This window comes from Nicotiana tomentosiformis, chromosome 7 (genome assembly GCF_000390325.3).
Source record: "Nicotiana tomentosiformis chromosome 7, ASM39032v3, whole genome shotgun sequence".
Lineage (NCBI taxonomy): Eukaryota > Viridiplantae > Streptophyta > Magnoliopsida > Solanales > Solanaceae > Nicotiana > Nicotiana tomentosiformis.
Window position 1 is genome coordinate 2,371,817 of NC_090818.1, and position 72,089 is coordinate 2,443,905.

Consider the following 72,089-nt stretch of genomic DNA (forward strand, 5'->3'; position numbering starts at 1 on the left):
TGAAAGAAACAATGTTTAGTTGGACCTTTAGAAGACAGAGGAGACATAGGGTATCTGATGTTGCTCCTCTAGTACTTATGGATTGTATGAAGAGAGATGAATTGGAGCGCTTTTGATGGAGTAGACATGGATTTTGTACACATGAGGAATGGCCTCCTATCTCTTATTACTTTTTGGTGCACCCACGAGGTTCCCTATGTATAAAAGATTGGGTGTCTTTCGTAAAAAAACATATTATTTTGTAAGCTTAGGGCATTTTTTGCCCTTCTTTTAATGAAATTTATTTCCTTATCAACAAAAAAAAACCCTAATCCATAGGATGACTACAAATGTGAAACTATTACCGGGCTGTCAGAAGTAGTGATTCCTACTAATTTCAGAGATCATTATCTTAGTTGAAGAAAAAGTGTCATAGACTTATGTTTTAGATCAACTGTCAGATTATTTGTCTTTGCATCTCCACGCAACAACATCATACCCAATGTAATCCCTAGTGAGGTTTGGGGGTAGTGTGTAAGTAGACCTCACCCCTACTTTCTGCAGGTTGAGAGGCTTCTCTTCCCATTTAATCTAATAGCGACTCATCAAAAGCTTGTAATAACTAAAAGAGAAATGGAGTCAGTCCTTACTTGAGATGTTATTCAGGGAAAAAAGCCCAACTCTTCTTTGCACTCAGGGCAGCACTTAGTTTCACTGGCTGCTTGATAGATGCATGAGTGCTTAGTTTCACTGGCCGCTTGATGGATGCACCTTTTGCAAACTGCATCAAAGAGGAAATTATCATAAACATGAGATTAAGATTGACAACCAATTAGCTAATGATGGTCAATGATGTTTATCATAAACTGCAGTTCCTCTGGTGTTTGTCAATGATGCACTATGGGCAGACATCCTAGGAACTACTTTCAACAGGAAAACTTTGGTCCGTAATATTACTAACACTAATGCAAACAATGCTAGCCACTTGGACAGCCACTCTAACTTGCTACCCGTGTAATTATTTTTGTTAATTAAGTATCTGCTTTATCAAATAAAAAAGAAAAGAAATACTCCTTCATAAGATGTTAGTCACTTTTTGATTCTCAAAATTCAACCTAATAATATTTGAATGATACGAGTAGAATTACAATTTATAGCATATTTTGTGTAGTTCTGAATATTTATATTTCAATTTATAACTAAAGAACTTAATCTAATAATTTATAATAGCTTTTGTATAGTTTGTGAAAAATAATTACATTTTAAATTTAAATAAAAAAATAGTCAGGTGTAGTCCTGAAAATTAAAAAAATGATTTTCCATAATTGAAAAAAAGCCAAACAGATTTCTTCTCAAAAAAAAAGCCAAACAGATTAATATGGAAGGAAAATAGAACTTCCCGAGTGGGAGGTACATTACAAGGAAGGGTCGAATTTTCTTATGTTGAAATACTTTTGTAGATATATACCATATGTCCGTAAATAATAGTATTTAATATGTGAACCAATTATTTTTTTCAATTTCAATTTCAAATACCTTTTTTCCCCAAAATTAAACCAAATATTTTAGCTTCTTTTATGAATACACTGGATTATAGATGTCCATCTAATACTCCTTGCGATCATAAGAAGCTTTATAAGCCGCAATATCCAAATGGTTCACAAGTCGTAATAGCTGAATGGATTAATAAGTTGCATGCCTTGAATGCGATATGTGAGTCGCAATTACAAATGCGAATTATAAGTTGAAATGTCGAAATGCGATTTATACATCGCTTTTACCGGATACGTTTTATAAGCGTGTTGTTTGTAACAAGGAGCAAGTAAAAGAAAAGTGGCGCTTTTTTCCACCGCTTTCTTGTGCTAATGCCCTTCCATTCCTCGTTTTCCTTATAAAAGATTGGGTGTCTTTCATTGAAAATCATATCATTTCGTAAGCTTTTTATACATTTTGGTATACCTCTTGTATACAGGCATTTTTTGCCCTTCTTTTAATGAAATTTTTTACTTTATCAAACAAATTTTTTTTTTTATAGGATGATTACAAAAGTGAATCTTTTGACGGGCTGTAAGAAGTAGTGATTCTTACTAATTTCAAAGATCATTATCTTAGTTGAAGAAAAAGTGTCATAGACTTGTTTTTAAGATCAACTATTGGATTATTTGTCTTTGTTTCTCCACCCAACAACAACAACATACCCAGTGTAATCCCACAAATGGGGTTTGGGGAGGGTAGTGTGTAAGCAGACCTTACGCTTACCTTGTGCATGTAGAGAGACCTCTCCACCCATTTAATCTAATAGCGACTCATCAAAAGCTTGTAATAACTAAAAGAGAAATGGAGCCAGTCCTTACTTGAGATGTTATTCAGGAAAAAAGCCCAACTCTTCTTTGCACTCAGGGCAGCACTTAGTTTCACCGGCTGCTTGATAGATGCATGAGTGCTTAGTTTCACTGGCCGTTTGATGGATGCACCTTTTGCAAACTGCATGAAAGAGGAAATTATCATAAACATGAGATTAAGATTGACAACCAATTAGCTAATGATCCATCTCAATAAACAAACTTCAAAAAAAGAAAGAAGGAACTTTAAGTTTGGCAATGTTGATGGTGATACTTCACAGTCAACATCGCTAGCTGAAGGTATACTTTTGTTGCATTTGTACTACTAGATATTTGCTCAACTACCATAAATGTTTATCCTTTTAGTCACACTTAAAGAGCTTTAAATCTTGGAAATCTATTATTCTGTCACTTCTTCAATTAGTGAAGATGCCGGAACTTTTAGTTTGCCAATGTGTAACAGTTCTTAGACTCTTGTCTAGCTTAAGTTGCTTTTCGCGAACTGATATATGATGCAAAACATGCTCGTATTTATGTGTATGATTGGTCAAAGTGCTTCTGTGGTAATTAAATGAACGAGATAGAGAGATTTTTGTACTCACCTTATTTCTATTTACCAATGCTACCTATTATGTTTATTGTATAAAGAGTGGATTGAGGAATATGTATATCTTGTGTACGCGTGCAAATGCAAAAATGGCTCAGGAAAACTCATGTAGACATGTCTGAAGGCAAAAGTTAATAGTGGTGGCTTTGTTGCAAGTTTACTACATAGAGTACGACGCAAACATTTATTAATTTCCTCTAGATTGCTATCCATTGAAAATTCTGTGTTGGCTGGTTTTCCAGAATCTTTTACTTCAGATCATTGGTCACTTTTTACTGAATCCACTGACAACGTTCTATCTCTTTATTTTGCCTGCACAATAAGAATTGTATCAAACTTCTGAATTGATCCAGAAAAGAGACCACAAATATATCTAATATCTAATCATACTGAACTCTTAAGCGCAAGAAATACAAATATCGTAATGTTTATCTGTTGAGAAAGATATTTACTTTCTATAGACTTCCAGATGCTGTAGCCTTTATCATCTAGCATTGATGCATTGACTGTATGGACTGATGCAGTAAAAAACTGAAAATTTAGAGTATCTGACTAACTAAGTCGAGGTAAAAAACATCAAGTCGATATAAAAGATATTATGTCTGGAGGTAGCGATGATTTGATAACCTAATACTGTACACTGTTTCAAAGTTGAAATTTATACATACGTTTTGCATTAAATACATTTAAGTCGCTGCTTAAAATGCCATGTAAGTTTTAGGTGAAAATCACTTAGATAGACTGTAATTTGCTGCAAAAGTTATATCATTAAACATTCTAGCATATTTCCCACAAACCATAATCTCATAATTGAAAGTAAACATTTCTTCAACAATGTAATTGGCTGCCATTGCAGATATTTGTTATTTAATAGTAAACATTTACTTTTGCCTGCTAGACTATTTTTCGTATTGTTAGTTTATAAGTGTGTCCAAGAACATAAGCAATTAAAAGAATGCTAATTTTTATAAGAATCTATAAGTTTATATTTCGATTTTTCCGTAAAGAAGCAAACATCATAATTATACATTTAGTGAAGATTTTCATGCACGCAAACATGACATTTTGAGCAAGTTCAGTAGTGCATGCTTCAGCTTTCAATTAAAAACCCCTCCGGATTGGTAGAATTCTAGGTATTTATGCACTTGTACTAATGGTCAAATTTTACTCCAAAAGCACAACCTTATCTTGCCTGCTTTATCTGGTCCCTTAGAACACTCAAAACTGCAATGGAAGCGACTGTATCATATGTCGCTTCCATGTTAGCTAAAGTTACTTTTATAGGCTATAATTGCCGCTAGTTGTCTTTGGTTTTGCTATTATGTAGTTAACCCTTAAATGGAAGGTTTGTGGGGGGTGGGGGTGGGGGTGGGGGGAGGTGTCCTGCAAGTCCTACAACGGTAGCTGTTTTCCCTTAAAAAGTATTTTTCATGAAAGCTTAAACCTAGAAATTACAGGCTCTACTTATCTAGAGAAAATGTTTAATATCAGTGCTATTTACTAAATCCTCTCATCATCTATGCTCTTATCAGTCGCATATCGGGTGGTCTCAAAATTTTGGTAGGCATCTTTGGAATTTACTCTTCCATCAATTACGGTTTGCTCTCATGCTTTATAATTCTACAAGTAGCATATAAGTAAATACTTAAACATAATTTACGAGAAAGGTGAATAAAAAATTCCCTCCCATATCATTGTTTTGTGAATTCAATTCCTAAAATGATAGAAAGAGAATGCATGTCAATCTATCCATGGGAACCAAAGAACTTTCGAATTCTAATCAACTAATTTTACTAGAAAAATATAAACAACACTGTTAGGAACGATGTAGAGGTGCTAACTAACGTCAAGCGTTTTGGAAGACGTTAGACCTTTGTGTTGACTGCCTAGTGGTGAAACAAATGTAAGCCTGCTTATTAGTGTAAAAATTTAACAGATTTTGATTCATGAAATGTAACTTGAGTGTCATGCACAATACCCCGCCACTCCACCCCTTAAGAAAACGATAGAGAAGTTCTTACCCAATTTAAGAAAAATTTTGTATAGGAAGAGCTTCTTCTTTCAAGAAAATATTGATAATCTTCCTTGTGGCACTTGAGAGAATAACGAGAGAAGAATTTGCTCCACCGAAAAAAAGAGAAAGAGAGAGTGCATAGTTTGAACCGAGACCGTCAGATTACCTAGATTACATTACTTACTCTTTTTGCACTTCCTCCTTAGGCATTTAATTAATTTTTCCTCCTTGTGAAGCCAAATCTTACTTTAATTTCAGAAGAGAGAATCCGAAGGCCCCGATTCTTCTTCTACCAAATAGTACAAAAATTGAATAACTACCCTTATATACTAATACATACCGAAAAACAAAAAGAAAAAAAAACTATATTAATAGGAAAATCAAGGAAAACAACAGAGGTAGAATTCACCAGATACAAAAAAGGTTGTCTTTTTCAGTTCATTGCAATCAACTTCCTTCACTTTATCAAATCCTTTTGGTTTTAGTCTGGACGATATGTTAGAAGATCAGTCTTGTTTGGTTTCAAAAGATCGTCAGAGAGAAAGTAACTGGGTGGCTTGCATGAATGGCAAAGAGCCATTGGTAAATTATCAGGAGTGTGAACTTGTGAAATGCAAGTTGCCAAATAAGTCTGATGCTTTCAACAGAGTGGAAGTCGCTCTATCTTTGGGCAACTCTTCAGCATCCCCGAACGAGCAAGCTGGCAATAAATGTCATGCTGGGGATAATTTTGATTCGAGCTCTCTTATTCATGCCATTGGCCGTGACAATTCCATCGGTTGTCTCATTCATTGCTCTCGGTCGGATTATGGCGCCATAGCATCTTTGAATCGTAGCTTTCGCTCATTGATTAGGAGCGGCGAACTTTACAAATTGCGGCGGGAAAATGGTGTGGTTGAGCATTGGGTTTATTTCTCCTGCCAACTGGTTGAATGGGAAGCTTTTGATCCTAGTCGCGGTCGTTGGATGCATCTGCCAGCTATGACTCCTGATGAGTGTTTCGTGTTGGCTGACAAGGAGTCGTTGGCAGTTGGCACAGAGCTGCTTGTGTTTGGAAAGGAGATCTTTTCGCTTGTCATTTATCGTTACAGTTTATTGACAAACACGTGGTCATCTGGGATGCGGATGAATGTACCGAGATGTTTGTTTGGTTCTGCCAGCATTGGGGAGATTGGCATTCTAGCTGGTGGCTGTGACTCACGAGGCAATATTCTTAGCTCAGCTGAACTTTACAATTCGGAGTCAGGAACGTGGAAGACTTTACCAAGCATGAACAAGCCAAGTAAGATGTGTTCAGGGGTATTCATGGATGGAAAATTTTATGTGATAGGAGGAATTGGAGGAGCCGAATCGAAGCGGTTGACTTGTGGGGAGGAGTATGATCTGGAAAAAGGAACGTGGCGTGAAATCCCAAACATGTCTCCGGTGCAAGCTAACGCTGCTAGGAATGATATGCCTGCTACATCTGATGCACCTCCTTTGGTGGCAGTTGTACACAATGAGCTGTACGCGGCTGATTATGCTGACATGGAGGTGAGGAAGTATGACAAGCAAAATAAAGCGTGGGTTACCATAGGACGGCTGCCCGAAAGAGCAGCTTCCATGTATGGTTGGGGTTTGGCTTTTCGAGCATGTGGTAACAGGCTAATTGTAATTGGTGGACCCAAGGGAGGTGCAGAATATATCGAAGTGAATTCATGGGTTCCAAGTGAAGGGCCGATACAATGGGACTTGCTTGGCTGAAAGCGATCTGGTAGCTTTGTGTATAACTGTGCTGTCATGGGGTGCTGATCATATAATCCCGGTCTTTTGTCCTTGATGATGTTACCTTGATCCATCTTTCTTTCTGTTTTAAATTCATGTTTGTTCTTTGCTAGCAATCTCTATCGCTGTACTGCAATATGCAATTAAGGGGAAACATAGGACGATGAAATTCAATAATTGGACGCTGACAGACAAGTGAACTCCTATCTCATGTCATCTTTTTTTTTTCCCCTCCCTTATATGATTGGATATGTTTGAAAAATACCTGCATCTTCATGAAGTTGCCACCATAATGAGATATGACATATGCATGTGTTTTTTGTGATTTTGTCATTCATTTCCTCTGAAGTTTCCACCAAGAGTGTAGTTAATTCACTAATAACTCGTTGCATTTGTTAATTTCTCTCTACATCTTAGTCTCAGAGCATCTAGTGCTGGATCAAGGGGAGGACAGATGCACCGCCATTTGCTGCAAAGAGGAGAAGAGGAAAAGAAGGTGAAGTACGTTATACGTCACAACTCTTTGAGGTTTGATTCCTGCGCTTGGTAAAATGATAATCAAAGAACCTGAACTCATTTTCTAGTCGGCTTATAGAGATTATTCCACATGCAACATCTCTTTTTGCTGTTTCACAATCATAAAACGCGATTATCACTTCAATAGATTTTTATGTTCCGTTTTGAAAGTTATTTTCCAGCTGGATTCTCTTCATAAGCAAATCCATTTGATCTCTGTTGATTACTGTGACTAAATCAAATCTCCAAATATTAAATGAGTGGTAATTACTTTTCTAGAATAGCAACTGAACTTACTCTTGTATTATACACGCTGCAGTAACTTTATAATGGTCAATAAGAAGGTTTCACTTCTAAATGCAAAGAGGATCTTAGATTTTATTCCATTCATTCTCTGTCCTGGTTAATGGTAGCCCGTGTGGTTTCTTTGGCAGCTCCAGGGGTCTCAGGCAAGGTGACCCCCTATCCCTCATGTTATTCATTCTAGTGATGGATGCTCTGAGCAAAATGATGGATCGTGCGGCGGGCGGAGGTTTCTTGAGAGGATTCTCAGCTTCGATTGGGGTGCTCAGTGCCCGAAGAGTCTCACATTTGCTTTTTGAGGATGACACACTGGTTTTCTGTGATGCCGACATGAATCAGTTGACCTACCTGCAGCAGGTCCTGCAGTGGTTTCGGTTAGTATCAGGACTCAAAATCAACATCGGCAAGTGTGAGATTTTCCCGGTAGGTGAGGTTACTAATATTGATGCCTTATCTGGTGTTCTCAAATGCAAGGTGGGCTCCCTTCCCACTACTTACCTGGGCCTCCCTTTGGGCGCTTCATATAAGGATACTACGGTTTGGAATCCAATGATCGAACGGGTTGAAAAAAGATTAGCAGGGTGGCAGAAACGGTATTTGTCAAAAGGAGGTAAGGAAGTGCTTATCAAAAGCACTTTATCGAGTATGCCCACCTATTACTTATCACTGTTGCAAGCACCGGTGAGCATCACAGAAAAACTGGAGCGACTTCAAAGGAACTTTCTGTGGGATGCGGCGGATGGAACTAGAAAGTTTCATCTAGTGAATTGGCAGACAGTCACTTCCCCAAAGAAGTGGGGTGGACTTGGAGTGAAAGATCTTAGGGTATTTAACAGAGCTTTAATAGGAAAGTGGTTGTGGAAATTCGGGGTAGAAGAGCATGCTCTATGGAGGGAGGTCATAGTAGAAAAGTACGACTCAACGGGAGGGGGTTGGAGGACCAAGGCGATCACAACACCTTTCGGGTGTGGCATGTGGAGGAGTATCATGAAGAATTGGGAAGCATTCAGCGGCAACATCACTTACAGGGTGGGAGATGGAAGGAGAATCAGCTTTTGGAATCATAGGTGGTGTGGAGAGGATTCTTTGAGGGTCTCCTTCCCCCACGTCTTCAGAGTTTCAAACCAGAAGGAACTGATGGTCCAACAGATTCGCAAGGAGCATGAAGGGAGGGTAGTATGGGACCTCTCATTCAGGAGGAACATGCAAGATTGGGAGATTGCGGAGCTCCAAGTTTTGTTGGCGCTGCTATACGGGCAAGACAGGCTTCAGCCATCCTGTGACTCTTGGAGATGGGGCTTGCGTGGCGATGGTTTGTTCGCCGTAAAGTCCTTTTACCAGAGTATGTTGGTGAGAGAGGAGACCACTTTTCCATACTCCTCGATCTGGATTCCTAGGGCGCCCACGAAGGTGTGCTTTTTTGCATGGCTAGCGGCAAGGGGAGTGATCTTGACTGTTGAAAATCTCCGAAAGAGGGGAATTACACTTGTTAGTTGGTGCTACATGTGCAAAAGCTCAGGGGAGGAAGTTGATCACCTTATGTTGCATTGCCCTGTGTCCTCTGCTTTGTGGAGGGAAATCCTGAATCTTTTTGGTGTTCAATGGGTGATGCCAAGCACTGTAAAGGAAATGTTACATAGCTGGGGCGGTTTTCGTAGAAGAAGAAAGCAGAAGGCGTGGAAGTTCGCCCCGTTAGCTCTCATGTGGCTAGTATGGGGGGAGAGAAATAGGAGAGCTTTTGAGGAGATTGAGTCTCCTTTTTCACATCTTACGAATAGTCTTTTATCTTTGATCGCTTTTTGGTGCACTCATTTAGCCCCTACTTGTATAGAAGATTGGGCGTTTTTTTGTAGAGAATCATGTTCTGATGTAAATTCTCTACGTCTTTGGTATACTTCGTGTATATGGGAGTTCTCTCCCTTTTGATTAATACAATTTACCTTATCAAAAAAAAAAAAAATTATTCCATTTATTACTTACCCTTTTGGCGCTTTTCGCTGATGAATTTAATTCTTTTTCTTTCTTTGGAGGTTCACTTGGTCATATCTGAGTAATTAAATCATAATAGAGTGCACTATCTTTTTAAAATTTGAAGCAAAATTTTAGTTGCATCTATAAAACTCGCTATCATAGTCCATATGTATTAACTGTGCTGAGTGTGCACCCTGTTGTAATTTGTAATAGTTGAATGTATTCATTAGTGAAGCCAAAAATGTAAATAATGATACAGCTAAGTACTATCTGGATTTAATTTACTTGAATAGCCTTCTTTTGGTATTTTCCTCCCCTTCATAAGGTTCTTATTGTTATTTGGGAATATAATGCCAGGTGTTATTATGGTAAATATTTAGCCGCATCCAGCTAAAACAAATCAACTTTACTAGTATTGCTATGGCTAAATACTTTGTAGTAAATATTTAGTCGCACTTGGTTAATATACCAAATCAAACAATTTAACCTTAATAGCATTGCATTTCCCTATTTATTAGTTTTACGTACTCAATGTACATAGTGAGATCCCTAATCCTTGTTGATGTCCATATATAGTATGGTTTTCTCCAAATACAGGAAGTGGCAAAACTTTTGGATGCATGGATTGACATACATTTTCTTGTATCCCTTTTGGAAAAGAAATATTTAGCTATTTTCCCTTTGATGGTTGCTTCTAAATTCTGATGGGAAGATAAAATTGAAAATGGGAACATCTTTTATAAGCCTTTAACAAACAATTAATCAGTTAATCTAAAGCACAAGTGAATTTTGGCTTCTTTCTGAAATCAAACAGGCGTTTTACCCTTGTAAATAGGTAGTATTTTAGATGGAAAGCGTAAAAAGATTTCATAGCCATTGCAAGCAGGATATGAAATTTTTTACTGTGTTCCTTTCTTAATTATCTGGCTCCAAAAATGGGTCTAGCCGGGGCATTTTATTAGGAAACAAAAGCTGAAAGCTAACAATTTGTTTTGCCTTTAGTTGCTTTCTAGTTCCAATGATGGGTGCAGTGGCCAAAATCTGGTTGGGACAAGCTCATCAACAATATTGCAACCTCTGTTTTAAAAGGCGTTTCTGGGGCGAGCCTCGAGGCGAGGCGTACCAAAAACGTCCCGGGGCGATGGTGTGGGGCGAAACCCGGGCGTTCGGGGCGCGTTTTTTTAGTAAGGAGTAAGCCCAAGAAGCTTTTTCAAATTAAAACAAAATTTGTTGAATTAATCATTCATATAATACCCAAATTCTCAAAAGTCAGTTTGGTAATTACTCAAAAGGTTTAAAAAGGAATTCAAAAGTATTAAATTTAAAAGTAAAGACCTTTTTTTATTGATTTAAGCCCTAATTCATGGTTTTCCCAATTTTTTTTCTTGTCCGCTAGTCTGCTAATATCTCCCAAAAGCAACAAATATTTAATTTTTTTTTACAAATACAAAGAGAACTACATTCTTCTTCATAGCAGCAAATTCAAAGTTCAAATTGCAGGTTAATCATCCTTTTTGTTCCTCCATATAGAAAACTTTATTCTTTGACTCAAATTACTTGTGCTTGTAAGTAACGTATAATAGATTGTTTTGATTAGTTTTTTGTAGGGATGGAGCACACATATATATAGTTTTCTTCAATATTTATGTAATTTTATCTGTTTATAAATATTTACCGTCATTATATTATTTTATAAAATATTAAAAACTAAATACCTATGGGGCTTACGCCCCACGCCTCGGGGCTTACGCCCCGCTGAGGCATATGTAAAACGCCTCGCCTTACGCCCACGCCTTTTAAAACACTGATTGCAACACAAATCACAACCAAATGAATTCAACAAGTAGGCATGGCACAATGCTCTATCATTGTGCACGACACACCATCTAATTTAGCTGATCGTGTCGTAGATCAAGTAAACCTCGATGGTTATGACGCGCGCTAGCCTCCAACATTGCATGACACACCTTTTGCGTTAGCTGATCATATCGTAGATCAAGTCAAACCTTAGTGTCTATGACGTGCTATGAGGGAAACAAACTTCTAGGATCTTGGGATGAGGTTTTGCCCATTTCTAAGATCTTGGCGTGTCCAACAACAATAGAAATTGTTATCACGGCCTAGTAGTTATGAATTATGATCTTTAGGAATGTGATTGAATTGGAGCATCAAATCAAATGTTACATAGCGATATCATTTTAATTGTGAAATTACAATCTACCAAAACTAATCCAATTGGGATGGCAAAAGTAACTTCGACAAATTAGGTCAAGAGGACAAGACAAGAACAGAATATTATGTTATTAACAAGTGAACTACTCCTTCACCAGAATTAGAATTTTGGCAGTACCTCTGGTGTTTGTCAATGATGCACTATGGGCAGATATCCTAGGAACTACTTTCAACATGTAAAACTTTGGCCTGTAATATTACTAATGCAAACAATGTTGGCCACTTGGACAGCCACTCTAACTTGCTACCCTTGTAATTATTTGATAAGACTAAAAGGAGATATGAACCAATTATTTTTTTTTCAATTTCAATTTCAAATACCTTTTTTCCCCAAAATTAAACCAAATATTTTAGCTTTTGTTATGAATACACTGGATTATAGATGTATCTAAAATAGTGCTATTTGTGTATCATGCCCTTTTACAATTTTGAATATAAGAAAATGACCTTTTTAGATCTTTTATGTGTAAAAGACAAATCTCTTACGTGTAAAAATAAATCTCCCATGTGTAAAATAAGAGGTAGGGTCATAAAACTAAAAACAAGTTTGTAAAGAGCCAAAAAACCAATTGACCCAATACTCCTTGCGATCATAAGAAGCTTTATAAGCCGCAATATCCAACGGTTCAATAGCAGAACGGAAGTCGCAATTACAATATGCGAATTATAAGTTGAAATGTGGAAATGCGATTTATACATTGCTATAAGCGCAATGTTTATAACAAGGACCAGCAGTGGCACTTTTTTTCACCGCTTTCTTGCGCTAATGCCCTTCCATTCTTCGCTTTCCTTATATTCGGCGTTCTCAGAAGACAAATTAAAACCAATAAAGAGCTAAAAGTAGAAAAAGAAATTTAAAGCAAACTGGAAGGAAGGCAAACAGTTGCAGAAGTTGAGTTTAGTGTCATAAAATAGGGTGCGTCAAACAAGGAGACCTCTGTTTTGCTTATCTATTGCAGGTATTAATTTCCTTATTTTGTATCACTATGGTATTTTCTTCGTGTGTGTGTTTTTTGTGTTTATTGTGCTTCAGAAGAAGGATTATTTGACTTTAGTGTACTGAGTTAATGTTGTGTTGTTGATGAGAAAGTTTGGAACTTTTTGGTCATATTGTATTGAAGATAGAATAAAATTTAGAATCTTCGTTTTGCAATGTATAACGTGATCCACAGCACGTTTTGGTGTTTCTTTTTGTTCTATCAAGAATGCTGCTATGTGCTCAAAGTGTACCCTGTACTTGCTATAATTAGGCCGAACCGTAGTCTTTAGGGAATTCAGCTACTATTGCTACAACCTAGTTTATATCTTGGAAATTGTAGTGATGATTTTGGTATTAGGAATTTGTAGGCTGCAGTCTATTGGAAACAACCTTTCTACCTCTACAAGGTAGGGCTAAGTTCTGTGCACACACTATTCTCCCCAGACCGCAGTATGCGAAGGGGTAGAGGTTATTTCATTGTATGGATTCACTTCCACGCTTTACTCTCCTGTTTTAGGGATTATATGCTTTTTAAGCAGTTAGTTTTATGCCAAACACTATCTGTATAATGATTTTCCCCGTAGGAAGGATCTATTGGACACAATGGTCGAATTCAACAGGGTGAAGGTGAACTGACACATTGTCAGATCACCTAGATTACTTGATTATTAGTTACATTACTTACTCTCTTGGAGCTTTCCCCTGATGCATCTAATTCTTTTTTCCTCGTGAGATGCTTCGCTTGGTCATATATAAGATCTAGACACCAAGTCTTTGCCATATCGATGCATATAATTTGCACATAAGAGGTGATCCTAATGTTTTGGTGGCATCTATTGGCATTTACTCTTCCATCAATTAGGGTTTATGTTCTCATGGTTTATAATTCGTCAAGTATCATCAAGTATTTATTTAATTTTAACCACTAAAAATTTTGAAAATTTACAATCTTATATCATGGATATGTGAATTTAATTTCCTTCAATGATAGAAACATGATGTCATCACAATCGACCTATGGGAACCAAACAAATTTTTAACTCTAGTCAGCATATTTCACTAGTAAAAGGATAAAGGATGCTGGTAACGAGGTTGGAGAAGTGTTAATTAATGTTGGACATATGAGAGCACCTTTGACATTTGTGTTGAATGTCGTTGGAGCGATAGAGGCAACACCAGTTGGTTGTATAAAAGTTTAAAAGAATATATAACATGAGTATCATGCATAATCCTCCAACATTCCACCCCTTAGAGCAGTAAAGGCAAGATCACTTGGCAGTATAAAAATCTAACAGATCTAGATTGATAATATATAACTTAAGTTTCTTTCACGATCCTCCACCACTCCACCCCTTAAAAAAAAGAAAAACCTAAAGAATATTTTTTTATATGAAGAGTTCTTTCTCAAAAAAATGATTGATAATCTTTTTTGTAGCATTTTGAGCGAATAATGAGAGAAGAAATTGCTCTAAGAAACAAAAGAGAAAGAGAGCACAGAGTGTGAACTGATAATGTCACATCACCTAGATTACTTGGATTTTCAATTGCTTTATTTACCCTTTTGACATTTTCCCCTGATGCATTTAATTGTTTTTTTCTCCTCAGATGCTTCACTTGCTCATATGTTAGTTCTAGACAACAAGTCTTCTCCACATTTATGCACATAATTTGCAGATAAGGGGTGCTTCTTCCTTTAAGACATGATTGATAATATGAAGAGCTTCTTCCTTTAAGAAATGATTGATAATATCCTTGTAGCACTTGAGAGAATGAGAAAAAATTCTTTAGGAGAAAGAAAAGAAAGAGAGTACATAGCTTGGTCTTTTGGAACTTCCTTGGTGCATTTAATCCTTTTTTTCCTCCTGATCAGTTTTAGACACCAACCTTAACATTGATGCACATAATTTTGTTGAGTGCCATTGGAGTAATAGAGGTAGGAATAATGAAAGAAGAAACTGCTCTAGGAAAAAGAAGAGAGAGAGTACATAGTGTCAACTGACACAGAGTCAGATGAGCTAGATTACTTGGCCCTAGATTACATTACTTACTCTTTTGGCACTTTCTCCGTAGGCATTTAATTATTTTTTCCTCCTTGGATGTTTCACTTGGTTATATGTCAGTTCTAGACTCAAGCTTTCTCTGCCTGTATGCACATAATTTGCACATAATTAGCACATAAGTGGTGATCCTAAACTTTTGGTAGGAATCCCTGGTATTTACTCTTCCATCAATTAGGATGTGCATTTTTCACTTGGCCCAAACATGTAGAAATACTTTTGTTAATGGGCGGCGGTTAAACTCAAACTTGAGTCCTCTGCCTAAGTTGGTGCCATCCGAAAAGATAGAACATGTTGAATTGTGTGAACTACCTTATCTGAAAGCTCAAGTTATTAGAGATAGAACATTGTTATTTATTTATGTCTGCAACCTGATCCATAGGATATGGAGTCTACAAGGGGAGAAGCACATTGGGATTTGAAGTTTTGAAACAACTGGCGCAAGACTGGAAGGTCGAAGCACATTATAGTCAAGATGTATGGAGATGGGGCCGGGGAAAACGGTGCCTTTTATGTAAGTCCTATTATGAGAAGTTTATTACTATGAAGGAGTCGAGAAATGTGTATGTTTTCACTTGGCTAGCTGTGTGTGGGGTAATCTTGACGGTGGAGAACTTAGGGAAGAAGAAGTTTATTTGTTCGTTGGCGCTTCATGTGTAAAGACTCAGGGAAAGATGTGAATCACCTCCATTTACATTGTCGAATAGCGTCTTAGTTGTGGTGGGAAATCCTGTGATGGTCTGGACCAGAGTGAGTAATGCCAAGCACAGAGTGAGTAATGCTAAGCACTGTGAAAGAAACAATGTTTAGTTGGACCTTTAGAAGACGGAGGAGACACAGGGACCCTAATCCTTCACAATCAACATTGCTAGCTGAAGGTATAATTTTGTTGCATTTGTACTACTATAAATGTTTATCCTTTTAGTCACACTTAAAGAGCTTTAAATCTTGGAAATCTATTATTCTGTCACTTCTTCAATTAGTGAAGATGCCGGAACTTTTAGTTGGCCAATGTGTAACAATTCTTTGACTCTTGTCTAGCTTAAGTTTGTTTTTGCGAATTGATATATGATGCAAAACATGCCTGTATTTATGTGTATGATTGGTCAAAGTGCTTCTGTGGTAATTAAATTAACGAGATAGAGAGCTTTTTGTACTGACCTTATTTCTATTTACCAATGCTACCTATTATGCTTATTGTATAAAGAGTGAGGATTGAGGAATTTGTATATCTTGTGTACGCATGCAAATGCAAAAATGGCTCACGAAAACTCATGTAGACATGTCTGAAGGCAAAAGTTAATAATGGTGGCTTTGTTACAAGTTTACTACATAGAGTACAACGCAAACATTTATTAATTTCGTCTAGGTTGCTATCCATTGAAAATTCTATGTGGGCTGGTTTTCCAGAATCTTTTACTTCAGATCATTGGTCACTTTTTACTGAATCCACTGACAACGTTCTATCTCTTTGTTTTGCCTGCACAATAAGAATTGTATCAAACTTCTGAATTGATCCAGAAAAGAGACCACAAATATATCTAATATCTAATCATACTGAACTTTTAAGCGCAAGAAATACAAATATCGTAATGTTTATCTGTTGAGAAAGATATTTACTTTCTATAGACTTCCAGATGCTGTAGCCTTTATCATCTAGCATTGATGCATTGACTGTATGGACTGATGCAGTAAAAAGCTGAAAATTTAGAGTATCTGACTAACTACGTTGAGGTAGAAAACATCAAGTCGATATAAAAGATATTATGTCTGGAGGTAGCGATGATTTGATAACCTAATACTGTACACTGTTTCAAAGTTAAAATTTATACATACATTTTGCATTAAATACACGTAAGTCCCTGCTTAAAATGCATGTAAGTTTTAGGTGAAAATCACTTAGATAGACTGTAATTTGCTGCAAAAGTTATATCATTAAACATTCTAGCATATTTCCCACTAACCATAATCTCATAATTGAAAGCAAACATTTCTTCAATAATGTAATTGGCTGCCATTGCAGATATTTGTTATTTAATAGTAAATATTTACTTTTGCCTGCTAGACTATTTTTCGTATTGTTAGTTTATAAGTGTGTCCAAGAACATAAGCAATTAAAAGAATGCTAATTTTTATAAGAATCTATAAGTTTATATTTCGATTTTTCCGTAAAGAAGCAAACATCATAATTATACATTTAGTGAAGATTTTCATGCACGCAAACATGACATTTTGAGTAAGTTCAGTAGTGCATGCTTCAGCTTTCAATTAAAAACCACTCCGTATTGGTAGAATTCTAGGTATTTATGCACTTGTACTAAAGGTCAAATTTTACTCCAAAAACACATCCTTATCTTGCCTGCTTTATCTGATCCCTTAGAACAGTCAAAACTGCAATGGAAGCGACTGTTCATATGTGGCTTCCATGTTAGTTAAAATTATTTTTATAGGCAATAATTGCCGCTAGTTGTTTTTGGTTTTGCTATTATGTAGTTAACCCTTAGATGGAAGGTTTGGTTTGGGGGGTGGGGGGTGGGGGGAGGTGTCCTGCAAGTCCTACAACAGTAGCTGTTTTCCCTTAAAAAGTATTTTTCATGAAAGCTTAAACCTAGAAATTACAGGCTCTACTTATCTAGAGAAAATGTTTAATATCGGTGCTATTTACTAAATCCTCTCATCATCTATGCTCTTATCAGTCGCATAGCGGGTGGTCTCAAAATTTTGGTAGGCATCTCTGGAATTTACTCTTCCATCAATTACGGTTTGCTCTCATGCTTTATAATTCTACAAGTAGCATATAAGTAAATACTTACATAATTTACGAGAAAGATGAATAAAAAATTCCCTCTCATATCATCGTTCTGTGAATTCAATTCCTAAAATGATAGAAAGAGAATGCATGTCAATCTATCTATGGGAACCAAAGAACTTTCAAATTCTAATCAACTAATTTTACTAGAAAAATATAAACAACACTGGTAGAAACGATGTAGAGGTGCTAACTAATGTTAGGCGTGTTGGAAGACGCTTGACCTCTGTGTTGACTGCCAATGGAGAAAAAAAATGTAAGCCCACTTATTAGTGTAAAAATTTAACAGATTTAGATTCATGAAATGTAACTTGAGTATCATGCACAATCCCCCGCCACTCCACCCCTTAAGAAAACGATAGAGAAGTTCTTACCCAATTTAAGAAACAATTTGTGTAGGAAGAGCTTATTCCTTCAAGAAAATATTTATAATCTTCCTGGTGGCACTTGAGAGAATAACGAGAGAAGAATTTGCTCCACGAAAAAAAAAGAGAAAGAGAGAGTGCATAGTGTGTACCGAGACCGTCAGATTACCTAGATTACATTACTTACTCTTTTTGCACTTCCTCCTTAGGCATTTAATTAATTTTTCTTCCTTATGAAGCCAAATCTTACTTTAATTTCAGAAGAGAGAATCCGAAGGCCCCGATTCTTCTTCTACCAAATAGTACAGAAATTAAATAAATACCCTTATATACTAATACATACCGAAAAACAAAAAGAAAAAAAAACTATATTAATAGGAAAATCAAGAAAACAACAGAGGTAGAATTCACCAGATACAAAAAAAGGTTGTCTTTTTCAGTTCATTGCAATCAACTTCTTCCTTCATTTTATCAAATCCTCTTGGTTTTAATCTGGACGACATGTTAGAAGATCAGTCTTGTTTGGTTTCAAAGGATTGTCAGAGAGAAAGTAACTGGGTGGCTTGCATGAATGGCAAAGAGCCATTGGCAAATTATCAGGAGCGTGAACTTGTGAAATGCAAGTTGCAAAATAAGTCTGATGCTTTCAACAGAGTGGAAGTCGCTCTATCTTTGGGCAACTCTTCAGCATCCCCGAACGAGCAAGCTGGCAATAAACGTCATGCTGGGGATAATTCCGATTCGAGCTCTCTTATTCATGCCATTGGCCGTGACAATTCCATCGGTTGTCTCATTCATTGTTCTCGGTCGGATTATGGCGCCATAGCATCTTTGAATCGTAGCTTTCGCTCATTGATTAGGAGCGGAGAACTTTACAAATTGCGGCGGGAAAATGGTGTGGTTGAGCATTGGGTTTATTTCTCCTGCCAATTGGTTGAATGGGAAGCTTTTGATCCTAGTCGCGGTCGTTGGATGCATCTGCCAGCTATGACTCCTGATGAGTGTTTCGTGTTGGCTGACAAGGAGTCGTTGGCGGTTGGCACAGAGCTGCTTGTGTTTGGAAAGGAGATCTTTTCGCATGTCATTTATTGTTACAGTTTATTGACAAACACGTGGTCATCTGGGATGCGGATGAATGTACCAAGATGTTTGTTTGGTTCTGCCAGCATTGGGGAGATTGGCATTCTAGCTGGTGGCTGTGACTCACAAGGCAATATACTTAGCTCAGCTGAACTTTACAATTTGGAGGCAGGAACATGGAAGAGTTTACCGAGCATGAACAAGCCACGTAAGATGTGTTCAGGCGTATTCATGGATGGAAAATTTTATGTGATAGGAGGAATTGGAGGAGCCGAATCGAAGCGGTTGTCTTGTGGGGAGGAGTATGATCTGGAAAAAGGAACGTGGCGTGAAATCCCAAACATGTCTCCTGTGAAAGCTAACGCTGCTAGGAATGATATGCCCGCTACATCTGATGCACCTCCTTTGGTGGCAGTTGTAGACAATGAGCTGTACGCGGCTGATTATGCTGACATGGAGGTGAGGAAGTATGACAAGCAAAATAAAGCGTGGGTTACCATAGGACGGCTGCCCGAAAGAGCAGCTTCCATGTATGGTTGGGGTTTGGCTTTTCGAGCATGTGGTAACAGGCTAATTGTAATTGGTGGACCCAAGGGAGGTGCAGAATATATCGAAGTGAATTCATGGGTTCCACGTGAAGGGCCGATACAATGGGACTTGCTTGGCCGTAAGCGATATGGTAGCTTTGTGTATAACTGTGCTGTCATGGGGTGCTGATCTTTTAATCCTGGTCTTTTGTCCTTGATGATGTTATCTTGATCCATGTTTCTTTCTGTTTTGAATTCATGTTTGTTTTTTGCCAGCAATCTCTATCGTTGTACTGCAATCTGCATTTAAGGGGAAAAATAGGACAATGAAATTCCATAATTGTACGCTGATAGACAAGCGAACTCCTATCTCATCTCATCTTTATTTTCCCTCCTTTATATGATTGGATATGTTTGAAAAATAGTTGCATCTTCGTGAAGTCACACCATTACTTCTTGAGATATGACATATGCATGTGTTTTACTTGATTTTGTCTTTCATTCCGTCTGAAGTTTTCCACCCAGAGTTTAGTTAATTCACTCATAACTCTTTGCATTTGTTAATTTCTCTCTACATCTTAGTCTCAGAGCATCTAGTACAAGGGGAGGACAGATGCACCTCAATTGCTGCAAAGAGAAGGGGAAAAGAAGGTGAAGTGCGTTATACGTCACAACTCTTTGAGGTTTGATTCCTGCGCTTAGTAAAATTAGGGCAGCATTGCAAACCCTCGTCTCGTAATTTTTTAAACCTATTACATTCTTCACTAACTTTGAAATTTAAAATGATAATCAAAGAACTCATTTTCTAGTCGGCCTTATGGAGATTACAACACTCTTTTTGCTGTTTCACAATCAGAAAACGCGATTGTCACTTTTAGTAGACTTTTATTTTCAGTCTTGAAAGTTATTTCCAGCTGGAATCTCTTCATAAGCAAATCCATTTGATCTCTGTGTAGATTACTGTTAATCAAATCTCCAAATATTGAATGAGTGGTAATTAGTTTTCCAGAATAGCATCTGAACTTACTCTTGTATTATACACTCTGCAGTAACTTTATAATAATGGTCACAATAAGAAGTTTTCACATCCAAATGCAAAGGGGATCATGGATTTTTTTTCCAGTTATTACTTACCCTTTTGGCACTTTCCCCTGATGAATTTAATTATTTTTCACATTTTGGAGGTTCACTTTGTCTTTTTCAAAAATTTGAGGGGAATTCTTTATTTTGCATCTATAAAGCTCAGTATCATAGTCCATATGTATTAACTGTGCTGAGTGTGCACCCTGTTGTAATTTGTGATAGTTGAATGTATTCATTAGTGAAGCCAAAAAATGTAAATAGTGATACAGCTAAGTACAATCTGGATTTGTATTACTTGAATAGCCTTCTTTTGGTATTTTCCTCACCTTCATGAGGTTCTCATTGTTATTTGGGAATATAATGCCAGGTGTTATTACGGTAAATATTTAGCCTCAAAACAACTTAACCTTAGTAGTATTGCTACGGCCAAATACTTTGTAGTAATACTTAGTCGCACTCGGTTTATACACCAAATCAAACAGTTTAACCTTAATAGCTTTGTATTCCACTATTTATTAGTTTTACGTACTCAACATATATAACGAGATCTATATAGCATGGTTTTCTCCAAATACATGAAGTGGCTCCAAAAACTTTTACTGTGCTCCAAAAATTATTAATCTTTCATAGCCATTGTTAGCAGGGTGAGATGTGTTCCTTTCTTATGTATTGGCTCCATGGGTCTGAAGGGCAGCAATGTGCACAAAATATCCCGCGTTTACGAAGGGTTGTACCTCAAGGGAAGTAATTTAGGCAGCCTACCTGAAGCATTTTATGGCTCGAATTCGTGAATTATTACATAGAGACACTAGTTGGGGCATTTTATTACGAAGCAAAGCTGAAAGTTAACAATGTGTTTTGCCTTTAGTTGCTTTCTAGTTCCAATGATGGGTGCAGTGGCCAAAATCTGTTTGGGTCAAGCTTATCATCAATATTGCTAACACAAATCTCAATCAAATGAATTTAACAAGTAGGCATGGCATAGGGCTCTATCATTGTGCACGAGACACCTATCTAGTTTAGCTGATCTTGTAGTAGATAAGTCAAATCTCGATGGCTATGACGCACTAACATTGCATCACATATCATCTGATTTAGCTGACCATATCGTAGATCAAGTCACACTTTAGTAACTATGACGCGCTAAGAGGGAAACAGACTTCTAGGATCTTGGGATGAGGTTTTACCCATTTCTAAGATCTTGGCCCGTCCAACAACAATAGAAATTGTTATCACGGCCTAGTAATTATGAATTATGATCTTTAGGACTACAAAGAGATGTGATTTCATAAATGAATTGGAGCATCAAATCATATATTACATAGCGATATCATTTTAATTGTGAAATTACAATCTGCGAAAACTTATCTAATTGGGATAGCAAAAGTGTAACTTTGACAAATTAGGTCAAGAGGACAAGAACAAAATATTATGTTATTAACAATTGAACTACTCTTTCATCAGATGTTAGTCACTTTTTGCTTCTCAAAATTCAACTTAATAATGTTTGAATGATAGAGTAGAATTACAATCTATAGCATATTTTGTGTAATTCTGAATATTTACATTTTAATTTATAACTAATGAACTTAATCTAATAGTTTATAATAGCTTTTGTATAGTTTGTGAAAAATAATTACATTTTAAATTTAAAATAAAAAAAAATAGTCTGGTGTAGTCCTGAAACTTTTAAAAAATGATTTTTCATAATTGAAAAAAAGCCAAACAGATTGGTAATACGGAAGGAAAATAGTTGCAAACGGTCGTAAATTAATTAGTTGCAATTCGTGAATGCGACTTACAATGCGAATTATAATTTTAGAATGTGATAATTACCGAATGCGTTTTATAAGGACTAAAACCACACCATACCAAGGAGCAGGTAAAAGAACAGTAGCGCTTTTTTTTCACCCCTTTTTTGCGCTAATGCCCTTCCATTCCTCGTTTTCCTTATATTCGGCGTTCTCAGAAGACGAATTAAAATCAATAAAGAGCTAAAATTAGAAAAAAGAAATTTAAAGCAAACTGAGAAGAAAGGCAAACGGTTGCAGAAGTTGAGTTTAGTGTCCTAAAATAGGGTGCCTCAAACAAGGAGAACCTCTGTTTTGCTAATCTATTGCAGGTATCCGTTTCCTTATTTTGTATTACTATGGTATTTTCGCTGTGTTTTTTTTAGTGTTTATTGTGCTTCAGATGAAGGATTATTTGACTAAAGTGTACTGAGTTAATGTTGTGTTAATGATGAGAATGTTTGGAACTTTTTGGTCATATCGTATTTAAGATAGAGTAATTTTTAGCATCTTCGTTACGTTTTGGTGTTTTTTTTGTTCTATCAAGAGTGCTGCTATGTGCTCAAAACGTATCCTGTACTTGCTATAACTAGGCCGAACCGCCGAACCGTAGTCTTTGTGGAATTCAACTACTATTGCTTCAACCTAGTTTATATCTTGGAAATTGTACTGATTGATTTTGGATTAGAAATTTGTGGGCTGCAACCGAGGGTCTATTGGAAACAACCGCTCTACCTCCACAAGGTAGGGGTATCCCAGTGTAGTCCCAGTGAGATTACACTGGGTATGTTGTTGTTATTATTGTAATTTGTGAGCTGCTGTTGCAAGCTTAACGTGAAACTAATATGCAGAAGGGGGTAGAAGTTATTTCATTGTATGGATTCACTTCCACACTTTACTTTCCTGTTTTAGGGATTATATGCTTTTTAAGCAGTTAGTTTTCTGCCAAACGTGATGCACTGTATGTATACTGCATATCAATTCTAAATGTATAATGTTTTTTTCCTGTAGAAAGGATCAATTGGACACAATGGTCGAATACAACAGAGTGAAGGTCAAGTGTTTGATTGAATTTACTTGAGGGTTTGTGCGTATGTAAGGTCAAACTTCTGTTATTGATTCGAAGAAATGATCAAAAGAGCTTTATTTGCCAGAGAAGTGGGCGTTTCCAATGATAATGCATGGCTACTTAACGGGGGAATTCACCGCAAATACTAGTTTATCTCATTATTGTTGATAAAATGGCCTAGTCCTTCACATTTACCGTGTAATGTGCTCAAAAAGGTACTAAGAGAGGTTAGCCTATACCATAATATCTCAATTGGGTTATACGATGTTAGCTCTAGCAGTTCTAGTTTAGTGATATATAACTTGAACTTCATGCCCAATCCCCCCCCCCCCCCCCCCAAAAAAAAAAAGAAAAGGCAAGAGAAGTTCATAGCCTCTGTAAAGAAATCTTTGCATATTTAGAGCTTCTTCTTTCCATAAATGATTGATAATCTTCCTTATAGCACTATGAGAGAATAATGAGAAAAGAAACTTCTTTAGGAAAAAAGAAGAGAAAGAAAGTACGTAGTGTGAACTAACACATTGTCAGATAACCTAGATTACTTGGATTATTAGTTACATTACTTACTCTCGTTGAGCTTTCCCCTGATGCATCTAGTTCTTTTTGCCTCGTGAGATACTTCACTTAGTCATATATCAGATCTAGATACCAAGTCTTCACCACATAGATGCACGTAATTTGCACATAAGAGGTGATCACTAATTTTTTGGTGGCATCTATTGGCATTTACTCTTCCATCAGTCGGGGTTTATGTTCTCATGGTTTATAATTCGTCAAGTATCATCAAGTATTTATTTAATTTTAATTTACTAGAAATTTAGAAAAATTACAGTCCTATATCATGGATATGTGAATTTGATTCCCGACAATGATAGAAACATGATGTCATCAGAATCGACCTATGGGAACCAAACTGATTTTGAAATCTAATCAGCATGTTTCACTAGTAAAAGGATAAAGTGCTAATTAATTTGGGACGCATGGGAACACCTCTGACATTTGTGTCGAATGCCGTTGGAGCAATAGAGGCGACACCATTTGGTTGTATAAAAGTTTAATAGAATATATAACTTGACTATCATGCATAATCCTCCAACATTCCACCCCTTGAAGGAAAGGAAAGAGAAGTTCTTATTCAAGCTTCTTCCTTCAAAAAGATTAATAATCTTTCTTGTAGTACTTTCCATTTCAAAAAAGGAAAAAATCCATTTTCAAAAATCTTTCTTGTAGTACTTTGCAAGAATAGAGGGAGAAGAAATTGCTTTAGGAAAAAGAAGAGAAAGAGAGTACATAGTGTTAACCGACACAATGTCAGATCGCCTAGATCACTTGGATTTTCTATTATGTTTCATACCTTTTGAGCACCTTCCATTTATGAACTTAATTGTTTTCCTCGTAAGATGCTTCACTAGGTCGTATCTTTCAAAAAAAGAAAAAAGATGCTTCACTTGGTCATATATATTAGTTATGTACACCGAGTCTTACCCGCATCTATGCACATAATTTGCACATAAGAAGTGATCTAAAACATATGGTTGGCATTTCCGGCTTTTACTCGTCCCTCAATTATGGTTTATGTCTCATGTTTTATAATCTTTAAATAGCATAGTGAATAATTAAATTTAATTTTCCAGAAATCGTGAATTTAATTGTCTAGAATATTGAAACTAGCTGTCATCAGAATAAACCTATGGGGAACCAAAAGCTTTTTTTGAATTTGAATCAACAAGTTTCACTTAAAAAGTATAAAGAACGACCGTAGGGAAGATGGAGATGTGCTAATTAATGTTTGATCTATGGGGAGACCTTTTTTTGAATCCATGGGAGTAATAGAGGGAGCACCAATATTACTTAATAAACTCAAACTCATGATATATAACTTGAGTATGATGCGCATGATCTCCACCTGAAGAAAAGGAAGAGAAGAAGTTCTTACTCAATGTAAAGAAATTTCTTGCATATGAAGTGCTTCTTCAGTCAAGAGATGATCGATAATCTTCCTTGTAGCACTTGAGAGAATAATGAGAAGAAAGTGCTCTAGGAAAAAGAAGAGAAGGAGAATACATAGTTCGAACTGACTGTCGGGTCACCTAGAAAACTTGGATTTACAATTGCGTTACTTACCCTCCTTTTGGCACTTCCCCTGATGCATTTAATTCTTTTTTCCTCCACAAATGTTTCACTTTGTCATATCTCAGTTACATACACCAAGTTCTCTCTACGTCGATGTACAGAATTTTGTTGAATGACATCGGAGCAGTAGAGGCAAGATCACTTGGTAGTATAAAAATCTAACAGATCTAGATTGATAATATATAACTTAAGTATCATTCACGATCCCCCACCACTCCACCCCCTAAAAAAGAAGAAGAAGTTCTCACCTAAAGAATATTTTTTTTATATGAAGAGCTCTTTCTCAAAATAATGATCTAGGAAGGTGTGGAGCTCTTTCTCTTTCTTCAAAATATATGAAGAGCTCTTTCTCAAGAATGATTGATAATCTTCTTGTAGCACTTTGAGCGAATAATGAGAGAAGAAACTGCTCTATGAAATAGAAGAGAAAGAGAGTACAGAGTGAGAATGCCACAATGTAGATCACCTAGATTACCTGGATTTTCGATTGCTTTATTTACCCTTTTGACATTTTTCCCTGATGTATTTAATTATTTTTTCTCCCGAGGTGCTTCACTTGCAGATAAGGGGTGCTTCCAAAATTTTTGAATGCTTTCTCTGATCTTTTATAATGTTTCAAGTAGCATCAAGCAATTAATTGAATTTAGTTTACCGAAAACTTTCCAAAAAAAAAAAACCACCTCGTATCATCGATATGTGAATTTAACTGCCCAGAATGGTAGAAACATGATGTCAACAGAAACTACCTGTGGGAACCAGAAACTTTCTTAATTCTAATCAACTAGTTTCACTGGAAAATGATAAAGAATGCTGGTAAGAAGGTTGGAGAGGTGCTTGTTGATGGTAAGACGTATAAGAAGACGTTTGATGTTTGTGTTGAATGTCATTGGAGCAATAGATGCAACACCATTTGGTAGTACATACATCCAACAGATCTAGATTCATTATATATTACTCGAGTGTTATGGACAATCCTCCATACTCCACCCCATAAAGAAATGGAAAGAGAACGAACTCTTATCCAATGTACAAAAAATTGTCGATATAAAGCTTCTTCCTTCAATTAATGATTGGTAATTTTTCTTGTAGTACTTTTCCATGGAGAGAAGAAATTGCTTTGGGAAAAAGAGGAGAAAAGGAGTACATGGTGTGAGCAGATACAATGTCAGATCACCTAGATTGCTCGGATTTTCAATAACCTTGCGTACCCATTCTGCACTCTCTGCTGATGCGTTTAATTCCCTTTTCCTCTTGAGATGCTTCACTTGGTCATATATCAGTTCTAGATACCAAGCCTTCTCCACAACTATGCACATAATTTGCACATACACGATGATCCCAAAAATTTGGTAGGCTTCTCTTCCATTTACTCTTCAATCAATTAGTTGTTTATGTTCTTAAGTTTTAAAATTCTACAAGTAGCATTAACAAATTAATTAAATTTAGTTTGCAAAAAGTTTTAAAAAGATACCTTCCAGTATCATCGATATGTGAATTTTATTCCTTAGAATGATAGAAACATGATGCCATCAGAATTTGCCTTTGGGACTCAAAATGTTTTAGCATCCAAAATTTCTAATTGTCAAGCGTCGCTTGAAATGGATAAAGAACAGTGGTCGGAAATGTGGAGATGCACTAATAATGTTTAGACCTATGGGAAGATTTTTGACATTTGTGTTGGATGTCATTGGAGCAATATAGGGAACATCACTTGGCGGTATAAACTTTTTTAAATCTAATTCCTGATATATAACTTGAATATCCCGCACAATCCTCCACTGCTCAAACCCTTTAAGAAAAGGGAAGAGAAGAAGTTCTTGCTCAATTTGCATATAAAGAGCCTTTTCTTAAAAAATGGTTGATAATATCCTCGTAACACTTGAGGGAATGAGAAGAATTTGCTCTAGGAGAAAGAAAAGAAAGAGAGTACATAGTTTGAATTAAGGCTATGTCAGGCGCCTTGATTACTTGGATTTACGATTGCACTACTTGTCCTTTTGGAACTTCCTCGATGCATTTAATCCTTATTTCCTCCTGAGATGTTGCACTTTGTCATACCTCAGTTTTAGACACCAACCTTAACATCGATGCACATAATTGTGTTGAGTGCTATTGGAGTAATAGAAATAAGAAAAATAACAGAAGAAACTGCTCTAGGAAAAAGAAGAGAATGAGAGTACATAGTGTCAACTGACACGGAGTCAGATCACCTAGATTACTTGGATCTTAGATTACATTACTTACGCTTTCGGCACTTTCTCCACATGCATTTAATTAGTTTTTCCTCCTTGAATGTTTCACTTGGTCATATGTCAGTTCTAAACTCAAGCTTTCTCTGCATCTACGCCCATAGTTTGCACATAATTAGCACATAATTTACACATAAGTGGTGATCCAAATTTTTTTGTAGGACTCCCTGGTATTTACTCTTCCATCAATTAGGATGTGCATTTTTTATTTGACCCAAACACGTAGAAATATTTTTGTTAATGGGCGACGACAAAACTCAAACTCTAGTCCTCTACCTAAGTTGGTGCCATTCGAAAAGAGAGAACATGTTGAATTGTGTGAACTACCTTATTTGAAAACTCAAGTTATTAGAGATAGAACATAGTTATTCATTTATGTCTGCAACCTGATCCATGGGATATGGAGTCTACAAGTGGAGAAGCATATTGGGATTTGAAGTTTTGGAACAGCTTGCGCTAGACTGGAAGGTCGATGCACATGATAGTGAAGATGTATGGAGATGGGGGCGGGGGAAAACAGGGTATTTTCTGTACGCCCTATTACGAGAAGCTTGTGACTAGGAAGTAGTCGAGAAAGGTGTATCTTTTCACTTTACTTTGCTAGCTGTGTGTGGGGTAATCTTGACGATGGAGAACTTGGGGAAGAAAAAGTTTATTTGTTAGTTGGCGCTTCATGTGTAAAGACTCGGGGGAAGATGTGAATCACCTCCATTTACATTGTCGAATAGCATCTTAGTTGTGGTGCGAAATCCTGTGATGGTCTGGCTTTTAGTGTGTAATACCGAACACTCTGAAAGAAACAATGTTTAGTTGGACCTTTAGAAAACAGAGGAGATATATGGTATGTGATGTTGCTCCTCTAGTACTTATGTACCGTATGAAAAGAGAGGATTTGGAGTACTTTTGATGGAGTAGCGTTCTATCTCTTATTCCTTTTTGGTGCACCCACGAGGTTCCCATATGTATAAAAGATTTGGTGTCTTTCGTAGAAAACCATATTATTTCGTAAGCTTTTTCTACCTTTTGGTGTACCTCTTGTATATAGGCATTTTTTGCCCTTCTTTTAATGAAATGTATTACTTTATCAAAAAAAAAACCTGATCCATAGGATGACTACATATGTGAAACTTTTGACGGACTGTCAGAAGTAGTGATTCCTACTAATTTCACATATCATTATCTTAGTTGAAGAAAAAGTGTCATAGACTTATGTTTAAGATGAACTATCAGATTAATTGTCTTTGCTTCTCCACCCAACAACAACATACCCACAAGTGAGGTTTGGGGAGGGTAGTGTGTAAGCAAACCTTACCCCTACTTTCTGCAGGTAGAGAGGCTTCTCCACCCGTTTAATCTAATAGCGACTCATCAAAAGCTTGTAATAACTGAAAGAGAAATGGAGCCCATCCTTACTTGAGATGTTATTCAGGAAAAAAAGTGCAACTAAGACGCTATTTGGGGAACAACTAAGACGCTATTCGAGGGAAGATGTGAATCACCTCCATTTACATTGTCGAATAGCGTCATAGTTGTGGTGCGAAATCTTGTGATGGTCTGGATTAGAGTATGTAATACCGAACACTGTGAAAGAAACAATGTTTAGTTGGACCTTTAGAAGACAGAGGAGACATAGGGTATGTGATGTTGCTCCTCTAGTACTTATGGACTGTATGAAGAGAGATGAATTGGAGCGCTTTTGATGGAGTAGACATGGATTTTGTACACTTGAGGAATGGCCTCCTATCTCTTATTACTTTTTGGTGCACCCACGAGGTTCCCTATGTATAAAAGATTGGGTGTCTTTCATAAAAAAACATATTATTTTGTAAGCTTAGGGTATTTTTTGCCCTTCTTTTATTGAAATTTATTTCCTTATCAACAAAGAAAAACCCTGATCCATAGGATGACTACAAATGTGAAACTATTACCGGGCTGTCAGAAGTAGTGATTCCTACTAATTTCAGAGATCATTATCTTAGTTGAAGAAAAAGTGTCATAGACTTATGTTTTAGATCAACTGTCAGATTATTTGTCTTTGCTTCTCCACCCAACAACATCATACCCAGTGTAATCCCTAGTGAGGTTTGGGAAGGGTAGTGTGTAAGTAGACCTCAGCCCTACTTTCTGCAGGTAGAGAGGCTTCTCCTCCCATTTAATCTAATAGCGACTCATCAAAAGCTTGTAATAACTAAAAGAGAAATGGAGCCAGTCCTTACTTGAGATGTTATTCAGGGAAAAAAGCCCAACTCTTCTTTGCACTCAGGGCAGCACTTGGTTTCACTGGCTGCTTGATAGATGCATGAGTCCTTAGTTTCACTGACTGCTTATAGATGCAAACTGCAACAAAGAGGAAATTATCATAAACATGAGATTAAGATTGACACCCAATTAGCTAATGATCCATCTCAATAAACAAACTTCAAAAAAAGAAAGAAGGAACTTTAAGTTTGACAATGTTGATGGTGATCCTTCAGTTAACATTGCTAGCTGAAGGTATACTTTTGTTGCATTTGTACTACTAGATATTTGCTCAACTACCATAAATGTTTATCCTTTTAGTCACACTTAAAGAGCTTTAAATCTTAGAAATCTATCATTCTGTCACTTCTTTAATTAGTGAAGATGCCGGAACTTTTAGTTTGCCAATGTGTAACAGTTCTTTGACTCTTGTCTAGCTTAAGTTGCTTTTTGCGAATTGATATATGATGCAAAACATGCTCGTATTTATGTGTATGATTGGTCAAAGTTCTTTTGTGGTAATTAAATGAACAAAATAGAGAGCTTTTTGTACTGAACTTATTTCTATTTACCAATGCTACCTATTATGTTTATAGTATAAAGAGTGAGGATTGAGGAATTTGTGTATCTTGTGTACGCATGCAATTGGAAAAATTGTCTCATGAAAACTCATGTAGAGATGTCTGAAGGCAAAAGTTAATAGTGGTGGCTATGTTGCAAGTTTACTACATAGAGTATGCCGCAAACATTTATTAATGTCATCTAGGTTGCTATCCATTGAAACTTCTGTATTGGCTGGTTTTCCAGAATCTTTTACTTCAGTCATTGGTCACCTTTTAGTCTTTTACTGAATCCACTGGCAACGTTCTATCTCTGTTTGTTTTGCCTGCACAATAAGAATTGTATCAAACTTCTAAATTGATCCAGAAAAGAGACCACATATATATCTAATATCTAATCATACTGAACTTTTAAGCGTAAGAAATGCAAATATCTTAAGGTTTATCTGTGGAGAAAGATATTTACTTTTTATAGACTTGCAGATGCTGTAGCCTTTTCACCTAGCATTGTTGCATTGACCGTATGGACTGATGCAGTGAAAAACTGAAATTTAGAGTATCTGACTAAGTTGAGGTAGAAAACATCAAGTCGAATATAAAAGATATTATGTCTGGAGAGGTAGTGATGATTTGATAACCTAATACGGTACACCGTTTCAAAGTTGAAATTTGTGCATAAGTTTTGCATTAAATACATTTAAGTCCCTGCTTAAAATGCCATGTAAGTTTTAGGTGAAAATCACTTAGATAGACTGTAATTTGCTGCAAAAGTTATATCATTAAACATTCTAGCATATCTCCCACAAACCATAATCTCATAATTGAAAGTTAACATTTCTTCAACAATGTAATTGGCTGCCATTGCAGATATTTGTTATTTAATAAACATTTAATTTTGTCTGCTAGACTAATTTTCGTATTGTTAGTTTATAAGTGTGTCCAAGAACTTAAGCAATTAAAAGAATGCTAATTTTTCTAAGAATCTATAAGTTTATATTTCAATTTTTCCATATAGAAGCAAACATCATAATTATACATTTAGTGATGATTTTCATGCACGCGAACATGAATAAGTTCAGTGGTGCATGCTTCAACTTTCAATTAAAAACCACTCCGTATTGGTAGAATTCTAGGTATTTATGCAGTTGTACTAAAGGTCAAATTTACTCCAAAAACTCATCCTTATCTTGCCTGCTTTATCTGGTCCCTTAGAACACTCAATACTGCAATGCTCTTAACTATATCATAGGTCGCTTCCATGTTAGATAAAGTTATTTTTTGCCGCTAGTTGTTTTTGGTTTTGCTATTATGTAGTTAACCCTTAGATGGTAGCTTTTTTCCTTTAAAAAGTGTTTTTCATGAATGCTTAAACCTAGAAATTACAGGCTCTATCTAGAGAAAGTGTTTAATATCAATGCTATTTACTAAGCCTCACATCATCTATGCACTTATCTGTCGCATAGAGGGTGGTCCCAAAATTCTGGTAGGCATCTCTGGCATTTACTCTTCCATCAATTACGGTTTGCTCTCATGTTTTATAATTCTCCAAGAAGCATATACCTTAAACACAATTTAAGAGAAAGATGAATAAAAAATTCCTTCCCATATCATTGATCTGTGAATTCAATTGCCTAAAATGATAGAAAGACAATGCATGTCAATCTATCTATGGGAACCAAAGAACTTCCAAATTCTAATCAACAAATTTTACTAGAATAATATAAACAACACTTGTAGGAACGATGGAGAGGTGCTAACTAGTGTTAGGCGTGTTGGAAGACCTTTGACGTTTGTGTTGAATGCCAGTGGAGAAATAAAGGTAAGCCCGCTTATTAGTGTAAAATTTAAGAGATTTAGATTTATGAAATGTAACTTGAGTATCATGCACAATCCCCCGCCGGTCCACCCCTTAAGAAAATGATATAGAAGTTCTTACCCAATTTTGAGAAAATTTTTGTATAGGAAGAGCTTCTTCCTTCAAGAAAATATTGATCGTCTTCCTTGTGGCACTTGAGAGAATAACGAGAGAAGAATTTGCTCCACGGAAAAAAAGAGAGAGAGAGTGCAGAGTGTGAACCGAGACTGTCAGATTACCTAGATTACATTACTTACTCTTTTTGCACTTCCTCCTTAGGCATTTAATTAATTTTTCCTCCTTATGAAGCCAAATCTTACTTTAATTTCAGAAGAGAGAACCCGAAGGCCCCGATTCTTCTTCTACCAAATAGTACAAAAATTAAATAACTACCCTTATATACTAATACATACCGAAAAACAAAAAGAAAAAAAAACTATATTAATAGGAAAATCAAGAAAAACAACAGAGGTAGAATTCACCAGATACAAAAAAGGTTGTCTTTTTCAGTTTATTGCAATCAACTTCCTTCATTTTATCAAATCCTCTTGGTTTTAATCTGGACGATATGTTAGAAGATCAGTCTTGTTTGGTTTCAAAGGATTGTCAGAGAGAAAGTAACTGGGTGGCTTGCATGAATGGCAAAGAGCCATTGGTAAATTATCAGGAGTGTGAACTTGTGAAATGCAAGTTGCCAAATAAGTCTGATGCTTTCAACAGAGTGGAAGTCGCTCTATCTTTGGGCAACTCTTCAGCATCCCCGAACGAGCAAGCTGGCAATAAACGTCATGCTGGGGATAATTCTGATTCGAGCTCTCTTATTCATGCCATTGGCCGTGACAATTCCATCGGTTGACTCATTCATTGTTCTCGGTCGGATTATGGCGCCATAGCATCTTTGAATCGTAGCTTTCGCTCATTGATTAGGAGCGGAGAACTTTACAAATTGCGGCGGGAAAATGGTGTGGTTGAGCATTGGGTTTATTTCTCCTGCCAACTGGTTGGATGGGAAGCTTTTGATCCTAGTCGCGGTCGTTGGATGCATCTGCCAGCTATGACTCCTGATGAGTGTTTCGTGTTGGCTGACAAGGAGTCGTTGGCAGTTGGCACAGAGCTGCTTGTGTTTGGAAAGGAGATCTTTTCTCTTGTCATTTATCGTTACAGTTTATTGACAAACACGTGGTCATCTGGGATGCGGATGAATGTACCGAGATGTTTGTTTGGTTCTGCCAGCATTGGGGAGATTGGCATTCTAGCTGGTGGCTGTGACTCACGAGGCAATATACTTAGCTCAACTGAACTTTACAATTCGGAGTCTGGAACGTGGAAGACTTTACCGAGCATGAACAAGCCACGTAAGATGTGTTCAGGGGTATTCATGGATGGAAAATTTTATGTGATAGGAGGAATTGGAGGAGCCGAATCGAAGCGGTTGACTTGTGGGGAGGAGTATGATTTGGAAAAAGGAACGTGGCGTGAAATCCCAAACATGTCTCCGGTGCAAGCTAACGCTGCTAGGAATGATATGCCCGCTACATCTGATGCACCTCCTTTGGTGGCAGTTGTACACAATGAGCTGTACGCGGCTGATTATGCTGACATGGAGGTGAGGAAGTATGACAAGCAAAATAAAGCGTGGGTTACCATAGGACGGCTGCCCGAAAGAGCAGCTTCCATGTATGGTTGGGGTTTGGCTTTTCGAGCATGTGGTAACAGGCTAATTGTAATTGGTGGACCCAAGGGAGGTGCAGAATATATCGAAGTGAATTCATGGGTTCCAAGTGAAGGGCCGATACAATGGGACTTGCTTGGCCGAAAGCGATCTGGTAGCTTTGTGTATAACTGTGCTGTCATGGGGTGCTGATCATTTAATCCCGGTCTTTTGTCTTTGATGATGTTATCTTGATCCATCTTTCTTTCTGTTTTAAATTCATGTTTGTTCTTTGATCCATCTTTCTTTCTGTTTTAAATTCATGTTTGTTCTTTGCTAGCAATCTTTATCGTTGTACTGCAATATGCATTTAAGGGGAAAAATAGGACGATGAAATTCAATAATTGGACGCTGACAGACAAGCGTCCTATCTCATGTCATCTTTTTTTTTCCTGCTTTATATGATTGGATATGTTTGAAAAATAGTTGCATCTTCATGAAGTCGCCACCATTACTTCTTGAGATATGACATGCATGTGTTTTACGTGTTCATTTCCTCTGAAGTTTTCCATCAAGTGTTTAGTTAATTCACTCATAACTCTTTGCATTTTGTTAATTTCTCTCTACATCTAGTACTGGAACAAGGGGAGGAAAGATGCACCGCAATTTGCTGCAAAGAGGAGAAGAGGAAAAGAAGGTGAAGTACGTTGTAAGTCGCAACTCTTAGTGCTTGGTAAAATTAAGGCAGCATTGCAAACCCTCGTCTCGAAATATTTTTAACCTATTAGACTCTTCACTAACTTTGAAATTTAAAATGATAATCAAAGAACCTGAACTCATTTTCTAGTCGGCTTATAGAGATTATTCCACATGCAACATCTCTTTTAGCTGTTTCACAATCATAAAACGCGATTATTGCTTTAATAGACTTTTATGTTCAGTCTTGAAAGTTATTTTCCAGCTGGATTCTCTTCATAAGCAAATCCATTTGATCTCTGTGTAGATTACTGTGACTAAATCAAATCTCCAAATATTAAATGAGTGGTAATTACTTTTCCAGAATAGCATCTGAACTTACTCTTGTATTATACACTCTGGCCTCTGCAGTAACTTTATAATGCAACGAAGATCTTGGATTTTTTTTCCAGTTATTACTTACCCTTTTGGCACTTTCCCCTGATGAATTTAATTCCTTTCTCTTTGGAGGTCATATCTGAGTAATCAACTGTCATGACAAAGTGTACTGTCTTCTTAAAATTTGAAAGGGAATTTTTTAGTTTGCATCTCTAAAACTCGGTATTATTGTCCATATGTATTAACTGTGCTGAGTGTGCATCCTGTTGTAATTTGTGATAGTTGAATGTATTCATTAGTGAAGCCAAAAATGTAAATAATGATACAGCTAAGTACTATCTGGATTTGGACTAATAGAATAAACTTCTTTTGGTATTTTTCTCACCTTCATGAGGTTCTCATTGTTATTTGGGAATATAATGCCAGGTTTTATTACGGTAAATATTTTGCCGCATCCGGCCAAAACAATTTAACCTTAGTAGTATTGCTACGGCTAAATACTTTACAGTAAATATTTAGTCGCAACTGTTTATACACCAAATCAAATAATTTAACTTTAGTAGAATCGCATTCCATTATTTCTTAGTTTTACGTACTCAACATATATTGTGAGACCGTAACTTTGGCGTCTCTAATCCTTGTTAATGTCCACATATAGCATGGTTGTTCTCCAAATACATGAAGTGGCAAAACATTGGATGCATGGATTAACATGCATTTTCTTGTATCCCTTTGTTTCGGTTATATATATATATATATATATATATATATATATATTTTGGTTACTATTTTTTTTTCATAATCACAATCATAACTGTTGTGATTATGCTTTCCTTGAGCCGATGGTCTAACCGAAATAGCCTTTCTACCTTCACAAAGTAGATGTAAGGTCTGCGTACATACTACCCTCCTCAGGCCCCACTTATGATAAAGTCTGTGGGAATAGCAATACTCGTTTATGTAGTCGGAGGAGTAGGAGTAAGAATAGCAAATGATGGACCATCAAAACCAATACTATCTCTCTTCCTTTTCCTAGTATATTGGTTAACGACTGCATTTTTGTTTTACTCCGCAAACAACACTACATATACATTAGTTTGCTGCAAGACCTCAATTCTAGGATAAATTGTCAAATGAAGAAACTAAAAATCAAGACATAATTTTTGAAATGTCCTGACAATTTGAAGTATGAATCTAATATTAATGACACAATTCTCCAAAATATCCTTAACTTTTGGAATTTTACCTGAAGAACTGAACTTAATACCTGTGTTGGCCACACTGTCTTCTTGTATTTCTTTAACAGATAATGGAGCTGAGATATTGCTTGTGCTTGTTCCATCTATTGCATTTTCTTTATCTTGCAACTGTTCTCCATGTTCTCCGCTTGCAAGTTCACAAGATTCTGCAAATATTTACAAGAACTAACACAATTAGTACTTGTTACTAATCTTTGACTAAAACTAACATGTATAAGATCAAACAACACTCAGTCTAACCTTTTGAAACTGTCAAGATCATGCCAGTTAAATCATTATCTTAACTAGCATTGTTTTGACTTCCAAAATTGTCTCTAAGAGAGAGAAGTGTAGAGATATCATATGTTCCTTCTATACATCTGCAAACAATCTCACTTATGCTTGTTCTTTGGGTATTTTCTATGTCTTGAGATTGTCCTCCACTTCTCTCTTTTGAAATTTTCTCATCTTGATGTTCCACTCCATCTTCCTTTCTTTTAATTTGCTCTGCAAGCAAAACTACAATAATTAAGAAGGGGAAAATTTGCAAATCATGCAAGAATGCGGCCTTGTTGAGAGTAAACTGGGTACAAATTTCTAACTCTCAAATCTACTTGTGCAGAATTTCTGACTCTCAAATCCACACAAAAATCTCAGTAGCAAGACAGCTGAAAGAACATAATTATACTTCTGCCACTATTTCTTTCTGTATCATATGTTCAAAATGATCTAATTTTTCAAAGAAAGAACTTAATACATATGTTGTCCACCCTATCTTCTGCTATTTCTTCAAGAACTGACGGAATTGAGATATCGTATGTTACTTCAGCATATTTATCTTGAGATTGCACTCCATCGTCTTTCCTTGCAACTTCAGAAGATTTTGTACCATTTACAATTAATATTTGTTACTAATAGTTTACTGAAACTAACATGCATCGGGTCATCAAAATTCCATCTAACCTTGATTAGCATCATTTTGATTTCCAAATTTGTCTTTTAAGGGAGGGAGGTGTAGATAGATCGTATGTTCCTTCTATACATTTGCATAGAATCTCACTTATACTTGTTCCCAATGGATTTTCTACATCCTGAGATTGCACTCCAAATTTACAAATTATTTCTGTTACACTTCTCTCTTTTGGATTTTCCTGATCTTGACATTCTACTCCGTCTTGAAATTCCACTCCATCACAAGATTCTTCACACATTTGTAAGCGCAAAATAGTTAATATTTATTACAATATTTAATATAAATTTACAATGACAACAAAATCAAAAACTCTATCTAATCTTTACGAATTCCGATGCCCATATCAGTTTCATCTTCTAGATGCACATCTCTATAAAAGCTTTCATAATGATCTTCTAGATGCACATTTGTATCGTCACATTGATCATCAACGGCAGCTTTGCTAATTGGAACACTAGGTTCTCTCTCTTTGTTCCTTTCATGAGGTTTCTCAAGAAACTTCAATAAAGTATCAACCTTTGACTCTAGATTTTTTTTAAAGCCCGTGAGATAGTATTTAAAATAAGAATCAGAATGTTAGCTTCTTATAAGTTAAGGACAATTAGTCCCTAACTTAGAGTTACAAGTTCAGAAAATAAGGACATGTAGTCCTGAACTTAGAGTTAGCAAGTTTAAAAATTAAGGCCAGGTAATCCTAAACTTAGAGTTACAAGCTCAAAAATTAAGGACACTTAGTCCTTAACTTAGAGTTACAAGCACAGAAATTGAGGACAGGTAGTCCTGAACGTAGAGTTACTATTTCAGAAAATAAGGACATGTAGTCATGAACTTAGAGTTATAAGTTCAGAAAATAAGGATATGTAGTCCTGAACTTAGAGTTACCAAGTTCAAAAATTAAGGACAAGTAGTCCTAAACTTAGAGTTACAAGCTCAAATATTAAGGACAGGTAGTCCTAACCTTAGAGTTACAAGTTCAAAAATTAAGGATACTTAGTCCTGAATTTAGAGTTACAAGCTCAAAAATTAAGGACACCTTAGTCCTGAACTTAGAGGTACAAGCACATATATAAAGGACATCTAGTCCTGAGTTTATAATTTAGAAGCTCAAAAATTAAATACATGTTACCTTGATGTCCTTTTGAATCCTTTTTTCTGATAAAGTTATTTTTTGATGTATTCTAACACTTTCTGCCTGCAAATCCTTTTTCAACTTCTCCGATAATATCTGAATCAAAAACCATAAAAATAAAAAGTCTCTTAAGCAAAAATAAGCAAATAAAAACTAATGGTATTAAAAGACAGAAAACTTACATTAACAATTTCTTTAAGCAAGCCTTCATCAAATTGTGTAGAAAAATTGAACTATGATCTTGAGATAATTGCACATGCACACTAGCGGGCTCCGCATCTTCTTCAGAAGAAACAAATGGTACCATCTCGAGCAACTGAAACACCTATTATATAAGGGAAAAAAGTAAGTATTTAGAACCAAAACACATAGATAAAAATATAGCTAGTAATCCTATAAACTTAATTTTTCATTATGAAAGTACTTTTTACATAGGTCGTCATAATGCGGAGATTTCATATCTGAATAACATAGCATACGAGGGAACCCGTATTCTCTGAAGTTCACAAACGGTTTTTCCTGAAAAACTGGGAATACTTCCATAATCCAAACACATAAGGCAAAAGGGAAGCCAAGTATAATATAATTGTCCTTCTCTTTATCTTTGTCTTTCTCTGTGTCTCTTTCTTATTCTCATTGCCTAAAGTATTTTGTTTGGGATTCAAGCAACTCTTCAATGATTTGAGTAATTTTTGATAATAAAGAGAGCCCCAATTGAAAGAAGAGCAGAGTTCATCGTCATCAATGATTTTCATTACCAGCTCAGACACATTCCAAGTCTTGCGCTTACCCATCAACACAGATTCAACAAAATAATTTGTTGTCAACTTCACCGCATCGTTCGTCGCTGCCTACAAATGATGCAGTTGTACCAGATGGGCGACTAGTAATAAAATGCCACAAATCGCCTAACTTAATTCTATCCTTTCCAGTGAAGTAGACTTTAGAAAGCTTATTAGCTCTTTCACTCAAAAAGTTGAAATCCACAGAAGAAGAACATTTCTACCCAGTAATTATCTGGAAGGCTTCACATGTAAACTTCACTTCATGATCAAAAACCTTGAATGTCATTGAATTCGTCTCATTGCTTACAATTTCAGAAAGCAACACACAATGAATAAGTTTGCCACAGAATTTCACACCTTCCAATCGGAAAAAGTTTTCGGAAACATCATCTCTCAACTTCTTCCATTGCGTGTTCGACAAGAAACTTTTTATTGTTTCCTTATACTAAAAATCTCCTTTCCAATAGCTCATCAAATTACGTCAATCATCAAACTCGAAAAAATGATCTCATTCCATTAGCACACTACAAAGAAAGAAATAGAAGGTAAACATTAGGACTATTTTCTGAAATGTCCTGAATATTTAAACTAAATAACTAAAATTTAGGACCTAATTAGATGCATCTTTCCTAAACACAGTTAGTGTACAAATTTATCTTTAGCAACTTCCTTGACACACAGATTGTTTAATCAACTGCACATTTACAAGCTTTAGAAAGATTCGGCAAAAAGCTGTGAAATTGAGGAAAAAGTTATGAAGATGAACAATGACAAAAAACTAAGAACGGAATGGGACCTGTTAAGATTTCATATACATTACTCCATCTTACAAGCGAACCATGACTCACTGGCAAAGGAATACTCAATATGAAATTGTTATCTTACTATCATTTGGATAAGATTCCACTTCATTAGCACTAGGCTTCAAATAATATGCTTCCTAAATATCTAGTTTGGAATTAAAACTGAACCAACACCAGCTTGTGACTAATATTTTGAATTACTATCTAATGAAGTTTTATGACTATTTCTACTATAAATGAAAGTTGATTTCCAAAACAGAGAAAAGCATAAGGATAGCAGGAATTCCAAAACCAAATACCAACCAAAAACAGTTTAAGTATACACAATTAAGGTCGTCGCGACGAGTGTTGACATTCCAATAGTAGCATAGTACCAGTTGAATTAACTTTCCATAATCCTTTTATCCTTTTATCGTTGAAACCAGCTCCCATAGCAATAACACCAAAAGAAAATATTAACACAAGTACTTCAAAAAAGTGATCCCATTACCATCTACAGAAGCGTAACAAATAACAGAACCAGAATACATTAAGACACAATATAAAATATAAAAAGTGTAAAAGCAAAATAGAAAACATACAATTCGATTCACGAAAAACGTCGAGAAGCTTGGAACTGCAAATCCTGATTTCGATGATGAGAAGAAAAGACTGGCTGAATTATTGAAATAAGCAGGCAAATCTCGCAACAAAAATTCGAAGTCGTTGGAGAAGTGGTCTGCAACGTCGAGGAAGTGTCTACATGTCCTCATTTTCTGAACTTGTAACTCTACGTTCAGGACTACATGTCCTTAATTTCTGTGCTTGTAACTCTACGTTCAGGACTACCTGTCCTTAATTTCTGTGCTTATAACTCTAAGTTAAGGACTAAGTATCCTTAATTTTTGAGCTTGTAACTCTAAGTTTAGGATTACCTGGCCTTAATTTTTGAACTTGGTAACTCTAAGTTCAGAACTATATGTCCTTATTTTCTGAATTTGTAACTCTAAGGTCAAGACTACATGTTCTTATATTCTGAACTTGTAACTCTAGGTTCAGGATTACATGTCCTTATTTTCTGAACTTGTAACTCTAAGTTAAGGATTAAGTGTCCTTAACTTATAAGCAGCTAACATTCTGATTCTTACTTTAAATACTATTTCACATGCTTTAAAGAAAAACCTAGAGTCAAATGTTGATACTTTATATAAGCTTCTTGAGAAACCTCATGAAAGGAACAAAGAGCAACCTAGTGTTCCAATTAGCAAAGATGCAGTTGATGATCAATGTAACGATACAGATCTGCATCTAGAAGATCGTTATGAAAGCTTTTATAGAGATGTGCATCTAGAAGATGAAACTGATATGGGCATCGGAATTGGTAAAGGTTAGATAGAGTTTTTGATTTTGTTGTCATTTTAAATTTATATTCAATAGTGTAATAAATATTAACTGGTTTGCGCTTACATATGTGTGTAGAATCTTTTGATGGAGTGAAATTTCAAGATGGAGTAGAATGTCAAGATCAGAAAAATTCAAAAGAGAGAAGTGTTGTAACAGAAATAATTTGCAAATCTGGAGTGCAATCTCAGGATGTAGAAAATCCATTGGGAACAAGTATAAGTGAGATTCTATGCAAATGTATAGAAGGAACATACGATCTATCTACACCTCCCTCCCTTAAAGACAAATTTGGAAATCAAAATGATGCTAATCAAGGTTAGATGGAATTTTGATGACCCGATGCATGTTAGTTTCAATAAACTATTAGTAACAAGTATTAATTGTAAATGGTACAAAATCTTCTGAAGTTGCAAGGAAAGGCGATGGAGTGCAATATCAAGATAAATATGCTGAAGTAACATACGATATCTCAACTCCGTCAGTTCTTAAAGAAATAGCAGAAGATAGGGTGGGCAACATAGGTATTAAGTTCTTTCTTTGAAAAATTAGATTATTTTGAACATATGATACAGAAAGAAATGGTGGTAGAAGTATAGTTATGTTCTTTCAGCTGTCTTGCTACTGAGATTTTTGTGTGTTGATTTGAGAGTCAGAAATTCTGTTCAAGTGGATTTGAGAGTCAGAAATTTGTACCCAGTTTACTCTCAACAAGACCACATTCTTGCATAATTTGCAAATTTTTCCCTTCTTAATTATTGTAGTATTGCTTTCAGAGCAAATTAAAATAAAGGAAGATGGAGTGGAACATCAAGATGAGGAAATTTCAAAAGAGAGAAGTGGAGGACAATCTCAAGACATAGAAAATACCCAAGGAACAAGCATAAGTGAGATTGTTTGAAGATGTATAGAAGGAACATATGATATCTCTACACCTATCTCTCTTAGAGACAATTTTGGAAGTCAAAATAATGCTAGTCAAGATAATGATTTAACTGGCATGATCTTGACAGACGCAAAAGGTTAGACGAAGTTTTGTTTGATCTTATGCATGTTAGTTTTAGTCAAAGATTAGTAACAAGTTCTAATTGTGTTAGTTCTTGTAAATATTTGCAGAATCTTGTGAACTTGCAAGCGAAGAACATGGAGAACAGTTGCAAGATAAAGAAAATGCAATGGATAGAACAAGCATAAGCAATATCTCAGCTCCATTGTCTATTAAAGAAATACAAGAAGACAGGGTGGCCAACACAGGTATTAAGTTCAGTTCTTCAGGTGAAATTCCAAAAGTTAAGGATATTTTGGAGAATTGTGTCCTTAATATTAGATTCATACTTCAAATTGTCAGGACATTTCAAAAATTATGTCTTGATTTTTAGTTTCTTCATTTGACAATTTGTCCTAGAATTGAGGTCTTGCAACAAACTAATGTATATGTAGTGTTGTTTGCGGAGCAAAACAAAAATGCAGTCGTTAACCAATATACTAGGAAAGGGAAGAGAGATAATATTGGTTTTGATGGTCCATCATTTGCTATTCTTACTCCTACTCTTCCGACTACACAAACGAGTATTGATGAGGGTTTGTCCATGGATGTTGAAGAAGAGCTTGGTCGCGGGAAAAGGAATAAGAAGCTTAGTTGGCAATTGCAATCTCCTTTTGAACAGATAAACAAAAGAGGAACATCGATGGCGCACAATGAAAATACTACCGAGTATACGGGCTAGATAAAATCAAAATATACTCGTACATATATTTTTCATTATGCCAAAGATGATGAAAAATTATTGAAGAAATTCATTGGGTGGTTGAGCAAGGAGAAAAGGAAAGGTCGCAAAAAAGTGCAAGTCCCTAAATGTATTCATTATTTCTTAATTGCTTACATTTGTGTCTTGAACTTCTAATTGTGTCCTTAACTTATGAGCTTCCAACTCTATGTTCAGGACCAAGTATCCTTAACTTATGAGCTTCCAACTCTATGTTCAGGACCAAGTGTCCTTAACTTATGAGCTTGTTACTTTAAGTTCAGGACCAAGTGTCCTTAACTTTTGAACTTCCAACTCTAAGTTCAGGACCAAATGTCCTTATGAGCTTCCAACTCTAAGTTCAGGACCAAGTGTCCACAATTTACTTTGTTTATCCGTCAAGGTAGGTAGTCCTAGCAACTACCTTGTTCGCTCGTGGAAACTCCTGAACTTATTTATATGATTGAATATAGTATTTTTACATAGATTATACGTATTGTTTTCATGGCAGGCTAAGATGGAGCTCCTATATCATCGCATTGTTATTCAAATACAACATACATGATATATTTGTGATATGATCTATGACTGTTTACCTTTACTGAAAATGGAGATCTCTACTTTGTTTCAGAATAATGCATGTTGGCATTTTTTCTTGCTTGTCTCCATGAGAAAACGGTTGTGGATAAGCATTATAAACTCAGTGAGCTAGCGAACTCACTTTTTACTTTTGTTGTTTTTATGGAGTAAAGGCTTCTGGTTGCCGCAGTAAAGGTTCTCTCCCGGGCTAACACCTAGAATTTTGCAGTATCTCAAGTAGAAGCCAATTCGATCCTTTACCTTCTCGTCAGAACCATGACTTAGTATTAAAGCTGAAGCACGTTGAATAGCACGCCACACCTTGTGATACCCAATGTCTAGTTGATGCAATTTTTGCATTTCAGCCATGACAAAGGCTGGTGTAACTTCAAACCTTGGGTCTCGAAGATTGTCAATAATGTAACCACTAATCAACTTTGAAGTTGCATGCCTTTGATCAACTTTCATAGTATTAACTGAGCAGTCGTGATTTTTCTCAACCTTTACTATTTTGAATAGTGTTAAATCTTTAATTCTGAAAGCACGCACACACCACCCACACATTTCATCATTGCATTTCAAGGAATATCTTGTTGAGCTTGATATAACAACCTTGAATTCAAAATGTCCTTTAATTGCTATATTCGAAAAATAATTAATTATACTCTTCTTTTTGTCAAATATTGATCCTACTTTTATTTCATCTCACGAAGCATTTTCTCTCAATATTGTACTTCGGGATTCTTTTTGTTTCGACTTTGACCTTTGTCTAGTTAGTTGAGTAGAGAATTTTTCAGCAACTTCTTCAATTACTGGTGCACTCTCTAAGACTTGAATACCCAAAGCTTGTTGATTGTCAATCTCTATAATACTTTGTCCTTCCACTTGGATTGAATTAAATGTTTGAAGCACCTATTCAATTATTGGTTCAGGTTCAACCACATCTATTTCCATTATCAGTTGGCATTTATCTTGATTTTCTTGTTGAGTTTCTATGTTGACATGTTCAAAGGTGCTTGTAGAGCCAAAAACTCTTTCCGAAACATCAACAATGAAACAACAGCCCTCGAAGAGTGAATGACTTTTTAGTAACTCTATACATATGTGAAGATCTAAATCTTTGGATACGAGCATTCCCTTGCTTGTTCCCAGGTTGATATCAAACCATATCATTGCTTCAAACTTGTCTGTATCCAATTCAATAACTTCAAAGACCTGGTTGACGAAATCTTCAAATCGAATTGCCTCAGGTACTAGAACAAGCTTTGTTTGATGATTCAGATACTTATAGTCTTCTGTCCATCTTCCATTGAAAGCAACTATAATACATATTGTATCCATCCTGCAAGTCAAGAAAAGGAGAAATTCAGGACATTATGTCCTTAATATTTACACAATAGTCATGAAGTTAAGGACACGATGTCCTAAACTTTATCAATACAAATTGCAAATACAGGACACTTTGTCCTTAATATATACACATCAGTCATGAAGTTAAGAACACAATGTCCTAAACTCTATCAATACAAGTTGCAAATACATGACACATTGTCCTTAATATTTACACAATAATAATGAAGTTAAGGACACGATGTCTTAAACTTTATCAATACAAGTTGCAAATACATGAAACTTTGTCCTTAATATTTACACAATAATAATGAAGTTAAGGACACGATGTCCTAAACTTTATCAATACAAGTTGCAAATACAGGACACAACATCCTTAATATTTACACATCAGTCGTGAAGTTAAGGACACGATGTCCTAAACTTTATCAATACAAGTTGCAAATACAGGATACTGTTATTAATATTTACACATCAGTCATGAAGTTAAGGACACGATGTCCTAAACTTTATCAATACAAGTTGCAAATACAGGATACTGTCATTAATATTTACACATCAGTCATGAAGTTAAGGACACGATGTCCTAAACTTTATCAATATAAGTTGCAAATACAAGATACTTTGTCCTTAATATTTACACAACAGTCATGAAGTTAAGGACACGATGTCCTAAACTTTATCAATATAAGTTGTAAATACAGGAAACTTTATCAATACAGTGGAATCCAGAAAAGGAAAAATAAAAATATCAAATCCCTTGCATCGTATTCTCTGGCAACCAAATAAAAATCCACACAAACACACAAGCATATAGAGATATCTGAAATTTTAGAACTTACTGTAATTTTATGGTGACGATCAAAGTTACTGTAATCCACACAAACACACAAAACCGTTTGAAATGGGAGGAGAAAACCTTCTGTAATTTGGACGATCAAATAGGAGGAGAAAGGATATTGTTCAGTTACTATATGTAGGGGGAGAAAACCTTCTTTAACTTATATGTAATCTTTTCAGTTACTAATTTGAGATATTGTTCGTGCACTCAAAACAGATGATATATTATAAAATAAATTGATTTAGTTTTATTATTTATAGAAGAAAGGAAGTTGTTGTAAGTCTTTTTTGAAATCAGCTTACAAACTGCCTAGATGAGCTACTTGCTTGATTGCGGGCCTCTTCAGGAATTTGTTTGCTAGTTGTTTGCATGAATTACTTGCTTAAGCTACTTGCAAGTTAGTATTTGTTTGATTGCAACGAGTATTAAATGGACATTTACAATTCAGTGTATTCATAACATAAGCTAAACTATTTAGTTTAGTTTTGGAAAATAAAAATATTTGAAGTTGAAATTGAAAAAAAAACAATCCGTGCAAATATTAAATGTTATTTATTGACAGATGGTATATCTGTACCAAAGATTTTCAATATAAGAAAATTTGATCCTTCCATGCAATGTACCTACACTCGGGAAGTTCTTATTTCCTTCCGTATATGTGTTTTGGCTCTTTTTCAATTATCAGAAACCATTTTGGCAGATTCTATCCCACTTGGATCATTTTGGCAGATTGTAATTTCACAATTAAAATACATTTGATTTGATGGTCGAATTTATTTAAGAAATCACCTCCCTTGTAGTCCTAAATATTATAATTTATAACTACTAGGCCGTACGTGAAAATCTATTGTTGTTGGAGGCGCCAAGATCTTAGAAATGGGCGAAACCTCATCACAAGATCCTAAAAGTCTGTTTCCATCGTACCACGTCATAGTCATTAAGTTTTGACTTGATCTACAATATACTCAGTTAAATAAGATGGTGTCATGCAATTTTGGAGACGGGCATGTGTCATAGCTATTGCGGTTTGATTTGACCTAAGATATGATAAGTTAAATCAAATAGTGTGTCATACAATGTTAGAGATTGCTGCACCATCATAACCATTGAGGTTTGACTTGATCTACGACATGATCAGCTAAACCAGATGGTGTGTCAGGCAATGTGGGAGAATACGACGTCAATGATGAGCATTGTGCCGTACCTACTTGTTGTTCATTTGGCTGAGATTTGTGTTGCAATATTGACGATGAGCTTGTCCCAAACAGATTTTGGCCATTGCATCCATCATTGGAACTAGAAAGCAAATAAAGGCAAAACACATCCTGCTTACAATAGCTATGAAATCTTTTACGCTTTCTGTCTAAAATACTACCTATTTTCAGGTGCAAAACGCCCTATTTGCTAGTCCATGGATGTTGAAGGAAATGTTGAAGGAAATGTTGAAGAAGAGCTTGGTCGAGGGAAAAGGAATAAGAAGCTTAGTTGGCAATTGCAATCTCCTTTTGAACAGATAAACAAAAGAGGAACATTGATGGCGCACAATGAAAATACTACCGAGTATACGGGCTAGATAAAATCAAAATATACTCGTACATGTATTTTTCATTATGCCAAAGATGATGAAAAGTTATTGAAGAAATTCATTGGGTGGTTGGGCAAGAAGAAAAGGAAAGGTCGCAAAAAAGTGTAAGTCCCTAAATGTATTCATTATTTCTTAATTGCTTACATTTGTGTCTTGAACTTCTAATTTTAATTAAGGACTAAGTGTCCTTAACTTATGAGCTTGTTACTCTAAGTTCAGGACCAAGTGTCCTTAACTTATGAGTTTCCAACTCTAAGTTCAGGATCAAGTATCCTTAATTTATGAGCTTCCAACTTTATGTTCAGGACCAAGTGTCCTTAATTTTTGAACTTCCAACTCTAAGTTCAGGACCAAGTATCCTTAACTTATGAGCTTGTTACTCTAAGTTCAGGACCAAGTGTCCTTAACTTATGAGCTTCCAACTCTAAGTTCAGGACCAAATGTCCTTCATTTATGAGCTTCCAACTTTATGTTCAGGACCAAATGTCCTTAACTTATGAGCTTTCAACTCTAAGTTCAGGACTAAATGTCCTTAACTTATGAGCTTGTTAATCTAAGTTTAGGACTAAGTGTCCTTAACTTTTGAACTTCCAACTATAAGTTCAGGACTAAGTGTCCTTAACTTATGAGCTTGTTACTCTAAGTTAAGGACTACCTGTCCTTAATTTCTAAACTTTCAACTCTAAGTTCAGGACCAAGTGTCCTTAACTTAGTAGCTTGTTACTCTAAGTTAAGGACCAAGTATCCTTAACTTTTGAGCTTCCAACTTTATGTTCGGGACCAAATGTCCTTAACTTATGAGCTTATGCACTGCTAATTAGGATTTGAGGACTAACTTATAAGCTTTCTAACTTTGATATTATTTTAAATTTTCACGGGACAAACTGATATATATGCTGAGGATAATGGCGTGAGAAAGAATCCATATAAATTGTACGATCAAAAAATCAGTAGCAAAATGTTCTTCCTTAAGCTTTCAGATAGTAGCTATGTACTTGATGATAAGGTTTGATAATTTACAAGGTATTTCTTTTCTTTCTTCTTAATTTATTATTTTTTAATTATCTATGACTAATGGATTTTTTTTAATTTTTTTTTACCTTTTTATGAAGCATATTGACATTGCCTTGTATTATTTGAGGAAGAAGGATTCCACCACCCTTGCGCCCATCCATTTCGTTGCATAACTACATTTATAGTTTTTGATAACTATATGCTACTTTTGTATAAGGAATTCAATGAATATGCTTCAAATGAGTTTTGGTGTGGTGATAATCAATTGTTTCTCACACCATATATCTGGGGTGACAATAGGAGATGTGGAATTGCTTGGACAGAGGTTGATAAAATCTTTTTTCCATGTCGGCTACTTTCAGAAGATAATGATGATGTGACGCATTTTCTTTTGGGGGTATTGAACTTGAATGAAAAAAAGATTGATGCGTACGATTCCATAGATGGTGAACCATATGAGGATGGATTGAAACACATTGAAATGTATGCGCGCATGATCCCCCACTTGCTAAAGTTCTCACAGTTTGAGAAAAATCATAAGTCTTTTGGAAATGCATTCAATAAATTTGATATTCAGTGGAAAAGTTCACCGAAACAAACTAGATCGTAAGTGTTGTCATTTGTTATATAATTTATATGTACTTTAGATTTATTTATTAAAGTTATTGTTTAATTGACTCCCTATTTTAAAAAAAATTTAGGACTGATTGTGGTACATTCCTAATCAAGTATGTCGAGTTGTTGATGATGGGAAAGGATGTGGAGAAATTCCAACCTAAGGACATATCAAACTTTAGAAAATAACTTGCAGCAAATCTTTGGGTACATGGAGAGTGAAAATGAAATTCTGGTTATGAAACACCACCAGACAAAGTCGATGACAACTATGATAGTGAAAATAAAACTTCTTGCACGAAGGAGTTGTAGTATAGCAGTAACGAAAGGCAGCTGTAGTGGAATTGCTAGTAGTATATTTCTCAAATGTCCTGTCAATTGTTCATAAGCCACTTTATTTTTTTTGCATAGCAAAATTTCTTGGTCGCAACTTTGACAAATAACAGTTTGTATATATTGTTGTTGGTCAACGTGAGCTTTTTGAATTTTTAATTGCTGAAACTGGTCAACTTGCCCAGTTGAGTAGCTATTATCTAGGTAAATTTCCCCTTATGTTGTGATCAGCATTTTTGAAAACTGGTTTCTGATCTTTGAGCTGAACTTTATGAGTCTTTTTTAGCTCAACTTGTAGTATTTGGGAGGAATTCTGCACATCTCAAAATTCTGCACTTTTGAGCAATAATTCTGCTATGTTTAGCTGTCTTTCTAAAGAGAATTTGAGCAGAAATTTCAGGTTGTTAGCAAGGTTCTAAAGTAATTACTGATTTCTAGTTTTCTGGGAGGATATTGAAATAGCACTTGTGGATTGAATTGAAGAGTTTAACAGCTGCACTTGCCTCGACAGCTCAGTTATGCACAATTGCAGTTTTGTCCAGTATTATTTTCAGAAGTTCTGCCCAGATTCTGTTAGCTACTGATCTGTCCATTTTTATACAGTTTTAAACTGCCGTTGTTTGATTAAATTGTCCAGAAGTTTTTCAGATTCCATCCAGAACTTCGTTAGTAGTGCAGGCCAGTTACATTTCCAAGATGGAATAGACAAAGCAACACACATTGATTGTTGTAGAACTTCAGGACATAATGTTCATAAATGTCCTGATTTGTTGAAGGATGAAAATGATATTCGGGACATATTTTTCTGAAATGTTGATGCCATGTGACCAGGAGGTCACGGGTTCGAGCCGTAGAAATAGCATGTCACGCCCCGAACTCGGGGAACGCGACCGGCGCTCATCCGAGTGAACCCTGCCGAGCAAGCCTGATAGATTTTCTTTTACCCAAACTCATCCATGAATAAAGAGGATATGCACTCCATTAATTAGACACTGAATAGATTTTATTAACAACTCTCATTTCATTTTCATTAGAAGCTTCATTCAAAATTTTTAAAATATTACAAGTTTATAGATATAATGAAAAATATGTTTATCGAAAACCAACATTTTTAGTTCAATTTCCCACATCAAACACCACTTACAGCTTGTCTACGGAGCCTCTAAGTACAACAGAAGAGTAGTATGGAAGTGCCGGCAATAAGGCCCGGCTATAACTTAAAACACAATATACAACTCAAATGACATCAGGCCCGGAATAGAGTAGAGCTCACCAAAATCTGCTGGATAGAGAGTGACTGCTAACGAGGACCAAAGCTACTCGCTGATGAACCACTTGCATCCATTGAAGATGCAGCGTCCTAGGAAAAAGGGGCGTTAATACATATGGAATAGTACTAGTATGTAAAACTAACTGTCCTCTTTCAAAATAGAATGCCGATGTAAGAAAGGTAAATCCATGAAAACCACAACCAACAATCAAGGATATCCAAAATCCAAGTTAAAACATAGTAATTTTCAAGATACGAAGATAATATTATATATATCTTTGGTTGGGAGATCTTTAGCACCGATATACCACTGTTCACAATATCACCTTTTACTTTACCAATACCACCATACTTTTAGCACAGAGTTCGATCACGACCCGATCGGCTAGTCCGTCTCATCCGAGATATCAACTACAATCACAATTTCAATTATAATTTCCAGCACAATCACCACCATGTGTGCGGCATGGTGTCCGATCACGACCGAATTGACTAGGTCATCTTACAACAATTCTGTGTGGATCGACATCATCCATTTCTATCAACCATCTCATCCCAATCAAGGGGAATACTTTTATCACATCAATCTCATCCCAAATAAGGGGAATAATCACAATCCACTCCTACACCGATACGTGTAGTTTCGGGGTTAGGTTATTACAACCTACTCTTCCTCGGTGACTATCGATACTCCCAAAATTATTATTGATTTGCTTACAAAGGAAACAACAATACAAATGTATTTAACTCATAACCTTTCATACAGTATATAGCCTTATTGGCACTTTCAATAATTTTTTATATCATTATTTCATTGGCTCTCTTGGCCATACATATGATTCTTCATCCATGGCACAATGGCCGTATTTCATATTTCACACTTTTATTTCTTCCCTTTTATGGATCATCATTATAAATACCAACAAATAAAATATTCCGGAAATCACAACTTTATGTTCATTAGTAATGAAGGCTTTAAACACAATGGATTTCTTTCCAAGAAATGGAGTAAAATGATTGGCAATCGAAACACAAGTTAAAATTATAAACAAGTAACACATCATTTATTCTTGAAATACTTTTTCCCAAAAAGGGCAATACACAATTTCAACTCATGAATATGTAAGAACTCAAAATACATCGAAACTACTTACAAAGCATAGCATTAGTTAAAAAAGCCACATACGGGCATCACTTGAGTTCATAAGCTTTTAGGAAATTCTATTTTCGAAGTTAATTTCGTAACAGTTGAATCAAAGTTCATAATCTTTCTCACATCATTTCATTTCGTTGGCACCATTGGCCACAAATATAACTTTCACTCTTGGCACGTTGGCCACACTTTATATCCCAATTCACTTATTTCACTTCCAACTATCTTTATAGATTATCAGCAATAAGACATTTCCAACCAAGACTATAGGTACACATATGAGCAATTAAGAGTCTTAAGCATATTGAGATTTTCTCACATAATTTGGCATCATAACCTTGATTTGAAACATGACTCAAAGACATAGCATTTTAATACACATATCATTCTTGAACACAATCCCAAAGGATAACATAATATGATAGAAACATTCGGAACACATTTTGAATACATAATTCTTGACACTTTGCTTATTCTGGACAATCGAATTTATTGGGAATAACTCGCAACATAGAATAAGGAATTTGAGACAACCATACTTGAAACTTACGGGAACATCATGGAATTCAATTCTAAGAGAGTAGTTTAGACAACATACCTTTCTTGAGCTTTCCTTACATTATTACAATATTCCGAAAATCCTAGCAACTTCAATCTATTTTGAGACATAACAAAATTGAACACAAATTAGGAAGATATTCATGGTTTCAGCTCATTTGAGCATTTAAACAAATACTAGGTGTGCAAATTTAGTTACAAGATTCTTCTACAAGATTCTCTTTATTCCACAACCCAATCTTTACTTATTTGAGCTCAACAATCTTTTCACAAACCTTATTGGTATGCATATATACATAATACTCTCACACCCAAGAATCATACTCTCAATCACCCATCTTTTATCCCAAACTCGAAATTGAAGAATTGGGGGAAGAAATTCTTACCTCTTTGAAGCCCTAGCAAGATCCTTGTGAAATCTTCAAGGCTTGAACAAGAATTGATGAACAAATGACTAGGTCTTCTCTTTCTCTCTCTAAGATGCTCTCACCTCTCTCTAAAAATATCATATTTTTGCTCCAAAAGAGTCCCTTTACTTCAATATATCGAAATAGGGTCAGATAAAAAATTAGAAAGATTGAAGCCCCAGCGCAGATCTGCGGTCGCATATGCGACCGCGTAACACGTCTGCGGTCTGCGAATCGACCGCATAATTGTAGCTCCAAAACGGGGGTCGCTCGGTTGGGTCTGCGATGGTTATGCGGCCCGCAAACCTGTTCTGCGGTCGCATAATGTACCGCAAAACTGGTCTGCGGTTGCATAATGCACCGCAGAACTGGTCTGCGGTCGCATAATGTACCGCAGACTTCCTCCAATCTTGCCCCTCCTCTGATTCACTCTGCGACCATTATGCGGTCCGCAGAGTGATTCTACAATCCTCAAACACGTAAGCCTACTTCGGCACCACGAAACCTTAAATTCCTTTACGAAATTATTTACGGGGCCTTACACAGCCTCTTGCAGAAAATGCAGGATAAGGCTGCATACAATAGACCCTTATGGTTCATCCCTTCCCCAGACTCCGCGCATAGTGGGAGCTTAGTGTACCGGACCGCCCTTTTATTTTTCTGAAATGTCCCGAACTTCTGGAAATCTAGACACTAAACTGAGATTTCCAGATGTTAAGGACATTTTAGACATTTATGTCCTTAATATTAGATTCATACTTCAAACTTTCAGAATGTTTCAAAAAATTATATCTTGAAGTTTACTTGTACCAATCTCATTTTCAAAATAAGATGTAGCAAGCTGCAGGCATCAAGTTTTACAAAGAAAAGGACTTTCTTGTTTAGAGTATAATCCCAAAATAATAATTGGTCCGACAAAGAAAACTTAAACTCCCAACAAAAGAAAAAGAAACAAAGAGCACGTAAGCACAAAGAAACTTTGAAAATTCAGGACATTTTTTATATAACCATATGCTAAAGCTTACTTGCTCAAATAAAAATAATCTAAATGAATCCAATTTATAGCAAAAACTTAAAAGACTAGATAAACATAAATGGATATATCTATTATTTTATATGCTTCCTTGCAAATGGATGGACTGCTGGAGAATATATATAAGATGTTCTATTATGACCAATTCTTCTGCAACGACCACATTTGAACGTTATTTTTGATTATTCGGTAGCTGGAATATGCCTTTCCTTATTCCTTCTACCTGGCGGAACCTTGAAATCTGGAGGTTTAATAATTTGTTACTTAACACTCTCTGGTACAATCCAAGAATCTATATGTCCTACAGGATGTATTTGTCTTTCATATATTTTTAACCAAGATTCCTTTAAGTACCAGTCCAAGCAGAAATTGGACTTCTTGATGTTTATCTTCTCGATAGCTGCAATTGCATGTATACATGGTAATTCATCAAATTGAAACTGAAAACAATCACATGTTATTTGTTTAAGTCCACCAAGAAAGTATTTCCTTCTTCCTCGACTCTAGAACGCCATGAATCAACAAGGAAGACGTTCAAAGTTGAAAAACTATAAGTTAGTATATTATGTTAAGTTATCATTAAAATAATAAGCTAAAATAAAAACATAATACTTACATTTAAAGTAAAAACTAAATCTATTTTTTTCTTCAATTCCTCTTCTACCCAACATGAAACATCAAAAAAAAGTTCTTTCCGTTTCATTTCTTCTTTCATAAAACCAACGTTGTAGCTCCACTTGGATGAAATCTATCATTCTCAAAATAGGAAGCTCCTTTGCTTCTAATAACATAGAATTTATTGACTCAACTATGTTTGTTTTGAGCATGTCATATCTTCGTCGCAGACAACAAGAACGCGCCCACCTTTCTGGTGGTTCTTCCATCAAGTATTCAAAAGTCTTCTTATCAACTTTTGCTATTGCTGACATGTAGAGATCAAATTCTTTGCGCCTGTATACTCTTGCAGCACTTTGAAAAAGTTTTATGACCTCACTTTTCACTTTCCTTCGCTTTAGGTTCTGCTCCAAATGATAGATACAAATCCCATGGTGGCTTTCAAGATATACCTTTGCGATGCCATGTGTAATCGATTGATGCCTATCTAATAAAAAAATTAAATTGTCATGGCTCCCAATTACATTGTGAAGCTCACTAAAGTACCACTCATAGGAGTTGTCATTTTCAGATTCTGCAATGCCAAAGGCTAGTGGGAATATTTGGTTATTTGCATCCTTTGTAACTGAAATCATTAAAACACCACGATATTTTGACTTCAAAAAAGTTGCATCAATAGCAATCGTCGGTCTACAATGATTCTAACCAGCTATTGATGATCAATATGCATAAAACATATAAAGAAACCTGAAAAAATAAGCCAAAATTCAGTACTACTATAAAAATTTAGGACTGCACACATCAAAGTTAAGAACAACATGTCATAAACATTTACACTACATACATCAAAGTTAAGGATACCATGTCCTTAACATTTATACTGCACACATCAAAGTTAAGGACACCATGTCCTTAACATTTACACTGCACACATCAAAGTTAAGGACACCATGTCCTTAACATTTACACTGCACACATCAAAGTTAAGGATGGGATGTCCTACAGTTTAAAAGAGACTAATAAACTCTTTTTGATTGTTTACCTGTTGTTGTCGTCTGTCTTTATGTTAGTGTATGTTCCTGGGTTTTTACTTTTCATCATATACAAGTAAGAAGACAATAATTCATAATTCTCTTCAGGAGTTCCTCTTATTAAAGCTGAAGCACGTTGTATTGCACGCAACGCCTTGTGATACCCAATGTCTAGTCCATGCAAGTTTTGCATTTCGGCCATGACAAAGGTTGGTGTAGCTTCAAACCTTGGGTCTCGAAGATTGTCAATAATGTAACCACTAATCAACTTTGAAGTTGCATGCCTTTGATCAGCTTTCATAGTGTTAACTGAGCAGTTATGATTTTTCTCAACCTTTACTATCTTGAATAGTGTTGAATCTTTAATTTTGAAAGCACGCACACACCACCTATCATGACCCCAATTCACCCTCCGTAAGATGTCGTGATGGCACCTAGTCTCTAAGACTAGGTAAGCCTAATAATTTGCGGAATAGCATAATAATAAACTGAACTCCAATCTCAATGCATCAAATAAATATAAAACTGCAAATCAATAATTACAACTCTCAAAACCCGGTGAAAATAAGTCACAATCTTCTAAGAGCAAATACTAAGTGTCTCTATACATCAGAGTCTAAAGAGAATAAGGAAAACAACATAGTAAGAATAGAGGGGGGCTCCGAGGTCTGCGGACACTGACAGCAATACCTTAAAGTCTCCACGCGCGGTCCAACTCACTGGTATCTGGTATGGTGGGAAGAACCTGGATCTGCACAAAATGATGTGCAGAAGTATAGTATGAGTACACCACAACGGTATCCAGTAAGTGCCAAGCCTAACCTCGGTAGGGTAGTGACGAGGTCAGGTCAGGGCCCTATAGGTTTAAAAGAAAAGTAAGGCAGAAGATATAATAATATTTTGAAATGGCTGAGAATTTAAACAATAAGAAGTTTCAGAAAATATTAGCACAGTAAAAAGAGATAACAACAGGGGCACTCCCGAGGTACCGCCTCGTAGTCCCAAATATAAATATGCACGATAGGAGGGGTCTCCCGAGGTACCGCCTCGTAGTCCCAAAGTAAATATGCAAGACAGGGGGATATCCCGAGTAAAAGCCTCGTAGTCCCAAAGTAAATATGCAGTACAAGGGGATCTCCTAAGTAAACTACTCGTAGTCCCAAAATAAATATGCAGTACATGGGGATCTCCTGAAGAACCGCCTCGTAGTCCCAAAGTAAATATGCAACAGATAATCGAACCTAAGGAACAATGAATTTACAGCAAGAAATCTTACAGTTAAAGCTTTACTTCAAATCAAGGTAAGCAGGTAATTCGACTAAGCATGTTGCACAAGTTGCAAGTAAGAGATAAGGCACGTAGACATGCGATACTAGGCTAATCATGATCACTACATATGCTAAGGCAACTAAGTTAAGGAATTTAAAAGAAGACAACTCAGCAAGAATCGAAATTTCCACAATTAGCCCATGTACGCACTCGTCACCTCGCGTACACGGCGCTCACATATCACAAATTGTTACAACAGTAGCAAATCCTAAGGGAATTTCCCCTGCACAAGGTTATACACATCACTTACCTCAAATCTCGCTCAATCAATCGATAAGGATGCCTTTTCCTCGATTTTCCGACTCCGAATGGCCCAAATCTAGCCAAAAGCAATTACATATCATAAATATAACTACAAGAAACTAATTTAAATCATAAATCTACGACTTTAGCAAAGAATCAAAAAATCGCCCCAAAAAGTCAACCTGGGCCCACGTCTCGGAATCGAGTAAAAGTCATAAAATACGAAAACCCATTCGATATCGAGTCCACCCATACCAAAATTACCAAAAATCCAACACCAAGTCGCCATTCAAATCTCCAAATTAAACTCTCCAAATCCCTAGCCTCAAACTCCCAAATTTCACCTTAAATACATACTAACTAGGTGGGAAAATCAATGGGGGAACAAGATTATTGATCAAAAATAAGCACAAGGGACTTACCTCAAGAAATCCCTCGAAACTGCTCTCAAAAATCGCCAAACCCGAGCTCAAATGTTCAACAAATGATAAAAATCTCGAGCCCTTGAATTTATAGAATCTGCCCAGGCTTTCTGCAAAACCCTTCGATTTTAAGCACTGCCCAAGCTTTTCGCACCTGCGGCCAATTCCACCGCACCTGTGGAACCGCTTTTGCGGTAAATTCCTCCACTTTTCTGGAAATCATTTAAGTCCCTCAAGGTCCGCACCTGTGCTCCAGGTTTCGCACCTGCAGATGCGCTTCTGTGGCCCGTGATCCGCTTCTGCGGGTACAGCTCCTGGCACAGATTCCGCTTCTGCGGTTCCAATCCCGCTTCTACGCAAACACGTCCAATTCTGCGGACAGGCCTCCCCACATTCGTTCGCTCCTGCGATCAATCTTCTGCAGAGGCGACTCCACTTCTAGGGCCTTCACACCGCACCTGCGACCACTGGCCATCCTCCTCGCCTTCGCATCTGCGACCCCCAACTCGCTTATGCGAGACCGCACCTGTGGCCAATCCCACCACACATGCGATGACACCAGAACCAGCCCAACACTTGAAATCTTCTAAGTCCAAAAATTATCCATTAACCATCCGAAACTCACCCGAGGCCCCCGGGACCTCAACCAAACATACCAACAAGTCCTAAAACATCACACGGACTTAGTCGAGCCTTTAAATCACATCAAACAACGCTAAAAAAATACGAATTGCACATCGATTCAAGACTAATGAACTTTAAAATTTCATACTTCTACATCTGACGCTGAAACCTATCAAATCAAGTCCGATTGACCTCAAATTTTGCACACAAGTCATAATTGACATTACAGACCTACTCCAACTTCCGGAACCGGAATCCGACCCTGATATCAAAAAGTGCACTCCTAGTCAAACTTTTCAAAAATCATCCAATTTTCCAATTTTCGCCAATTGATGCTAAAATGACTTACAGGCCTCCAATTCAACCTCCGAACACGCTCCTAAGACCAAAATCACCCTACGGGGCTATAGGAACCATTGAAATTCCATTCTGGAGTCGTCTTCACACAATTCGAACTACAGTCGATTCCTATGACTTAAACTTCCATTTTAGGGACTACGTGTCCCATTATACTCCGAAAACAAAAATAAATCCTCCTGGCAAGTTACATAACCACAAAATGAAGTAGATGGGAGCAATAATTAGGGGTTCGGGCTACTAATCTCAAAACGACTGGACGGGTTGTTACATTCTCCCCCTCTTAAACAAACGTTCATTTTCGAACGAGTATAGAGACATACCTGGAGTGTTGAGAAGATGAGGGTAACGGTTGCGCATATCATGATCGGTCTCCCAAGTCTCCTCCTCGACTGGATGACCCCTCCACTGAACCTTCACAGATGCGATGTTCTTTGACCTCAACTTTCGAACCTGCCTGTCCAAAATGGCTACTAGCTCCTGAACATAAGATGAATCCTTGTCCAACTGGACTGAGCTGAAGTCTAACACATGAGACGGATCGCCGTGATACTTCCGGATCATGGAAACATGGAATACTAGATGAACTGCAGAGAGACTAGGGCCCAATATACCTAGGTCTCAACTTGCCCTTCTTTCCGAACCTTATAACACCCTTCATGGGAGAAACTCGGAGCAAGACCCGCTCCCCAACCATGAATGCAACGTCGCGAATCTTCCGATCTGCATAACTCTTCTGCCTGGACTGGGCTGTATGAAGTTGATCCTGAACTAATTTAACTTTCTTCAAGGCATCCTAAACCAAGTTTGTTCCCAATAGCCTAGCCTCGCCCAGCTCAAACCAACCTACTGGAGACCGGCACCGTCTACCATACGAAGCCCTATACGGCGCCATATGAATGCTCGACTGATAACTGTTGTTGTAGGAAAACTCCGCAAGTGGCAAGAACTGATCCCAAGCACCCCCAAAATCAATCACACACGCACGAAGAATATCCTCCAATATTTGAATAGTGCACTCGGACCGTCCATCCGTCTGAAGGTGAAATGTTGTACTAAACTCCACACGAGTACCCAATTACGTTGTACGGCTCTCCAGAACCGTGATATAAACTACGTACCCCGGTCAGAGATGATAGATACTGGTACGCCATGAAACCTGACAATTTCGCTAATGTAAACCTGAGCCAGCTGCTCCGAAGAGTAAGTAGTAACCACAGAAATGAAATGAGTTGACTTAGTCAATCTATCCACAATCACCTAAATTGCATCGAACGTCCTCTAAGTCCGTGGGAGCCCAACAACAAAATCCATAGTGATCCGCTCCCATTTTCACTTTGGAATCTCTAACTTCTGAAGCAATCCACCCGGTCGCTAATGCTCATACTTCACATGCTGACAATTTAGGCAACGAGCTACATATTCCACTATGTCCTTCTTCATCCGCCTCCACTAATAGTGCTGCCTTAAGTCCTGATACATCTTCGCGGCACCTGGGTGAATGGAATACCGCGAATTATGAGCCTCCTGGAGAATCAACTCACGCAAACCATCTACATTAGGCACACATAGCATGACCTACATCTATAATACACAGTCATCTCTAATAGTGACTTCCTTGGCATCACCGTGCTGAATCGTGTCCTTAAGGACAAGCAGATGGGGGTCATCATACTGACGCTCTCTGATACGATCATAAAGAGAAGACTAAGAAACCACACAAGCCAAAACTCGGCTCGGCTCGGAAATATCCAATCTAACAAACTGGTTAGCCAAGGCCTAAACATCCAAGGCTAAAGACCTCTCTGCTACTGGTAGATATGCTAAACTGCCCAAACTCTCCGTCTTGTGACTCAAGGCATCGGCCACTACATTGGCCTTCCCGGGATGATAGAGAATGGTGATGTCATAATCCTTAAGCAACTCCAACCATCTCCACTTCTGCAAGTTAAGATCCTTTTGTTTAAACAGATGTTGTAGACTCCGGTGATCGGTGAAAACCTCACAAGGAACACCATACAAATAGTGTCGCTAGATCTTCAAGGCATGAACAATAGTTGCTAACTCAAGATCATGGACATGATAGTTCTTCTCATGCACCTTTAGTTGTTAGGATGCATAGGCAATCACCCTACCGTCATGCATCAACACTGCGCCGAGACCAACGCGTGACGCATCATAATATACCGTATAGGACCTCGATCCAGTAGGCAACACCAACATTGGGGCTGTAGTCAAAACAGTCTTGAGCTTTTTAAAGCTCTCCTCACAATCCTCGGTCCACCTGAACGGAGCACCCTTCTGGGTCAATCTGGTCATAGGTGATTCAATAGATGAGAAACCCTCTATAAATCGACGGTAATATCCCCGCCAAGCCAAGAAAACTCCGGATCTCCGTAGCTGAGGTCGGTCTAGGCCAACTCTGCACTGCTTCAATCTTCTTTGGATCTACCTTGATCCCCTCACTCGATACTACATGACCCAAAACTGCCACTGAGTCTATCCAGAACTCACACTTCAAAATTTTTACATATAACTTCTTCTCTCTCAAGGTCTGAAGCATAGTTCTCAGGTGCTGCTCATGATCCTCCCGACTCCGGGAGTATACCAGAATGTCGTCAATAAACACAATGACGAAAAATTCAAGATAGCGTTGAAATACATTGTTCATCAATTGCATGAATGTCATTGGGGCGTTGGTCAGGCCAATTGACATCATAAGTAACTCGTAATGACTATACCGAGTCCTGAAAGTAGTCTTCGGGATATCTGGCTCCCGAATCTTCAACGGATGATAGCTTGAATGCAAGTCGATCTTAAAGAATACTCTAGCACCCTGAAGCTAATCAAATAGGTCATCAATACGTGGCAATGGATACTTGTTCTTCACTGTAACTTTGTTCAACTGGCGATAATCGATACACATTCGCATAGAACCATCCTTCTTCTTCACGAACAAGACATGAGCACCCCAGGGCGACACACTAGGCCGAATGAAGCCCTTGTCGAGAAACTCTTGCAACTGTTCCTTTAATTCTTTCAACTCTATTGGGGCCATCCGATAAGGTGGAATAGAAATGGGCTGAGTGCCCGGTAACAAATTAATGCCAAAGTCAATATCCCTGTCGGGCGGCATGCCCGAAAGATCTGCTGGGAACATATCTGAATAGTCCCTCACTACCGGAATAGACTCGACAATAGGAGTATCAATACTAACATCTCTCACATAGGACAGATACACATCACACCCCTTTCAACCATTCGCTGAGCTTTAAGAAATGAAACAACCCTGCTAGGAACATGATCCAAGGTACCTCTCCACTTCGGCTGCGGTAGACCTGGCATAGCTAACGTCACCATCTTGAAATGACAATCAGGGATAGAATGATAGGACGACAACCAGTCCATGCCCAAAATAATATCGAAATCTACCATACTGAGCAATAATAAATTGACTCTAGTCTCAAAACCACTAAGAACAATCAAACACAACGGATACACACGGTCAAGAACAATAGAATAACCAACTGGTGTAGATACATAAACAGGCAAACTCAGAAAATCGCGGGATACACCCAAATACATGGCAAAATAAGATGACACATATGAATAAGTGGAGCCTGGATCAAATAAGACTGATGCATCTCTATGACAGACCGGAACAATACCTTTGATAACAGAATCTGATGCAATTGCCTCTGTCCTAGCAGGAAGGGCATAATATCTAGCATGGCCTCCCCCTCTAGGGCGACCTACCTGTCCGTCCTCCACTTCTAGCTGGCTGTGCAGGTGGGGGTGGTAGCTAGTGTTGTAACCATAGCATGAGGACCAGGTGGAGCACGCGGTGCTTGAGAAATCTGTGGAGGTGCACCCCTCATAAATCTGGGGCAATCCTTCACCATATAGCGAGTGTCACCACACTCAAAATAAGCTCTCGGAGGACGTGGCTGCTGCGACTAGCTCGGGCCTGATCAACTGGACTGGCCACTAAAAGTACCCCGTACAGGAGGTACGCTAGACACTGGCGGTGCATAATAAGGATCTTGGGGACTAGTAGTGGCTGGAGCATCGTTGGTGGGAGTGCTCAATGAATAGGGCGACCCATATAACCCTTGCCCTAACGAGCTGCCGCTGGGGAACGAGTACTACTGTAGGTGCCAGACGCTCGAGACCTCTTGGCCTCTCTCTTCTTTCTATCTCGAGTCAGCATACCCTCTAACCTCCTAGCAATCCCTACTATCTGCTGGTATGCAATATCCATCTCCTCGGGCCATGCTCAATCTGATACTGGGGTTGAGCCCCTCAATAAACCGACGAACCCGCTCTCGTAGCAACCAAGGTTGGTGTATGCCTGGCCAAATCACTGAATCGGACCGCATACTCTGACATGGTCATAGAACCCTGGCACAACTGCTCAAACTCTACGCGCCAAGCATCTTTGAGACTCCGGGGAACATACTTCCTCAAGAATATATCTGAGAACTAAGTCCAAGTGAATAAAGCTACCTCAACCAGACTATCCGACTCATATGAGCGCCACCACTGATAGGCCGCTACTCTAAGCTGGAATGTAGTGAAAGAAACCCCACTAGTCTTCGCAACACCTATAGTACGGAGGATACCGTGGCACTTCTCAAGAAAACCCTGGGCATCCTCTGACGCCAATCCACTGAAAGTATGAGGGTGGTACCTCTTGTACCTCTCGAGCCTGAGCTACTCTGCCTCGGAAGCTGCTGCCCTAACCTCGGGCTGAAATGGAGCTACCGGCTGCATCAGTATGATCTCTGGAACCTGGTCGACCTGAACCCGCTGCTCTAGGGTACCGGCGATGAGAGTCAGTTCTCCTCCCCCGACCTAAGATGTGGCAGGAACAAGTGGTATCAATCCTGCCTGTGCCAAGGTGCTGAACATGCTCAGAAACTGGGCTAGAGTCTCCTGGAGGGCCGGTGCAGTAACAGGCGTCTCAAGTTCCTGCCCTCACACTGGAGCTATTAGTGGCTCCTCTGTAGTAGCTCGTGCGGGTGCTCTGGTTGCACCACCTGGATGTCCTTGGCCTCTACCCTAGCCCCGGCCTCTCGCGGCTCTAGCAGGAGGCGCAGGTGTCTGGTCTTCTGATCCAGCTGTACGTGTTCTCACCATCTATGAGAGAATAGAAAGACAGAAATTTAGTATAAGAAGTCAAAATATCGCACGATAAGGAATCAAAGAAGTGAAGATTTTCCTAAAAGTTCAATAGCCTCCCGAAGATAAGTATAGACGTCTTTGTACCGATCTGCGAGACTCTACTAAACCTGCTTGTGACTCATAATACCTATGAACCTAGTGCTCTGATACCAACTTATCACGACCCCAATTCACCCTCCGCAGGATGTCGTGATGGCACCTAGTCTCTAAGACTAGGAAAGCTTAACAATTTGCGGAATAACATAATAATAAACTGATCTCCAATCTCAACGCATGAAATAAATATAAAACTGCAAATTAATAATTACAACTCCTAAAACCAGGAGAAAATAAGTCACAAGGTTCTAAAAGCAAATACTAAGTGTTTCTATACATCAGAGTCTAAAGAGAATAAGGAAAATAACATAGTAATGATAGAGGGGGACTCAGAGGTCTGCGGACACTGGCAGCTATACCTTGAAGTCTCCACGTGCGGTCCAACTCACTGGTATCTGGTCTGGTGGGAAGAACCTGGATTTACACAAAAAGATGTGCAGAAGTATAGTATGAGTACACCACAACGGTACCCAGTAAGTGCCAAGCCTAACCTCGCTAGAGTAGTGACGAGGTCAGGTCAGGGCCCTACTGGTTTAAAAGATAAGCAAGGCAGAAGATATAATAAAATTTTGAAATGACAAAGAATTTAAACAACGAGAAGTTTCAGAAAATAACAACACAGCAAATAGAGGTAACAACAGGGGCACTCCCGAGGTACCGCCTCGTAGTCTCAACTGTAAATATGCACGTCGGGGGGGATCTCCTGAGGTACCACTTCGTAGTCCCAAAGTAAATATGCAAGACAGGGGGATCTCCCGAGTAAAAGCCTCGTAGTCCCAAAGTAAATATGCAGTACATAGGGATCTCCCGAGTAAACGCCTCATAGTCCCAAAGTAAATCTATAGTACAGGGGGATCTCCCGAGTAAACGTCTCGTAGTCCCAAAATAAATATGTTGTACAGGGGGATCTCCCGAGGAACCGCTTCGTAGTCCCAAAGTAAATATGCAGCAGATAACCGAACCGAAGGAACAACGAATTTATAGCAAGAAATCTTACAGTTAAAGCTTTAATTCAAATCAAGGGAAGCAGGTAATTCGACTAAGCATGTTGCAAAAATTGCAAGTAAGCGTTAAGGCACATAGACTTGCGATACTAGGCTAATCATGATCACTACATATGCTAAGGCAACTCAGTTAAGGAATTTAAAAAAATACAACTCAGCAAGAACCGAAATTTTCACAATTAGCATGTGTACGCACTCGTCACCTCGCGTACACGGTGCTCACATATCACAAATTGTTACAATAGTACTAAATCCTAAGGGGATTTCCCACACAAAGTTAGACAAGTCACTTACCTCAAATCTCGCTCAATCAATCGATAAGGATGCCTTTCCCTCGATTTTTCGACTCCGAATGGCCCAAATCTAGCCAAAATTAATTACATATCATGAATACAACTACAATAAACTAATTTAAATCATAAATCTACGACTTTAGCAAAAAATTAAAAAATCACCCCAAAAAGTCGACCGGGCCCACGTCTCGGAATCGGGTAAAATTTACAAAATACGAGCACTCATTTGATATCGAGTCCACCCATACCAAAATTACAAAAATCCGACACCAAGTCACCACTCATATCCCCAAATTAAACTCTCCAAATTCCTAGCCTCAAACTCTCAAATTCCACCTTAAATACATACTAACTAGGTGGGAAAATCAATAGGGGAACAAGATTATTGATTAAAAAATAAGCACAAGGGACTTACCTCAAGAAATCCCTCGAAAATGCTCTCAAAAATCTTAGACCGAGTTTGCAAAGTCCAAAATGAGATAAATCACGAAATCCTTTGGTTTTAAGCACTGCCCAGGCTTTTCGCACCTGCGGCCAATTCCACCGCACCTGCGAAACCGCTTTTGCGGTAAATTCCTCCGCTTCTCCGAAAATCACTTAAGTCCCTCAAGGCCCGCACTGTGCTCCAGGTTTCGCTCCTGCGGATGCGTTTCTGCGGCCCGTGATCCGCTTCTGCGGGAACAACTCCTGGCACAGATTCCGCTTCTGCGGTCCCAATCCCGCTTCTGAGGGTGCGCATCTGCACAAACATGTTCGCTCCTGCGATCAATCTTCCGCAGAGGCGACTCCGCTTCTGCGGCCTTCACACCGTACTTGCGACCAGTGGCCATCCTCCTCGCCTCCGCATCTGCGACTCCCAACTCGCTTATGCGAGACCGCACCTGCGGCCAATCCCACCACACGTGCGATGACACCAGAACCAGCCCAGTACTTGAAATCTTCTAAGTCCAAAAATTTTCCGTTAACCATCCGAAACTCACCCTAGGCCCTCGGGACCTCAACCAAATATACCAACAAGTCCTAAAATATCATAAGGACTTAGTCGAGCCTTTAAATCACATCAAACAACGCTAAAAAAATACGAATTGCACATCGATTCAAGCCTCATAAACTTTAAAATTTTAAACTTCTACATGTGATGCCGAAACCTATTAAATCAAGTCCGATTGACCTCAAATTTTGCACATAAGTCATAATTAATATTACGGACCTACTCCAACTTCCGGAATCGGAATCCGACCCCGATATCAAAAAGTTCACTCCCGGTCAAACTTTCCAAAAATCATCTAATTTTCCAAATTTCGCCAATTGACGCTAAAATAACATGCGGACCTCCAATTCAACATCTGAATACTCTCCTAAGATCAAAATCACCCTATGGAGCTATAGGAACTGTTGAAACTCCATTCCGGAGTCATCTTCATATAATTCGAATTACGGTCGATTCCTACAACTTAAACTTCCATTTTAGGGACTATGTGTCCCATTATACTCCGAAACCAAAAATAAATCCTCCCGGCAAGTTACATAACCACAAAATGAAGTAGAGGGAGCAATAACTAGGGGTTCGGGGCTACTACTCTCAAAACAATCGACCGGATCGTTACACCACCCACACTTTTCATCATTGCATTTCAAAGAATATCTTGTTGAGCCTGATCTAACAACCTTGAATTCAAAATGTCTTTAATTATTATATTTGAAAAACAGTTAATTATACTCTTCTTTTTGTCAAATATTGATCCCACTTTTATTTCATCCAACGAAGCATTTTCTCTCAATATTATACTTGGGGATTCTTTTTGTTTCTACTTTGACCTTCGTCTAGTTAGTTGAGTGAGAATTTTTCAGTAACTTCTTCAATTACCGGTGCACTCTCTAAGACTTGAATACCCAAAGCTTGTTGGTTGTCAATCTCTATAATGCTTTGTCCTTCCACTTGAATTGAATTAAATGTTTGAAGCACCTCTTCAATTATTGGTTCAAGTTCAACCACATCTATTTCTATTATCAGTTGGCATTTGTCTTGATTTTTTTGTTGAGTTTCTATGTTGACATGTTCAAAGGTGCTTGTAGAGCCAAAAACTCTTTCCGAAACATCAACAATGAAACGACAACCCTTGAAGAGTGAATGATTTTTTAGTAACTCTATACATGTGTGAAGATCTAAATATTTGGATACAAGCATTCCCTTGCTTGTTCCCAGGTTGATATCAAACCATACTATTGCTTCAAACTTGTCTCTATCCAATTCAATAACTTCAAAGGCGTGGTTGACGAAATCTTCAAATCGAATTGCCTCAGGTACTAGAACAAGCTTTGTTTGATGATCCAGATACTTATAGTCTTCGGTCCATCTTCCATTGAAAGCAACTATAATACATAGTGTATCCATCGTGCAAGTCAAGAAAAGGAGAAATTCAGGACACTATGTCCTTAATATTTACACAGTAGTCATGAAGTTAAGGACACGATGTCCTAAACTTTATCAATACAAAATGCAAATACAAGACACTTTGTCTTTAATATATACACATAAGTCATGAAGTTAAGGACATAATGTCCTAAACTTTATCAATACAGGTTGCAAATACAGGAAACTTTATCCTTAATATTTACACAATAATAATGAAGTTAAGGACACAATGTCCTAAACTTTATCAATACAAGTTGCAAATCCTTAATATTTACACAACAATAATGAAGTTAAGGACACGTTGTCATAAACTTTATCAGTATAAGTTGCAAATACAGGACACTTTGTCCTTAATATTTACACAACAATAATAAAGTTAAGGACACGATGTCCTAAACTTTATCAATACAAGTTGCAAATACAGGACACGATATTTTTAATATTTATACATCGGTCATGAAGTTAAGGACACGATGTCCTAAACTTTATCAATACAAGTTGCAAATATAGGATACTTTGTCTTTAATATTTACACAACAGTTATAAAGTTAAGGACACGATGTCTTAAACTTTATCAATACAAGTTGTAAATACAGGAAACATTATCAATACAATGGAATCCAGAAAAGGAAAATAAAAATATCAAATCCATTGCATCTTATTCTCCAGCAACCAAATAAATATCTACACAAACACACAAAAGCATATAGAGATATCTGAAATTTTAGAACTTGCTGTAATTTTATGGCGACGATCAAAGTTATTGTAATCCACACAAACACACAAAATCATTTGAAATAGGAGGAGAAAGGAGGAGAAAACCTTCTGTAATTTGGACGATCAAAGTTTGACCGAAGGTTTCTCTCAACTCTCTGCACGTAAATAAGCTGAGCAAAGGAGCGAAGGTATCTCTCAACTCTCTGCACGTAAATAAGTTGAGCAAAATAGCGTAGGTTTCAGCGAAATACAATATTATAGCAGAGGGGTATTTTCGTTCGGACGGGTAAAAATTTATTAAAGCAATAGCTAAAGACTAAAAATATTTTAAACCATGGCTTAAAAATAAATACATCTCTTATTAGTGGCTAACTGTGCACTTTGCCCAAAGAATATCATTAAGGTGGTTTAGCCCAACAATTTTCTCTACATTATTTGCTTTCTAATCTTTATTTTATAAGAGTCTCCAATTACTTTCAACTAAAATTATCGATCTATTCCAATTTTAATAGTTATTCAAAGCGCCTCCCAATGAATTCCATAGTTATTCAAAGAGCCTCCCTATGAATTCAATAGTAAAAAGTTAGATTCGAAGCGCCTCCAATGAAGCTGATACAACAAATAGTCCGATCATTATCGACCACCCAACTACCACTAGCACGCAGCAGTCAAAAGATCCAAATTTACAGTCAAAACCTAAGGTGCAGTAGAAAAATGCTGGGTCTCAAAACGTCAGGACCTGCACCTCCAACACCTTGCTCTCACTTCTTATCCCCCAATCCTACCCCCACTACTTTTCGCCATTTTAAGCCTTACTCCTCATTTCGTTCCATCAAAATGTCAGCTGAACAAATCGTCGAACACGTTGTGCTCTTCAAAGCCAAGCCTGATGTTGACCCTTCAAAGCTTAGCGCCATGGCCAACAACCTCAACAGCTTAACTTCTCTCAGCCAAGTCGTTCACCTCTCCGCTGGTCCCCTCGTTCGCGACAGATCTTCCTCTTTCTCGTTCACTCACATCCTTCATTCTCGGTACAAGTCAAAATCCGACTTGGCCGATTACTCTGCACACCCCGACCACGTCAGCGTCGTGAAGGAGTACGTGTTACCGGTGGTTGATGACATCATGGCCGTTGATTGGATTCCGACTGATTTCTCTGGCCCAATTGAGGTCGCGCCTGGTTCGGCGTTGAGAGTGACGTTTCTTAAATTGAAGGAGAATTTGGGGGAAAGTGAGAAATCACAAGTTTTGAGTGCGATTGGGGGAATTAAAGAGAAATTCCCTGGGATTGAACAGTTGACTGTTGGGGAGAATTTTTCTCCGGGTAGGGCGAAAGGTTTTTCGATTGCTTCCATTGCGGTTTTCAAGGGAGTGAATGAATTGGAAGCTCTGGAGGCTCAAACTGAGCTGGCGAATGAGCAGAAAGAAAAGGTTAGAGATTTTTTGGATGGTGTTGTTGTGGTGGATTATGCTGTTCCTCCTACTCAATCAGCTAGCCTTTGAGTAAATATCAGCAAGTGAGGTTATTCTTGCCTCTAACTGAAAGTCAATTTGCCGTTGTGCTTAAAAAGCTTAGTAAATTTACTTTGTTGGGGTGTGACTATGATTTGCGTTTAAACATGGCTAATAATTTCAGTTATCCTTCGTTGTTGAAATGCATTTCTTTTTGCATCTTGAACTTTTGCAAAGGTGTCCTTTTTATGGCCTCTTTATAATAACATTTTTACATGCTTTTCATTCAATCAGGTTTTGAACTTTCCATTACTATTTTGCTTCTGTAGCCATACTTAAAAAGCGACTGTTGTATAAACTACAATTGTGATGTTTTAACAGGTTGAAAACTTTGGTCATTTTCCAGGATGGCATAAGCCGGATATGGACTAGAACACCTTGCATCATTCTGATAATGTTTGATATGGATATTTTGTGTTTTATATAAAGAAATTACAGTTTGGGTATATAGTTTTTTGAATTTGTAGATTGGGAGGATACTTTGATGGATCTCGTAGCTAATGGCATATTCCTTTCAACCTTCGCTAGTGAGAAGGTAAAACTAGCATACTGGTACCGATAACCCTCAAGTAGAGACCATAGTTATGATTTTACTCCCTCCCGAAGGATGTCCACAATTTACTTTGTTTATCCGTCGAGGTAGGTAGTCCTAGCAACTACCTTGTTCGCTCGTGGAAACTCCTAAACATATTTATATGATTGAACATAGTATTTTTACATAGCTTATACTTATTGTTTTCATGGCAGGCTAAGATGAAGCTCCTATATCATCGCATTGTTATTCAAATACAACATACATGATATATTTGTGATATGATCTATGACTGTTTCCCTTTACTGAAAATGGGGATCTCTACTTTGTTTCAGAATAATGTATGCTGGCATTTTTTCTTGCTTGTCTCCATGACAAAACGGTTGTGGATAAGCATTATGAACTCAGTGAGCTAGCGAACTCACTTTTTACTTTTGTTGTTTTTATGGAGTACATATGCCATCGAGGACCTCCCTATCTAGAATGAACGAAGTTGATAGTACTTGTGAGCCTCGTTTGGACGAAGAGTCTTTATCATCTATTCTCTTTTCATTTAAACTACTAAAGTTGCTTCTTTAGTCGGGTTCATGAGTACTTTTGGTGATGGACCTTGTATTATTGTGTTACAAACCAAAGGTTATCAGTGGTTGTGACTTGAGTTGATGGGTGCTTGTTGTGTAATGTGATTTAGTTGAGACAAGAAAATTTGGATAGTCCTAGATGTAGGAAATTTTGATCGATTATTTGTAAAATTGCAGTTAGGCTTGCTTGGAGACCCTACTCCCTAAGTGCCATCATGGCCATTAATTGATGCGGATATCCAGTAACAAATGGAGCACACATCAGTAATAAAACCTCAATTATGGTTACGTAGCTGACCATTCCCATAGCCAAAGTACTCAGAACTAACTAATGGAGCAATTCTAAGAGTTCAAAAAAGGGAGGATTTATAAATGACAAAGATTTTGCGCTCATCACATTTCCTTAGGGCGAATCTCTTCCCCGTGTTGAATAAAACAAAGATACAAGGAAATAATTTTAGGATAAAAGGAAGACTTCTCTGTATTGAGCAAAAGAATAGAACTTCTATTTTATTAAAGAAGAAGAACACTCAATAAACTAGAGGAAAGCTGGAAGAAAAGGATACTTTGAAATTGACTGGACTGGTGCCTTTTATAGGCATACACTGTAACAGCTTTTCCATGTCTTGCTGCAGAAGTCCACAACAGTCACCAAAAAATAAGGAAAACACTAAAGACTCGGTAAAATAAAACTACCAATATCTATCCTACTAAACTAGTAAGTCAAAGTAAATACTAATGGGTAAAAGCTGGTGTTGCTATTTTAACGCTCCCCCTCAACATCAGCTTCCATTTTTCTTTTTATCATTCCTAGTTGCAAACGAAACCTTCCAAACTTGTTGATACTCAAGCTTTTAGTGAATAGATCTGCAACTTGATTCTCTGTATCAATGTACTTCAAATTGATTTCTACTTGCAAGACTTTTTCTCTGATAAAGTGATAGTGCACCTCTACATGTTTAGTCCTAGCATAAAAAATTGGATTCTTTGCAAGATGTATTTGCTGACTGGTTGTCACAATACAATTGAATTGCATAATCTGTTGGTTGATTCAAGTCAGTCAACAACTGCGTAAGCCAAGCGCTCTCTTGATCT

At 37.2% G+C, this 72,089-nt stretch overlaps 2 protein-coding genes, 3 long non-coding RNA genes and 2 pseudogenes across 6 annotated transcripts; all 7 read left to right on the top strand.

Moving 5' to 3' along the window:
- Positions 1-1,257: 1,257 nt before the first annotated feature.
- Positions 1,258-20,034, top strand: LOC117272941 (F-box/kelch-repeat protein SKIP11-like). The gene is made up of 2 exons (XM_070181230.1): positions 1,258-5,365; positions 18,365-20,034. The coding sequence occupies exon 2, from the start codon at positions 18,440-18,442 to the stop codon at positions 19,733-19,735; it is 1,296 nt and encodes a 431-aa protein (XP_070037331.1). The 5' UTR covers positions 1,258-5,365; positions 18,365-18,439; the 3' UTR covers positions 19,736-20,034.
- Positions 5,385-7,182, top strand: LOC138896403 (F-box/kelch-repeat protein SKIP11-like; annotated as a pseudogene).
- On the top strand, positions 15,658-34,858 carry LOC104092835 (F-box/kelch-repeat protein SKIP11-like; annotated as a pseudogene).
- On the top strand, positions 22,488-35,631 carry LOC104092837 (uncharacterized). Of its 2 annotated transcripts, none has more exons than XR_004506150.2 (4): positions 22,488-22,750; positions 23,430-23,714; positions 26,710-26,969; positions 34,807-35,631. It is a non-coding gene; the product is annotated as an uncharacterized lncRNA (long non-coding RNA). The 2 variants fall into 2 exon arrangements; XR_685512.4 differs by having other exon boundaries at positions 22,489-22,750; positions 23,430-23,702.
- Positions 35,632-42,267: 6,636 nt separating this feature from the next.
- LOC138895092 (uncharacterized) lies at positions 42,268-43,036 on the top strand. The gene is made up of 2 exons (XR_011409287.1): positions 42,268-42,577; positions 42,672-43,036. It is a non-coding gene; the product is annotated as an uncharacterized lncRNA (long non-coding RNA).
- Positions 43,037-68,906: 25,870 nt separating this feature from the next.
- LOC104092833 (stress-response A/B barrel domain-containing protein UP3-like) lies at positions 68,907-70,111 on the top strand. The gene has a single exon (XM_009598511.4). The coding sequence runs from the start codon at positions 68,973-68,975 to the stop codon at positions 69,870-69,872; it is 900 nt and encodes a 299-aa protein (XP_009596806.1). The 5' UTR covers positions 68,907-68,972; the 3' UTR covers positions 69,873-70,111.
- Positions 70,112-70,277: 166 nt separating this feature from the next.
- Positions 70,278-71,071, top strand: LOC138896405 (uncharacterized). The gene is made up of 2 exons (XR_011409453.1): positions 70,278-70,416; positions 70,629-71,071. It is a non-coding gene; the product is annotated as an uncharacterized lncRNA (long non-coding RNA).
- The last annotated feature ends 1,018 nt before the right edge of the window (positions 71,072-72,089 follow it).

Excerpts from the sequence above, each read along its gene's own strand:
- LOC104092833 (XM_009598511.4), top strand. The coding sequence starts at position 68,973 with ATGAAGCTGATACAACAAATAGTCCGATCATTATCGACCACCCAACTA.
- LOC117272941 (XM_070181230.1), top strand. The coding sequence starts at position 18,440 with ATGTTAGAAGATCAGTCTTGTTTGGTTTCAAAGGATTGTCAGAGAGAA.